Genomic DNA, 72,089 nt, shown 5'->3' on the forward strand with positions numbered 1-72,089 from the left:
AAAACAGGCCAAGGAACTGATTGATGTGCTGCATTGGCCTCTTCCTTCTGTTACGTAACCCCTCCATTATATGCAATCATATAATGCAGTAATCAATGCATGATAGCTAGGCAATCAGCTCTCCTCTACAGACATAATAACAGCAATAACTGATGGCAACACTGATGGTCTTTACATCAGAAACTCCACTGTGTGCGTGTGTGTGTGTGTATGAATGAGAGGCAGGGAGATCGTCATATGGTTTCTACTTTATTAAGAATGCACGTTGGCACCCCTTTATTTTCTTCACTTTAGGCTATTATTTTACAAACTAGATATAAAAGGACATAAATAAATGACATAAGTTACATGTACCTAGAGCTCCTTGACAAAAACAAAACAACAAAAAAACAAAAAACAAGGCAAAAAACAAAAACAAAAAAAAACATGATCATGTCAAAATAAAAGTACAAAAAAAGATTCAGAGAATGTTAGATCTACATGGCTAGATCATATGGCATCGGAAGGCATACAATGACAAACATTAACTCTTGCGATTTGTTAATTTTTTTTCATTTTTTTTTTTTCAAATTGTTCCAACATTTAAGTAAAGGAAAAAAGTATTTTACAGTACATTCTGGTTTCCTTCTCCTTCCCAACATGTCTTGCATATTTCCAAACAGGTCCTTTTTTTTTCTCGATAGATAAAAACCCAAAAGAACAATGCCAAATAAAAAGGAAAGAGCAGTAGAGCTGTATTAAGGACGGAGGTGTTTTTGTATTATATGAAGCGTCACTTACGAGTTCAAAAACATTCACATAAGTATAGTTTAAAGAGATAAAGGAACAAAAGGAATATAGTCCATTGGGTTAAACCTGTAGCTGTATGATGTGCTCTGGAAGAAAAAGAAAATCAAAATAACAGTTTTCCCTTCTTAAACACCTTTTCCTCAATTTTATGATACTTTGTTGTACACAGGTGTGTCATTTTAAGAGATACATCCGACATTTCCTCCATCACTTGTCACGAGCTCGGAGAGTCCAAACTCTCAACTGTGTTCCACGCACAGGAGGCTTTTTAGTCACACTTGTTTGAGTGTCCGTGTGTCCATTTTTGCAAGCCGCTGTCACTGCCAAAGCAGAAAAGGGGGCTGCATTCCAGAAAAGCTGTTTAATAAATGTAGCTGAGTAGAGTTCGCACGACGGGAGCAACGCACCTTACATGGTTTTTTAGACGCCACAGAAGCAAAAAACAAAGCAAAAAAAAAAAAAGTCCAGGGTATCTCTTTTTTTTTATGTCAAAAACAATGCATCTCTGTTATCTCCTCTTTCTCCACAGTGGCATGAAAACAGACACAATTACTGAGAGTACTTCAAAAGACGTCGTCAGTCATACAGCGAGACACACACACACACACACACACACTTGCACACCCGTGCACACGCATCACATTCGCACGCTCAAATCAAACGTTTGTTACTTTACATGCAAACAAAACAAAACAATAAAAAAAAAACAACAACAACAAAAAAATCACAAATCAAAATGAAACTTTCAAATTAAAAGTACATTATCCGCTGGAGCAGGGCTTCTTGTTTATATTACATTCTTCTTATTGTCTCTTTTTTTTTTATGCTGTTAAATCATTCATAGTAATTCCAGTACATTGCTGGGTGGCCACAAGCACGTGGTGGCTAGTTTGTCAAGCTGAAGTGTTGTGACGGTGGACTTTCCAGACACTCAGGGATGGATTTGTCATCTCAGCGCCAGAGGAGACTCCAAGGAGAGGAGTGGGGGGAAAAGCAGGATGAGGAAGACAAAAGAGGAAGAGGAGGAGAAGAAGGAGGAATTCTGGTCATGGCAAGCAACCTTTTTGATGATGGACGGCAGCAGCTGGGGAGAAAGAAAAAGGGGGAGAAGAGAGGCTGCATCAGTCATGGTGGTTTTGAATATAAACAATTTCAGCTTGGCATCCTGTCTCTCCAGCTCCAGCGCGATGGAACATTCGACTCATCAGCTAAACAAAATCAAATGCCAAAGCCAGAGCATCCAGAGACCGCAAGCGAGCGGCCGCCCTACAGGGGGAAAATATGTATTTCGTGGCAGCGATGTATTAACTGATGTGCACCACATGCTGTTGTATGTACATAATGTGCGAAACATGCCCTTGTATTATTGGCACACATCAAAAAGAGCACCAATAGACATTTAACTAGTTTAAATACTAGATGTTTAGACTCAACAGCCGGAGCAACCACACTGTGCCTTTTTCTAATGCCAAGTGAAATAAATCATTTGAAAAACCTTCAGTATTCCTCAATGACCTTTCAATATTTATTTTAGCTATTGTTTTATGTTCAAGTAAATGCTTTCATTTTGAAAGACTGAGTGCTTTTCTACTGCTTTTCTGCTGTTTTAACACTTAGTCTACCAATGTTGATATAAATTCCATGGACAACATATTAAAACCAGTAGAGCTAAAATGAAAGCTAATTAATAAATTAGCCAATGTACTATTTTGATAATCGATTAATCGTCATTTTTTCAAGCAGAACTGACATTGTCAATCTTCACAGTCAAGTCAAACATTTTACGGTTTTAGGTTCTTAAATGTGATATTTTTTTATTTTTCTTTATCGTATAATAAACAAAGTAAATTAAAAAACGCAAAATGAACATTTTTTCACTATTTTCAGATATCATTGAAAAAACACCTAATCGAGAAAATAATTCACGAGGATAATTGTTAGCTGCAGCACTATTCAATGCCATCACAAACTGCAGCATCCACGATGACGATGAAATAAAACTAGTAAAACAACAAAAACTGAACATTATAACCTTCATGTAGGATGGATTTAGCGCATTCCAGTTGTATTTCAGTTAATTGGCGACTAAGTGTATGAAATCAACCAAATAAATTATGACAGCACATGAGTTATGTAAGCGGGTGATATGGATCTTGAACTTGCTGAGTCAGCTATAAATGCATGCTTTGCTAACTTGTAAGCGTGTGTTCTTTTGTCCGCATAAATAATAAATATTATCCTATCAAACATCAGAACAACAGTCTGTGCGATACATCTTAATGACTATCTAAGACCTGCTACCATGGCAACATATTAGTTGACTAAAGACAGAGTGTTGCCCAAAAGCTCCCTCTCAACTTTCCTGGAAAGTGTTTTTTTTTTTTTTTCAGCTCTGTTTGACTAACTGTGAGTCAGCAGCTGATCAATTCTCCTCATTAACATGCCAGCGGCATTGGGCCCGCAGACTGATCACAGACCAGTGGCTATTGATCTGCTCTGGCTGCCTGAGGTGGCGCGACCCTCTTGTTAATTAACACAGTTTCTGGAGCCGAGGGGCCAGAGATGAGAGAGAGAGGGGGAGTCTAATGAATCTTCAAGGAACTCTGTGGCTAGACATAGTTGATATTAGAAACATGCTGCAATAATAAATCAGGGATTAATCTGGTTTGTTTATTTATTTGTGCTGAGTCACAGCACTACTGCAAGTACTACTGATCCTCACCTTGATGACGCTTTTGAGTAATCCTCTGTGTTTATTTTTCTTGGCGATGCGGATGATGATACTAATGATTCAGATTCATTCGACATCCATGTTGTCTTTGTTGCATCCTTTTTTCCAAATAAATCCTGCCAATGAATTCCTTCATTCTTTCGGACCATTCGTAAAGCCAATTCAAGCGGTGCAAACAGTTGTCCATCAAAGGTGGTGAGGAAAAGTTGTTGGGTCCTCCAGTAGTGAGGGGCTGTGGCTTTGATTCAGGTGGGGAGTTGATTGGAAGAATCCAAATTGTATGTTTGTCTGGGGTGTAGGAGGGCATTTTTGGGAAGACAGGGGAGTGGGAAGGCTTTCTCTGGAAGATCAAAGACATTCTCAGCAACGTCCTGAGGGCAACAAAATACAGCGTTCTGGGAGAAAAACAAGGCCAGAACAGAGCAAAAAACACAAAAAAGCTCCTCAAAATAAGCCCTCCTCGCACCGTCGTCTCCCCTCGGAATCCAACCCTCAACCTCTCAGAGATTCACTGTTTATACATGACGGTCAGGATCCTCCATTTTGTCTGTGAGATATCAAACAGATCCAGCTGAGAGAGAACAATGGTGGCCGGGGCAGCCTGCGAGTCCCACAGAAACAATTCATGTACAATAAACATAGTCACAGGAAATCAAAAAAATCTGCTCCACGGATTATTCCAGAAAGAAAGTTCCAGAAACAACACTCTGCCCAAGAAGAGGAAGAAAGGTATGATCACCCCCCTCCCACCCTCCCTTGCTTTTCCTTCCAGACCATTAAAGGCACTCCAGATTGGCCTCTCAGAAGCACTTTTCCAGCCGTCCTTCCATCTATCCATAAATGCTGCAGACAGAAGCGTCCTATTCTCCAAAACAACAAAAAAAGGGCAAGGTAAAGGTCTGATTTTTTTTTCCAAAAAAAGTGCCGTTTTCGCCACTTTTTTTCTTCTTCATCAACATCTTCTTTTCTTTTAGATCCAATTTAAAGTGCACGGATGAGGTAAACTATTTCTTCATAGTTTATTTGTCTCTTTTTTTTTCATATTTAATCTTCTGTGTTATTTATTTATTTTTTTTCATGAGAAACAAAAGTCGCTTTGCTTCCTTTTCCTTTTTTTTTTTCTTTGTTTAAATCTTTCAGACGGGAACCATTCTGCCCTGCATCTGTTGCATTTGGGATAGCATTCCCTGGACGCTGGTCAGGATCTTGTTCTGGTGTGCTGCAGAGGAGATGCCTATGCGGGCCATGTCCCTGAAAAAAAAAGGATGGAGAGAAGAGGCCTTTTAGGATCAGGGACAACAATAACAAACACACGTAGGCCTGATCCACATGATGAATTTTACAGCCTTCTAGTGCAAACTGGTCTGACAGTTTAACTGCTGAATGAGGAATTTCGCCTGCCAACGCAGCAGTCCTAATCCTATAATCTTAATAGGTGAAAATTCTAAATATTACAGACAATTGACAAAGCCTAAGAAACATTTAGCGCATATAAACCTTGCAAAAGATGTTACAGACCGATTCCGCTCTAATCCTAAAGGAATAATTTGGGAAATGCACATCTTCATTTGCTTACTGTGTCGCTAGGCAGATTATTTACCTTGGTATGGAGCCAGGCTAGTTGTCTCCACCTGTTTCTAGTTTTTATGTGAAGCTAAGTTAACCAGCTACTGGATGTAGTTTCATATTTAGGGTACAGACAGAAAAGTGATAACCTGTATTACCAAAAATATCTTTGTTTCAAGAGTAAATTATATATTTTTATTTATTTCATATGTGTATTTTAACTCTAACCCCCAAATTGTTGTAAATTCCTAAATAAAAACAGACAACACTCTCCATAAGAAGATGTTTCTTGTGTTGACAAGCTTAAACCCTCTCGTCTTGATTTCCTTTCTTCTTGTTTATTTCCTCCCTCCCTCGCCCCCTCTTTCATATTCTCCCCTCCCTACTCACTCTTGTGTCATGTGGACCACAGCCTCTGGAGTAGTGTAGCCGGCAGCGGTGAAGTTGTCGCTGTATCTCTCCATGCCGATGGCCTGCAGCCAGTCCTCCACTGTGCCCACTGACGAGGACGCCTCGGGGCTTCCCGGCTCAAGCAGGGTGGTGTTGGGTCTGCTGGACGGAGGAGGAAGAAAATTGAAGAGTTAATTTTCATGAAAGTCCTACAGACGTTGAATCAACTGTCAAATTTGGTTTTGTATTTACAATCAGTGCTTGATGTACTTTATCCCACAACCGCGATGTGTGCAACTGTCTGTGCGAACAGACGATAAAAGTTACATTCTGTTTAAGTGCTTTTGACTTGAAGAGTAAAGATCCACTTTCATCCACCACTGACACCACTGATTCATGGGAGTTAGGGATTCCCTGATTCGTCGTGTCCGAGGGGCATGACACATACACCATGTGCGATGACAGAGAGCTGCCCACAAACTATAAAATGTTTCCATGCTACATTTCTCTCTAGCTTTTCCTCCTTGATGGACTCAACAGATCTGTCAGGTTCAGCTCTATCTCGTGTACCCTGTTACTGAGGTCCTAGCGGAAACTCTAGCCAAGTCAAACACGGTTCCTCCTGGGTGTGACCGACACAGTTAGTTAATCCTTATTTTACAGAAAATACACAACCCGGGCACACTTCAGTGAATTTTACAGTCTCTCCACACATTCAGATATTCATCCGCAGAACTGCCTCCCTCTTTTTTGACTTTTCCCTCCATCCTTCCTTTCTGTTGAGGGTTTGCTGCAGCGCCGTAGGCCATGAAACATTTACACGGGGCCGGTGAGTCTGTGTCGGTGGCGGTCTCGTCCTGCTCTGGTGACTCTCTCTCTCTCTCACACACACACACACACACACACACTCTGCCTCTCTTATCGTCCACTCTTTCTTTAAAAGGATGTTGAGTTCAACTGTGAGAACAGGATGTCAGGCTCTTTAATAAGTCATCTCTGCTCGGTAGGTGGAAAAGATTATGTGTTGGGCTCTAGCACACACACTCACACACTCTACTTTCCCCATTCACTCACTGTTAAAGCTGCATTTATAGGATCCAGTTCTGCTAATTACTCCACAAGGACTCCCTTCTCGCTGTCTCTGTGTCCCATTAGGTGAGCATGTGTTCAACCCACTCGCATGTACTCACACACTTGTTAAATTCCAACAGACTACCGCTGGCCTGCTTCGAGTCTGTAAACACGCATAGGTCATTCTTAACACGTTTCGCACGAGCAATGACCTCTGAGTTGTAGGGTCATGTTTGTTTTTGACTGGATTTAACTGGAATTGTGTATGCAGCACCATTACAGCTAGTTTGCAGTGAAGTCTATTATGGAGGGTGTTTGTGATGGACAGAGCCACACATTGCTGGTAGAAAATGTTTAATGGGGAATGTAAACACCAGCGAGAGAATAGGAGAGTGTGTGTTGAGGTAGAATAATGTGTATTTAATGCATTGCTTTATCCTTTGCTGCATCCTGCTCTCTCTCTCACCTGACAGCGGTCTCTCCACCGGTCCTCTTCAGAGTGTTGGGGTTGCGGATCAGCTTGTCCAGCATGTTGACGATCTGTCCAAACTTTGGCCGGTCAGCCCTCTCTCTCTGCCAGCAGTCCAGCATGAGCTGGTGGAGCGCAACTGGGCAGTCCATGGGCGGGGGCAGCCGGTAGCCCTCATCAATAGCCTTGATCACCTGGACAATAGATTAACGTTGATGTAAGCCAGCGGAGAGAGCAGGAATGAAATAAACAACTGTAGGTGGTTTCGATTACAGTTGTGTCATTTTTTTTCTCCCACTAATTTCATACCCATAGCTTAATTTTTAATTACCTAACTTTAGGCACCTACGCAAGTCATTTGGTTGTGCCCAAATTAAATTCTTTATCATCATTAGTGTAACTAGAAATGTGAATTCAATGTGTAATGAGGAAAGGGAATATACTGTTGGTGTTTTATTACCCCTGCAGGTGAATTAATTACATAACGAAGTTAGAATGATGAACTATCTTTTCAAAAAGTTTGACAGCACACACACGACTGGGAGTTATTGTTTAGCTCAAGCTGTTTATTATTTATGACTGTCTACATATAATTCAATTTCTTAACTTACATCTTGGTTACTCATGTCCCAGTATGGTCGCTCTCCATATGACATCACCTCCCACATGACGATGCCATAGCTCCACACGTCGCTGGCCGAGGTGAACTTCCTGTAAGCGATGGCCTCCGGGGCCGTCCAACGGATGGGGATCTTCCCTCCCTGTAATTGAAAAGATGTGCTGATTAATGAAAGCCGACAAGTAAGGTGACACACAGGCAGACCACTGACTCAGTCAGACACATGCTCACCTACACACACACACACACACACACACACACACACACACACTCACCCTGGTGGTGTACGCAGCCTCGGGGTCGTCCTCCAGCACTCGGGACATGCCGAAGTCGGACACCTTGCACACCAGGTTGCTGTTGACGAGGATGTTGCGAGCCGCCAGGTCACGGTGAACGTAGCTCATGTCCGACAGGTACTTCATGCCTGACGCGATTCCACGCAGGATACCGACCAGCTGGATGACTGTGAAGCGACCGTCGTTCTTCTGCATAAAGAGCATTTCATATTGTATATCACGTCATCTCATTGACAAATGTTTTGAAACGTGTTTAACATTTAACTGCAAATATTTTATTCAAGTAGAAATAAGACTCTTTTTTTTTGTTAGGTTGCTCAATATGGTTCAGTTATGCATGAGTAAACTGTCTCAGTTTGTAGCTGTGAGAAAATAAATAGCCATTTGTAAACTACTAAAATTATCCAGCTTTGATTGTTTTGTTTCATGCATGCTTATTAATGAATTATTAATGAATTTGCCAATAATTATAACTCCCCTCAAGGGAACAGTTAAGGAGTGCTTGATTACACATAGAAAGTAACAGAGCTGGATGAATACATACATAAACAAATAGTGTGCTATGAAACATTAATGAACTTTTTATAGACATGTACAAATATAATATAGTATAGAAGAAGATTTTATGTTTAAGTTAGTTTTATTAAATATATTAATAAACATTTATTACATTACATTGTGTTATCAAGGATTAACTGTCTGTGCAGGCTGGTTTAAAACTGTAACTGTTCAATGAATGAATAAATGAAATAAATGTCTTTATCTCTTATTGAAACACAATGTGAAGTAGAGATAGAGTTAATATACAAATGTCAAATATCTTCTTACAAGTACAGTTGTGCAACAAGTTACTTGCACAACACAATTTATCCCAACCTGACAGCAAAACTTTTCAACTTTTCTTCTGCATGTTTTCCATTTATATTCACTGGACAAAGTAGCCAAGTGCTGTCTAAAACCCAAAGAGTAGTGAACCCTGGGAACACAGAGGTGAAACCTGCGCCAACATCTTTGTCGGAAAAACAGTAAGTCGATCAAGGGTCGGATAAAGATTAGGGCGAATGTTTGTGAACGAGAGCTTGTAATTGCAGAGGGATGACATTACAGAGATAAGATGGGATCAGCACGCTACAGTCGTCGTATCGCACACTCACACACACGCATGCACACATGTGTGCAGACAGAAACGCATGACTGACCCTCAGGAATGCATCCAGCGATCCGTTTTCCATGTACTCTGTGATAATCATCACTGGCTTACCTAGAGAGAGAGAGAGAGAGAGAAAAGAGTGAGAATGAAAGGCAGATGATTATGGAGGTAAACGATGCACATCACAGCCCGACACAGTGGGGGGTTCTCGAGGGAATGCGTGTGTGTGAGTGCGTGTTAGGCCATCCATCTCTGTCCCGTAGTGATTTAATTAGCTCAGTGTTACGGTTGCCCTGACGTCCCCCTTCTTTCCCTACACATGCAAAGGCATCTCGACTGAAACAAAACACCACCACACACATGCATACACACACACACACACACACACACAGACACACACACACACACACCATCTTGTGTTTATGCAAATATGAACTGACGTTGGATGCATTATCCAAAGTCTCATCACAGTCACCCACCCAGAATCCCTCTGACTCGCTATTTATGTCACTCACTGTCCCTTTGCCCTCTTCTCCTCTGCCAACTTTCGACGCATCTGTCACTCTCCCGCTAGCTCCTCTCTTTGCTTTCTTTTTTTCCTCCCTCTCTCATACTCTCTCTCACTCTCTCCCGCACCACCCTCCATCCTCGCCACTCCTCTCTGGCCTTTTTCACCCCATCCCTCTGTCTTCCCCTCTCCGTCTCTCTTGGGGGAGCGTCTGTGTCTTTATCTGAGCCGGGGCAGGCGGTGGGGAGGGTGGACATTCCCTGGTGGGTCTCTGTCTGTCTTTGTCTCTTAGGATGAGGAGGGTGTGAGCGGGGGATAGTAGGCATGAGGAGAGGAGGAGACAGAAAGAGAGAGAGAGAGAGAGAGAGAGAGAGAGAGAGAGAGGGGCAAAGGAGAGGAAGGGAGGGTGGCTTGTTTTTGTCCCGAAATGGCAGCAAGCTGGTGCCTAACCAGCCGCAGCAACAACACATGCCCAAAAGTGCTGCCACAAATTCCTCTTAGAACAGAACTTCGTTCTTTGCGTTTCATTTCAAGTGGCACAGCTAAAGTGGACTTAAAAGCTTATTGCGTTGAAGAAAAGTGCTGACTTCAACCTAATGCCTTGCGGGGAGGTTGTGTGAAATCTCTCGCACTCCAACAGAATGCCTAAAGCAGCCGAGACCCCGCTGAGCGGTTAGCCACTGAGGTCTTGAAGGTGCAGTCCTTCACTCCGCAGCAGGCTCCTCGCCATGCCAAGAGGCCGCCAGTCACCGCCTTACCCGCCGCGTGATTGGCACTCCATTAATTACGGGGCGCTCCGGCGATGCCCCAAAAAGAGGAAGTGGAGTTAAAGTTGGGGGAGTGCTGGGGCTCTCTTTGTCAGCCATCTTTGTTCCCTTTGTTGCGTGTCTCGGCCCCAGGGCCGTCGGTGATTGACAGCTCACCAATCAAGTCTGAGGAGCGTCTGACCTGCGACCTTAAACTCTTGCCTTCCCAACCCCGCCCTCTTCCTCCCTTCCCATTTGCATGCTAATTCCTTGTTTACTGAATACGCCCTGCCGCCTTTGGCAATGAACTCTGGGCAAGGGCCCCGCCACTGGGCCGATTATCACCTGCCAACAAAACGGGAGAAGGGAAAAAATGCAACAGGGGGACAACATTGGGGGAACGTTGGGCAAACGCTCTCTAGAGGCCCTGGCGGTTGCGGTGAACAAAGATCTGGCTTTTAATTGCAGATCTTTTTTTTTTTTTTTTTTTTTTTTTTAAATCAGTACGCTCTTACTTTATGTAAATGAGCTGTTGAACACATCATGTCTGATTTTAGGCTCTAACGGAGGCTAGATTTTAATTACACACTACAAAATAAGTGCATACAGTCTTCAAGATGGTGGACGACAGCCAGCAGACTTCAGTGAGAAATTTTTGCACATTTATGTATTTCGCCGCCTATTTGGAGTCCTCCATAATTAATAAGGCTTAATTGGCTCTGTTGGACATGCCAGCAAACTGAGGCCCAGATTGAGAATTCCTTTTAACTTGATTGTAATGAAGACGGGAGTGCAATTCAAATAATGGATTTTTAATAGATTCCACTGACACTCTCAAGTGTAAAGGACTAATTTGCCCAAAACCTCTGTCAAGCTCTCAAAAGCAAGAGTGGAGGGAGGTTGATCGGATGATCTTCTCGCCTTGGCTCCCTCCATCCTTTTCACGTCGGCTCCTGTCACTGCCGCGTAGCTCAATCTGCTTCCCCTTCATCTCTCACCCTCTGTCTCGCTCCGTCTCTTTCCTTTCTCAGCCTCCGGTCCAGTAGTTCCACTGCCCGCCCTCTGCTTTCTCTCTCTGTCGTCGCTAGTGTTGTTCTCTGTCTTTCCCCTAATCCATCAGCTCCTAACCGCCTTCCTGTCTCTTCCTCTCCGTGTCTCTATTTGGACCTTCCCTGTCTGCCACTTGTCTCTCTCTCTCTCTCTCTGTCCACTTTTTTCCCCACTCCGTCCCTGTGAGGTCTGAGAGGTCAGCCCCCGCAACAAGGGGTGTGATAGGTGATAAGCAATTCTGCCTGTGCTTCTGTTCAAGTGTGTATGCGTGCACCTATGTGTGTGTATACAGTGTTTCCAAGAGTGAGAGAGACAGTGTTATCTAGCACAGATAGAGCCAGGCTGTTCTGTCATGACACATTAAGGCACTTCATCCATCTAACCCGAGTCGAGGTTGGCCATCAGCTATGGTAACACTCACGCACACATGCGTGCAATTAAAGGTGCACACACACACACACACACACACACACACACACACACTAGCCTAACAAATAGCATCAGGGGAATGTGTTAAAGGTAGGGAGAAAGAGAGAGACGGAGAGGAGGGAGTGCCAAGGGCAGAGGGAGGGAGATTTGGCCGGTGTTTTGTGGCCATGCAGCAGCAGATAGAGGAGGGATAGGGTATCACTCCCTAACCCCAAACACATTTACAGCTGACACTATGATTAATGAGCCTGGTCCCGCGCTACAGGGCCTGTTTCTGGACCCATTAGACCCCACCCCCCCCCAAACTGCCCAGCTACCTCTAACACCACCTCCCCTTCCCCACCAAAGCCGGACCTCTTCCATCTGGCATCTGGACAAAGACCACCTGGGGATAACCCGGATGGGACGTCTGGACAACACATGTGTGCACAAACACAAACAATGCAAATGGGTACCGCACAGGTATTCTAGAACATCGGTGGTCATGTGTCTTCAGATAATGTCGGTACACAAGCATTAAAACTCACCTTTGGCTGGTAAAGATTAGTTTGTCCCTGCACTCACCCTTCTCCAAAGTCACCCAAAAAACCGCGGACGTAGTTTGTAATGATTTATTGTGTTTTTTTAAGGGGACAGCAGAAATGGATGCCCTTTTTGTGTTATTATAATGTAATAGCTGTGTGTGTAAATGGGTTTTTGTATGTGTGAGTATTTTTGCACTGTCCTGTGGCTATTTCATTTCTCCAAAATAGTTTAAGCTTTCTGGAATAGTGAAACAATTCTGCACTAAATGTTCTTTCCATCACTTGGAAACAGAAATATTCACCTCTATATATACGTTAAAATCAAACAAAGTGCTTCACATACATTTGGTGACCACGCCCTCTAGGTGAATGATGTTGGGGTGGTCAAACTGGCCCATGATGCTGGCCTCAGACAGGAAGTCCCTCCTCTGTTTGTCCGTGTAGCCGGCCTTCAGCGTCTTGATGGCCACGCAGATCTCCCTCTTGCCCGGCATCTTCAAGCGGCCGCTGCAGACCTCGCCGAACTCCCCTAAAAAAACCCCCCAAAAAAACACGGTTTGAAATTGTAAAATGATGATACATAAGCACTCTGATACCAGCGCTGCATGGACTATAAATCACATGAGGAAGGGGAGTGTGTGTTTGTGTGTGCAGGTTAGAAGGGGTCCACTTTAAACATTGATCAGGGCCTCTAATCCCTCACTTCCCTCCTCCCCTCAGCCACTGGAGCAAAGAGAGAGGGAAAATGGATATTGATTCTTTCTCTTTATTATTTTGTCATTGGATGACTTTTCTCCTCTGGCCACAGGAATAGCACGGACAACATATTTAGCCCGTATTTATTTATTTATTTTACTCGTTGTCCTTTCTAGATGCAGACCAAGCATTGTTGTGTGAGTTTTTATTCTCAAGGAGTGCACACAAGAGCACACACAAACATGGCTCACTGAGACGAGAAGATATTCTGGCAGCAGAATATTTGCATGAAACGAACACCACATACTATTATCCCATTAGGTGGATGATTTCATCCAAAGTATGCCTTCCTGCAAAGCTTTCTCATGACACTCTGCTTACAATATCTGATTTACAAAAAAAAAAGGGCTGAAGTTTGCTGGATTTAAAAACAAAAGCTCCTCACCAATGCCAATGACTTTCTCAATCTTGATACAGGAGGCGTCGATCTCTTTGGCAAACTCGCGGACAGCTTGGTTCGGGTCCTCGTAGGTAAAAGGGTCAACGTATATCCTCACTCCTGAGGAAAGTTTGGAAAGAAAGGAAGGAAGGAAGGAAGCGAGAGAAAAAAGAAATGAAAAGTGAAGGTTAATTCATTCCAGCAACTATACTCCATCTGTTCTTTATTTCCATCATGCTGCAGGCTACACCGCCTTCCTCTGTTGAACCTCTCCTCCTCCTCCTCCTCCTCCTCCTCGTCCTTTCTTCTCTCACTTCCCACTCTAACTCCAATGCTTTTCATGTCACTATGGCTGACTCCAATGAAGATGGAGCTCATTAACTTGAAATTTTTGTGGGATGCAAATAACAGCGCTGATGACTTGATAATGAGGTGTTTGGAGCATGTTAGGATGCAAGTACATTAACTTCAAAATAGTTTGTTTTTTCCCTTGATTTTATGGGCTTCATTTGCGGTTAAGGGTGCTCGCACATGAAGACACCTGACAGTGCTGATGTTTTTTCAGTTACAGAGCGCGTAGTTGTGGAGTGTTAACTATGAGTTACCTTGATGTAAGTGCTTCTCTTCGTCAGAGTCCTGCTTGGCTTTGCTGTACTTACTCCTTCTGGGGGCAAAAAGAGCAGGGCGGTCAGTCACAGCGACTACAATACGACATGTTTCAAACATGTCAGGCAAAGTGAAAAGCAAAGTATCTGCATCTCATATCAAAGTGGAAAAAAATCAAATAAAAATGGAACACAAGTGTCAATTCACTAAACCTTAATTAAAAACTTAAACCAAGACACAAAACCACTTATACATCAATTAAATTATGTGAAGTGGCGACACAATCACTGAATTCTGATGAGACACTGATATTAATGTATTAATGTTAATTATTTATTAAAAGGGGCTCATTACAAATACAGAGACTGCTTTTGAATACTAACCTAATGTGACTTTTAGATATTGTTTTGTGGCACTGTTGTCTTGGTAATTGCTCTTAGTTATGAGGATAAAAGCTTTATACATTTTGGGAAATATTCTTTTTAGATCCCTTACTTACTGAGTGTCGGATGAAAGGACCGATGCCACTCTAATGTCTATCCATTAACTCACATTTATTTCTCATAATCATAGAGGAAGTGAAGGGAATAGCTTGTGTTATGTTATATGTTAATTGAGAAGCAAACTGAAGTGTAAAAATTCAAAATTTAGGTGTTTTTCCCCAAATCTAAAGTCAAAAGTATTCCATTAAAATAAAATATACATAATATTAACCTTAAACAAGCTCCTCCTTGACCAGCCTCAGCATTAATGCTGTTTACATGCTAATACATCATTAATATTCATACAAATGTATAATATATAACATATATAATAGCATAATGAGTACTTTTACTGCTAAAAATACTGCATTTTCATGCTACTACTCGTATTGGGGTATTTTTACATTGTGTTATTATGAAAAGGTTTCTCAAGGGCACTGAGCATACAGCAACAAATCAATCCAGAGGAAGATGCACTTAAATCTCTCAGGCAGCCTGACACCTGTGCTTATATTGATGTGTTAGGTCAGTGGTGGAAATGACCAGATGTGCGAGACATTGTCCTCCTCTATGGTTGTGTAATGATGGTAAACGGCTACGTGATTACAGTCCCTCCCCACAATCACAGGATGGCCGCAGCAGCACAATGACAGTGGCCGTCACATGCATATAAAAAAGGCAGAGGCAACCACCTGCTTGGCCGGGGAGAGAGGCAATCACATGGAAAGAGAGGACGCACACACACACACACACACACACACACACAATGAACGCCCCCCTTCACTCCCCATCATCCTCAACACCAATACACTCATGCAAACAATGATTTGGTTTCCATATAAAGAGGCACGCTCACACATACGAATGCTGTAAAAGGTACACACACAAACCATTAACATTCCCCTTCCCCCTGTGCCACCACACACATGAAAACAATCCTTCTTTTTTTTTTAACATAAGGACGTGCACACACCCCCAACACACACACACGCACACACACACATGGTGGAGTGTGGTTAACACCCTGAGGTGAGGCAGCCCCATCTGCATGTAATCCCATCTGTGTGACGGTGCTTTGTCCTGCTCGCTGGTTAACACCCTGAGATTGGGTCACTGCAAATCCACCTGATGCCTCTCTGTCTCCCTCTCCCTTCTCTGTATTCTATCTCTTACTTTTCATTGCCTGCTTATCTCATTGTCAACCCTCCTCTCCCTCTCCCTCTACCTCTCTTCCCCCCCCGGCTCTCTCTCATTCTCTTCACGGCGGTCAGCAAGGCGCAGCGGGAGAAAATAACTAGCAGACGGGATTACAGCCAGCAGCTCAGAGATAGAGGGATGGAGGGATGCGATGAGCAGGGATGGATGCAGAGGACAGGGAGCGAGGGGTCGCTGATTGCATCTTTTCAGCTGTCGGAGCTGTCAATCACGTCTCCGGTGTGGCGAGTCATCACTCATTTGATGTGAGCGAGTTGCACTAGCTGTCTGGCTTTGTGTGTGTGTGTGTGTGTTTGTGTGTGACGTCCATCTCCAGACAGATACTTTTCCCAGCGCAAAGAAAGACATCCCTCATCTGGGGAGGAAAGAGGGAGAGACAGAAAGCAGAGGGGGGGACAGAGGGAGGAAGCTCACCTTCGGCTGATGACGAAAGCACTGATGAGGATGATGAGGAGGACCACGCTGCCGACCACTGACACCAGTAACACTGTGGAGTTGGCCCCATCGCCAATAATGGGAGCTGGGACTGAGGGAAAAGGAAGGAAAGATGGGGAAACAAGGGGAAGGTGAACAAGGGAAACAAAGGAAAGGAAAGGGAGGAAGGTTGGACAGAGACAAAGAGCAAAGTCAATATCATTGCGCTCGATCGAGTCGCTGCACATGAAAGCCAGTGTACACTGTGTGTTTGTCAAAGTCACTGAGTACCCCCCCCTCACATTTCCTCCCCATGTCTGTCTTCGTGCACCATTGAGAGACAATAGCTGCTCATTAGGATGTGTGCTTGACCGTGTCATTATCATGCGCTGCTTTCTTTATCTGCATTACAAAGGGGACATCTGGGCTTACAGCGCATCTCTGGAACCCTCTATGTCATCATCTCGCATAAACACTGAATATCATGCAGCGGAGGAGATCCAATTATGTTACATATTATTATGAAACTGATGATATAATGATGTTTGTCAAGGCTTGAATGAATTCCATCTAGTTTCCCCCCCTTCGGTAGGTTAAAACAACATTATTACTGATATTACTATATCTGTTTTGTATCAGCTTCTCCCAGGATCTTTTTTTTTTGTCGCTGCTCCGTTGAATCAAATGGAAAGACTTGGAAACTTTGGGATCTTCTCGAGAATTCAAGTTTAAGTTCTGTGGGTTTTTGCATGTCCTGCATGAGTCTGTAATTACTGACGGGTCAGTGGGGTTTCACAGGCTAATTTGAGTCCACCCGCACTGAGGGGGGCGTGTTACTGTTATTATCTTAGGCTTACAGTTTTAGAGTCTGGTGGAAACACGAAATATTCTGGCTTTAAAATGCTAACATTTGAGGCTACTAACAAGAAGCAAAAAGTCGCTATCAGCAGCTTCCAACTAAAAATATCAGAAACTTTATCACTCTAAAAAACCCATATAAGTTGAACCCTAGCCGGCACATCCACTGAGACTCATTGCGACTTGAATAATGGAAACTACTCAAGTTGCCAGTCAGGTGCTGGAGCGCAATATCATTTATCTTATATAAAGGACAGATATTTTGATGAATGACTCTTCAATAAAAGAGATGCACTTGTAAAAGATCCCATTGCAGGACTTTGTTGTAGCGGGCGTCATGCGCTTTGGCATAGAGCCTCTCTGCTTCTCTTACAGTGCACTGATGTCATCGAGGCAAGCTGAGCAGAAGCGGCTGAACTCACCGGAGTTGGTCATGAACTCAAACGGTCCGCTGAATTCCCCGTAGCCGGCAGCCGTACGAGCACGCACATGGAACACGTAGGAAGTGAGCGGGGTTAGACCCTTGATGTCAGTGTTCCTTGATGAGGTTTTTATGATTCTGTAGCTTCTTTCATTTTGGTCCTGTGGAAGGCAGACAGAAAAAGAAACAGTGTGAAGAACAAAAACAGACAAGCTGTGTTTTTTTTTTCTCTGTCTTCTGTTGAAATGTGTTACTATTTTGGAGATAAAACTACATCTCCCATAGGATCCCTCACCTTCTCGTAGTACTTGACCTCATACTCCAGGATGACCCCGTTGGCTCTATCCGGGGGCTGCCAGGCAAGTGAGATGGTGTGTCTTGTGATATCTTTCGCCTGGATGGAAGTTACTGGTGAGGGAGCTAGTGAGATGATCAAAGAAAGACAGAAAAAAACTATTTTAGCCCACTGCTTTCTCCCCGTCCTCCATGTTGTTTTTAGCCTTGGAGACACCAAGTCTCTTTTGTGTTGCTGTCCAAAATCCCCCACACATTGCTCCTGCTGGGAAAGCCAAACAGCAGGCCAGGCCACAAGGCAATCACTTCCATTTGTCTTTGAACTTGGCTTCCATTCAAAATCTGAGGTGTTACAGAGCTGTATGGCCACACAGCTCAATTGCCAAAGCAAGAGTGTATGGCTTTACTCTATTTCTAAACTAACGGTTGGCATCAATAATACTGATCCAATTTCCCTCGGCTGACGCTAGAGCCTCGGCCACTTTTCCTACGAGCTGGCAAAATAATGTTATTATTAATAATAACTTCATTTTCTGAAAATACCCAGGTCACCCTGGGAAACCTTATCCTGATACAAAGTCAGCCTCGAAAAGCTCGAAATGAGCTCAACACCTTTGCTTTTTTATTTTTTTCCCCTGGTCTTCAAGAGAGCAAATCAATTGGTTTTCATTAAAGCTCCAGTGAGCGATCTTATCTCAAGCCATTTCTGCTACAACTGATAATGAGGCCATATTTCAAGCAGCCGTGTTATCTGCGTTCAAACGCCTTTTAACATGTGAAGGTTAAAGCACAGATAATGGCTTACACTCGTCCCCTCCCTCTGGTGTGTCGCTCCTGCACAAATCAAACCTCTATCTTCGGGGAGTGTGACAACACTAAAATTGGGTCATACACACTCTCGACGCTACAAAGAGAAACCCATACGCATAGGAGAGATAGTGTTGACAGAGAGACACTCTTGTACAGATTGAGTTTTGAGCAGATAAGAAGATACATGGTGGGACAGGTGGAGTTATAGGCCATGCAACTCAGGTAGAAAAAGACCAAGGACACAGACATCTCCAACGCTTTGGGGGGTTCTAGCATCAAGTTCCCCCAAGTACCCTCAACAACCAAACAATCTTCATCATCTATTCCCCCAGGTAACTTTTTTTTGAGGCGTCTGTGCTTACAAGAAGTGAATCTTTGACCTTTGGTCCTCAATGATACTGTAACCTTACTCGTTCCAGACCATCTGCCTTTTAAAAAATTACAGTGGGATGATTAATGAGGGGCTCGCGGTCCACCGATTATGATTGGATTATCTGTGACATTATATACATTCTCATCACTTTGACCAGGGGCTCCAGGGAGCCTAGCCTCCAAGCTAACGCTAACAAAACCCGGCTTTTAGCCAGGGATTGAGTTCAAACAGGCCTGGAATTCAAGTACTAGCCTCGGATTGAGTTTCAGCGGGGTGAAGAAGCAGCAGGAGGGAGGGGGGTGTGGAGCGTTTGTGACCGGTGGGGGTTGAGATGGAGATGGAGAGGGATGGGATTGCAGACATCTCTTGGTAAATAGATTAACCCAAGGTTGTGTAATGCTGTTGGCCTAATGTGTTGCGTCTCCGTTAAACAATTAGATGGCGGCCATTTGTATCCCTCCGATCAATCTTACCCGGCAGCGAGAGCCAATTTGAAGGCCCTCCTGGGGCTGACCGAGGACGCTCTGACTCAGAGAGAAAAGACCTGAGGGGGTCACAGGCCTTCGTTCCCCCAAGGTAATCCACACATCCATCTTTCCTCCAAAGATGACAGATATGGCAGTTTAATCGTGTTGCCTCCTGTTGTTGCATTTTTATTTTTCCCTCGACTAACATGAGGATAAAGATGACTGATTTTCTGAGTGGTCCCTTCTGTGTTCCCCTATGTGAGACGGCAAGGTTAAAAACAGCCCATACATGAAATGGGTGATCCATCAAGGCCACACTTTATAATTTGTTACGGATAGATTAGTCAGAGGAATGTTTAAAAAGCAAACACAGACGTATGTAAATATTGTAAAACCATGGATACACAAAGTGCGCAGAGCTGATGCAAGACGATGCCTGACATGTCGACCCTGAATAGACAAAAGTTTAACCTGAGGCTGCGACTTGGGCAGACCATGCTAGACAAGCTGGCACCTCTGTGGATGAATTTAAAATATGTGGGAAGATCTTTAATTTCTTACTGCCTCCTGTACGCGTGGGCTAAAAACGCTGGTGGAATAATAAGTGTTAGATGCAATGAATATTCAGATCTCATTTCAAAACTGGTCGCTCCAAAAAAACTCTTTCACAGCCTGCAACATTTACACACACACACACACACACACACACATACCCAGCAACACAAAGGACCTCATTACACAAATAGAAAGATAGAATTTCACATAGAAAAACACACACCTAGTGCCATTATCTCACATACACAGCAAAAAACTCAATCATACCACCTATGCATACATTATACAGAGTAAAAACCTGGCGCAGACAAATAGCAGTCCAGGTTTTGGTTTAAAAAATAGGTTGTGTGTCGGTTTTGTGTCTGCATGGAACACAGTTTGTGAAGTGAGCGAGTTTGTCTTCGCGAGCTTGTTCATCACAAAGCATTTGTGTCGCGAGGAGCAGCTGTGGTCGACTCGAGCTGTTGCGCGAATATGCGGTCGATTACAATTTGACATTAAAAGAGACAGGGGCCGCGGTGCACATGTGGTTGCCAGATTGGAGCCTGGTTGCCAGATTGGAGTCACTCGATTTTGCTGCCGCCAAGGAAAAATAGCCGAGGAGGGAGCCGTTTTTCAGGGTGTCGAGAAAATGGCTCCTGCTTACAAGATCCTTCCTCCCCCCCGCCTATAAAGACTGCTTCCATCTCCCCGAACACATTTCCACATGTACGTCTGTCCGATTTGCCAGTGAGATGGAAACTCACACACATGTGCGCTGACAGACGTGCCCACACACACACTCTCTTATGGACTAATTTACTTTTAGTCACCTAAGCCTGCCAAGTATTTTGCATCGAGACATAAACACCTCTCTTTCCTTCTTTCTCACACACACACAAGTGCTTGATCCCATAAAAGGAAGAAAAAACATCCATTTACAGCCAGGGGTCAGTTCAAAGCTTGGACATCCCCCTCTCTCTTCCCCTCCCTTTCCTTGAGCGGTCTGGGTGAAAGGGTTACACACTGGCTGATTTACGACAGTGGAATTGTTCATGGCGAGACGCGGAATCTGACCTCTTTGTATGCACGCCTGGTCACAGATGCATGCACACGCAATCAACACCGCTCCTAATTTTTGTCTCCCGGCATATTTCTCTGCTGCACCTTCATCTATTTTCCTCTCACGCAAAAATGCATAAGCGCTCCTCCCTTCCAACCTGCCTACCTCACTTCTTCTTCTCTAGCCGAAATTTGAACCTCTATGGAAAGGCAATGGCGGGGGTGTCTTTTCCACAGTACTTATAAATCCTAATAAATCTATCATAATAAATGCGTAATCCACAGTGTCTGGATGAGGGCAGGCGATACAGAGAGAGGGACAGCCGCAGATGACTGGCTGGATTACCAGCGGCTGAAACCAGAGCTTCCAAAGCCCCTACCGAGCATTAGCAGGAAGAAATCCAATCAGTCTGGAGCTATTCTCTTTAACACGCACACACACGCACACAAATTAGAAGAGACATACACACATACACACACACACACCGAGGGAGACACATAGAGGACATTGTTTAAGAGGCAAATGTAGATCATCTCCATCCGTGAGCAAATACTCTGTGTAACACATTTTCTCACTTTTAGCTGAGCGTGCAGTCAGCTCTGCACATGTGCAAACATACACCCTTACGCACACAGACACACACATAACACACACCATAATAGAGCTTCCAGCTGCAGGCTTCGTATAACTAATCCTGGAGAACAGTTGCGAAACATGCACCAGTGACGAGCCAAAGGCAACATCATCTATATCTTACAAGTTGAAGTCAGCAGATTAGCCTCGAGCAACCTCATGGGGACATCAATGCGAGTGTGTCAGTGTGTGTGTGTGTGTGTGTGTGTGTGTGTGTGTGTGTGCACACTTTTATGAATCCATGTGTGCACTTTGGACTTTTGGCGCAACTGTGCATCAGTGTGACCATACTGACATGCGATTACGAGCCCTCGGTCTGGACTCCAGGGTGTGCTCCATTACAGCTCCCACACATGCATGTCTGGCAGGACTCGCAGCTCTCCCACAGGCAGCACATCCATTCATCTCTATCTTCCTGACCCCAGCTGATAAATCAAGCCAGCGTGTCCTTAAATTGCCAGTCCGAGCCCTATTCAAGGTATTCGCTTTTCCCAGGCATGGAAATTAGTGATAAAAAAAAACGACACAAAAAGGCACTTAGCTCGCCACCCAAGAGCAGGGCAGTAAAGAAGACTAAGGTAATGATCGGCTATAAGTGGAGAAGAGCAGGGAGGGATGAAGAGAAAGGGCCAGGGTCGTAAAATCCATTTGCACAACAACCGGTTACAAAATGGCTAAATGACAAAACAACGGGAGGCTTTGAACGCACCTCCCAGGCTAGAGGGCTCTTTTCCAGCTCTGAAGAAGAGGCTGTATTCATGGGTGTATTTTACTAGAATAATTACACACACGTACACACACACACAATCCAGCAGCATTTGTAATGAAGCCTCCACAGATCAATACGACTCATCTAATTCGTTAGCTCGCGAGCTAAATATAGCACGTTGCCCCTATCTTCAGCCTAGGCTCCTCGTGCCTAATTATGCAAAACTCAAGTGAAATATTGCAGAAAATCATTTCCCACTGCAGAGAATCCATCATCCTCCTCGGTAATCACCCAGCCTTCACCCAAATTATTTACAGCTTTAATAAACATGTTTTGACACGCAGATTGCCCTCAAGAAAAGTACTTCAAGCGCTCAGTGTAACCTGTGCTCTGCATGAAATATAAGCCCCCCCCCAACACACACACACACACACACACAACTACAAAGCAACTCTACCAACATGCACTCTTTCCTTCTTAAGAAGCTAACTTGGATTAGCAGGCAAACCACTGGAGATAATTCAGTAAACTATGTGATGAAGAGGATGATGCGCTCAAAAGCTCCAGAACAGCCACTGAGTGAGAGAGGATACTCGTAAGATGCTGTTTCTAATGTCAAAAATTAATTCTGAATTCCAAATTGAATCCATTTTGTTTCACTTACAAGAGTTAACTGTAGGTAAATGTAACAATAGTTAGTGGTTACATCCAGTTTAATACACCCTACCCTACAAATGTAGATCTGCTGAATGTAAATGTGCCGATATGTCCTATTTCATGTGGCGCTTATCTTAAGTTACTCCCATTTTCCTTTGCATTTTTATGAAGATACCAGCAAAGCCAAGTCCATAAATCTTGCATAAAAACATATAATTTGCAGTGTTTCACTGGGCTCCACCATTACATATTCAGTAGGATTAAAAATATATTGGTATGTCAATATATTGGGCCAATCAGAGTTGCTCTCTTCCAGTCAGATCGACATAACACTTATTTATTCTTCAATAATTCGATGCTACACCCATGGGAAGCCTTTAAGGACTTCAGCACTGGTGTCATGAAATCTGTCTTGGTGATGACTTTCTTTAACTTTCCATTAACCCAGTCTGAATCACCTGCCAATTTAAGCCATGACTGGTTGTCTTACCGGCCTGGTTGGTGGTGACAGTCACAGACACGGCCTGTTCGGGCCCAGGGCTCTGAGGCGAGACTCCGTTCACCGCCCACACCTCAAAGGTGTAGTTGGTGTGGGCCTGCAGCTCATTGATGGACACCCTCGTTCCCTTCAAGCTCAGCTGCTGGGGGCTGAAGTGGATGCCGTTACCGCAGGGCTGACAGCGCCGGCCGTCCGGTCCGCAGCGCTTACACACCACGTTGTATGTCAAGTCCTGACGTCCTCCGGAGCTCCGGGGTGGGCTCCACTCCAGGTTTACAGAGGTCTCGTTCACATTAGAGATGAGGTGGACAGGCGCCGACGGAGGGCCTGTGGAGAAGGAAGAAAGAGTTGATGTCATTACCAGCGGTGGTTGGAAGCCAAATACTAAGCAGGCACAGGAGTTACACTAATATTTATTGTGGTTACAGTTGAAAAATGGAGTAGAAAGAGAATCCAGTGAAGCAGTCTTTAAAAATAGAATACAATAAATTGATGATTGTAATATTGACAATAAGCATTTGGTGAATAGCTCACAGAAAGCCTCCACTGGGCCAGGTAATTGATTCTTTCCATACATACGTATAACAAAAATCTAAATGTGTAATTGACTGGGTTGTCCCTTTATTGAGAGCTGAGGCTTCTTGAATTCCCTTTTAATGTCCTGCCCATTACAGCGAGGGAGGCTCCAATTTCACCTCAGTTAATTCAGCACGTTAACTGAAATCCAATAGCCCAGCAGATTTCTTTCCCATTCATATGTCGAATCAGCTGGAGGTGGCAGAGCGCCCGGGTCCGCTGCTAACACTGGGGCTTTATGGCACCCACTTAATAACTTTGCAAGACAAAGTTTGCTTTGGACCCTGTTATTAAGTTCTTGCTTTGATGTAAGGTCGCTGTAGTTTTATAAGGGGAGCAGCTCCACAGACATGTGACACAAACTGCCCCACTCATCAATCCCAATTTACATCTCAACTCTATTGTAATTAATGTGTTTTTTTGCGTTGCTTTCAAACATAAGCGACGGTAATTGACTTAACTCTCTCTCTCTCTCTCTCTCTCTCTCTGACTAATGAAGCGCACGCGAGCAGGCTGGGGGGATCGATGCAGGGTGAAATATGAAAGCTAGTCAGTCCACAGACGAATCATTTCACGACGGAAATTAATTATCAGTGTTATTTTTGGAGGAGCAGTGTGGCAATGAGTGATTTCACAAAGACACTGAGAGCAGCAGAGGGGACAGTGTGTATGAGAGAGTGTGCCCCAAGGAGGAGAAAGTGCGGTTTTGGTGCACGAGTGTTGCCGCATTAATGGAGACATGGAAGTACAATTTCTTTCCCCGTGATGCATGAGTCTCTTCGCAAGATGCTCATAGTTGGAGCATTAGTCTGGCAGATAGTGGTGAATGAGCAAATGCGGAGGGGAAGCTGAGATGGAGGAAGGACAGAAGGAGAACACAAACACCGTCTGTTCGTCCAGGAAGCAGAAAACCACTGATTAGTATGGAAGGAGCAGGCTTGGACGCGCAGACAAGTGACAGAAATGGACGGTGGTGGGTGAGGAGGTGTCTCTGTTGACTGAAAAAGGGTCACTAACAGCACAAGGCACAGGCAGTGCAATGAAAGGATCCAGGGTAGACTGTGTTAATAATAGCATCACTTAAACTTCCGCTTTCCATGAAAACCTATTAATAAATCCTCATTAAAAACTATGATAAAGCACCCCCCACCCTCCCATTTTCACCGTTTTTTCCCCCCTCCTCACCCACTTTTCCTCCCTCGCTCTTTCGCCTCATTCTCTGCGTTCGCTCCTCAGACAATGGGAACAAGTTACAGATGGGGTTTCTAAATTGAGGTGCCTACACCCAACCATCATTATAATAGTGTCTTTGTCAGTGTGCTAGGTTCAACTAACCTCTACACATGCTTTCGATAGCCAATAATGTGCTGTCTGCAATACACTGTAAAGCTATTACTCGGCTGTTATCTGGACTTATGGCGCCATAAACTTAGCGAGACAAAGGTAATATTAATGTTTCCAGTCAGTGTCTGAGAATGCGTGTGCTCTTGTTCTTTTGCTCACAGGGATACAAAAACTGTCCTCACCACTGAAGAAATTTCTGACTTGCAGGCGTAAATAAAGGAGGTTTAGGGAGCAATAGTTTGACATTTGCTTGCTTGCTTTTATTTGCCGTGAATCAGATGAGAAGATCAACACCTTCTCAGATCAACATCTGTACCATAACTATGGAGTTGGAGCCAGGAGACATTAGCTTAGCATAGCATGAAGACTGAAAGCAATGGGCTCCACACTTCACGCATAAACAGTTTCATATTTAGCATATGACCCCCCCCCCCTCCTGCATTCCATACTTATACACACACGCACACACACACACACACACACACAAAAAACTACCTTTGGCTGTACCTGTCGCTTTCCCAGAATGCACCGGTGGGAGCAAGGGAGCGTGGGAGAGCCGTCGGCTGTGACTGACACCCGGTAATTAATCCTGGGAGAGAGAACGACGGGGGGAGACGGGAACGCAACACTCACACAACCTCCGTACAACGTAAAGCTCAACATGGCCTTAAAAAATTCACACTCCTTACGGGTGGAATCCAGGGGGAGAAAGTTTCTCCTGAAGAAAGTTGGCGATTTTCTTTTTCCTCTTCCTCTCCGTTTCCATCCATTTACAGCTTCGCGATTTGCTCGGAGCCTTATTTCGTTCTTTCCCGCTGCTCCTTCACTCCCATCCCATCCCATCCCATCCCGTCTCCTCCTTCTTCTTTAATCTGTCTTTCTCATTTTAACTCCACTCCCATTCTCCATCTTTCCTCTCTGCATGCTCCCACCCTCTGCTTCTTCTCCTCCTCCTTTTATCCCTCTCTCCTTCTGTCGCTTTCTATCAGTAGTTGTTAGCCGAGTGTTAGGCAGGGCCGAGGTAGAGAGCAGGCTAAATTGGCCGGAACATCGACCCCGCTATTACCATCCGGCTGGGTTCATTCAATGCCCCCCTCGAGTCCTCTGCGATCCACGTTCATTCCTCACTTTCCTCACATCTTTCCCTCTTCCTCTTCCGCCACACCACTAAGAAAACTGGGGAAAATCTGAGAAACACATCAAGGGCCAAGAGAAACCCCAAAATGGAGAACAACCCCTCCTTATGACCTGAACACAGTGGAGCAACCAGATCCCACGGGTGTCTGTCCCTGGTCCTCATTACCACACCACAGGGCGTATGTGTGTGTATTTATACTCACCAACATGTGTATTGACTATTTTGCACTGAACATAGTTTGATGTTTTATACTAAACTTCATATGAAGTGATTAAGCAGCAAATTATGTTTAGTGGATGTTTTCTACCTGTTGAATAATTTATTGTTGTATGTCAGACTATAAGGACTTACAATTCTAAAGAAAACTTAAATATTAACTTTATTCTAAAAGTTGTGGATCCTAAGAAAAAATAAACACAACTTTAACTATGTGGCATTTGTCAAAGCACAGCTACAAAAGTGGTCTACAAAGAAGTATAAAAACAGCAGCGAGAACAAAAGTAAAATAAAGTAGACACCAGAAACACCAGAAAACACAAAAGCCAAAAATGAGGAAAATAAAAATAAACCACAAAAAACTGCTAGAGAAATGTAACAGCAAAGAAGAAAAGTAATATAACTAATTTATCCTGCCAGGGTTCCTCAGGCAGATTGATCCAAAGTGTGGGAGGCAAGTGATTTGATTGTGTCTTGTTTCTAATCTGGAAAGCGAGTGTTTTCATCAAATATATCACCAAAAGAACAATTGTTCCAAAAGAGCAAAGATGCATGAAAGAGAGCTGACAGATAAAATACAGAAGGAGTAACAGACCTGTGTACAAATAGTCACACAACATCCACTTTTAATCATCATCTTGCATCGCTAGACTCCAAGCTAAGAGAGGGGAAAAGCGTTTTCAATTATCCGTACACACACACACACACACACACACACACACACACACACACACACACACATACCTTCATCTGCTCTGTTCGTGACTCTGAGTGGGTTTTGAGAAAAAAAGAGAGTGAGAACACGAGAGTGAAAACAAAATGTGGATGACGAGGGATGTGTGAGTGACAGCTGTAATTACAGAGCTGTAACATGTGGGTGAGAAGTAAAAAAAAAAAATGCATGAGGAAGGAAAACAGCAGACGACAGACAGGGTGAGAGTTCAAAGATCAAATGTTGACCGGCTGACGAGGCAGGAGCAAAGGTCGGTGAGAGAGTCTAGCTAATGTTCAGTTCCTAACGTAGCGGAGACGGAAGACAAGGATCCAATAAAATAAGCCGAATAATGAGCTTTGACAGCTGTTGCTTGCAGCAGCCATGCTCAAATGCCACACTGACTAACAGGACAACAGTGATGGGCTCCGAGCTCATTCATTAAAAGAGTAAATCGATATATTAGTGACGTGACAAAACAGTCGTAGGCTTATATTTTAATTTTCACTAACAATAATAATAATTGGTGGATTTATTAAAACTAGTTTGTCGTCAGTGTTTTTTAAATATAAATTATAATAACAAATATTATAACATTATAAAAATAATCAGGTGAAATTTGCATAAAACAGCTTTTAATTATGTTATGACTAATCAGAGAATATGCAGTACAAATTGGTTGCTATGATTGGTTAATTCGTTTATGATCCCTATTTATTGGTTATGAAGATCAGGGCAACACATTGCTGTAGGGCTGCAAATAAGAATTTTATTTATGGACTCGTAAATTTAAATAATTCATGAACTATAGAACATTAGAAAACTGTGAAACATGCCCATCACACCACTTTAAGGTGATGCCTGGTCAACTCTTTAAGTCTGAAACTTAAAGATATTCAATTTATTTTTAATGTAAGACAAGAAAAAGCAGCAAATTCTTTCATTTAAACCATTAAGTATTTGGCATTCTTGCTTGAAATGATCAATCCACTATCAAACTTGTTGCCTGTTCGCTGGACTCAATTAAGCAGCTAGCCATTACAGCTCTACAGTATTGTTGTTCCATTGTGTCCAAAGAGTTTCGATTAAGAAACTTTCAAAATCTTTTCTATTTGCTGGTTCCAGGAAACTCTTTCAATATTTCATGACACTTGGAGAAGCAAAAACAACTCAGCAATCAGCACCAATGACGTGGCCAAAATCTATCAATCAAATGTCTTGCATATTCAGTATTTTGCTCATATTCTTGATGAGGAAAATATGCCACAATAAAATATTGTTTATGGTCTTTTACAGATACCACACGGTGAGGGAGTAATTAAAGGCCGTCCAGTTTTGTTGCTGCTTAGACGGTTAAGTGTTATGTAGGAGGAGTTCGTCTGATCTGATAAATTGTTTTTGCTGAGTGATGAATCCACAGGAACTCGACAGATCATTCAGGCCAAATGGCAACTGTGAGTTAAGCAACTTAACAGATGTTTTTCTTGTTAAAATTGTTTTATGACACATGATCGCTCATACACAAGCTTCTGTTATATCTAAGCATGAGTGCTGTTGTTTTTCTGGGAAATAAGAGTGTGTGTGTCACATGTTTTTTTTGTTCTCTGTGTATATTTCATTATGAACTCCCGGGTTCATGACTCAGACAGAGGAATGAGGTCTAAAAAAAGAAAAGGTGTCATTAGGCTGCATAATATTTGTTATCACAATCAGAGTGAGTCAAGGGGAAGAATTAGAAGAACCAGATTCACCACTAGTTGACTCATAGAACTGGATGAACCAAAGTGAGGAAAATAAAACACTAAACCTTCGTCAACTTGATGCATTTTTGTGTTTTCCTCCTCCTTGGCACCTTTCTCTATCACAGCACATCTTATTCATTCCCTGCATACAGTTCCAGCTTTCCATCTACCCTTGTTTTTTCCACCTTTTTCCGTCACCTCCCACCGTCTCCGCTAACATTTTATCTCTATTTGTCTTTCTCTATCGTTCTCGCCCTCGTCTGCTCTTTTGCAGTCTCTCCGCGGAAGACTGAATCGGGGATGCAGCGGTTTATACCCTCATTAGTTCTCTGTCACCATGACTGATCACTAAGTACCACCTGGAATCAAAAGACACCTATTAAACCAGCAGCCGCCTGCTTTATTTGTGTGCAGAAAGACTGTCTGTGTGCGAGGGGGTAATTTGGGTTGACATTGCATTAGAGAGAAAGAGAGAGAGAGAGAGAGAGAGAGAGACAGAGACAGAGACAGAGAGACAGACAGAATCCATGACCATGTTTAGGCAAAAGCACTCTGTTTATGTGTTAGGTGTTCTTTCCATAACAGTATCAGGTTACTAATAAAGTATACAGCAGCATGCTTAGTGAGATTGTTTGTGAATCACCGTAAATCACAGCCTGTCACGGCTTCCTGGTCAAATATAACTTATGTATTACACTGTACAGTATGCATTACATGTGGTTGTACTTACGGCTGCAGGGCATGGACGCCGGGTCTGTTTCAGAGCGGAAGTATCCCTTGTCGCAGACGCAGGAGGTGGATCCCTCCCTGACGGAGTAGCTGTGGAGCGGACACTTGGAACAGGAGCCATCGGTGGCCAGAGCACGGTAGTAACCGATCTTACAGGCTGAAAGAAGACAAGGACACAGCGGAGGTCTGGTTAGATGTGACGTCAACGTGCAACATAGGCTGGGTATTGCTTTAAACTGAAATATGATATAAAGCTATTTGATGCTAGACAGAAGCTAGCAGCTGTATACTTAGGCACTGGTGCTTTGAGCTAAATGCTAACATCAGCATGCAAATATGCGCACAAAGATAATAATGTTGTTTAGCAGGTTTAATATAGTTCTAACCATCTTAGCTTTGGGTGTGTTAGGGTTAGGGTTGGGGTCAGGGTCTTTTGCTCATTGCCTGCTGGTAGCACTATATGGAAAGTCACTGAATCAGTCATAGGGATGCATCCTCTGAGGACCATGAAGCAAGTAGTTTAGTCCAAAGTGGCTGAGCAAGAAACCAAGGCTGCCATCTCTGATAAAAATCGATTTGGATCCTACGTCCAGAATAAGTATCATAAACAAAGTTGTTTTGGCAATAAAGGGGATGTTGCCATAGCATTGCACTTGACATCATATAATTGTTTCCCAATGGAAGAGAAGACGAGAACTCTGTGATCATGCCCATTTCCCCCCCAATTAGCAGCAAGAAAACAATATGTTGCCTTCAGGCTTCTGCTTCTTTCCCCAATCCTCCCTGCCTTTGTCTTCATTTTCCATCTTCAATCTTTTCTTCCCCTTTCTCACGAACCTCCATTCTATTATCAAAAACAACAGAACAGGAGTAAAGGGCGCTATTTCCTCTGACAAAAAAGGGAAGATCAAATAACTACCTCTTGTCTTTCTCACAAATTTAAGCTATGCTCTATTGGCAAGATTTGAAGCCACAATGAAACCAGAGCCATTGGCATTTCAGACCATTTAACAAACAAATGCCACCACGCTTGGCACGGCAGGAGCTCTGTTACTCTCACAAGGCTGTTTTCACTCTGTGAGGCCTGACACCCACATACACAGACACCTACGCACACACACCTCAGTCTGAAATGGTAACCTAAGTGACACTTTTCTTACTTTTGGCGACAGTGCTCGCCTTTCTTTTGAGTGACAGTTTGATTGGAGGGCTCGTGTTTCAAGGAGTTTCTCCCTCATCTATCCGTTTCTATAATGGCCGGGGAAGCCTAGCGGGGTTACATTTCACCCTCTGAGCGCTGAACCAGAAGAGGAGGACAAAAGAACAATTCTCTGAGAGGTGCGGCGCAGACAGTCGTGACACCGATTGGACCAAATAACCTGTCAATCAATGAGGCTGCCGTGTGCTTGGCAGTGGGCGGTGAATGGTATTGGGGCCGGAGGGTCAGTGGTTTGGGTTTTGGTAGAGTGGGTGGTGTGTGCGACTGTTCCTGTGTGTGTGTCTGTCTGTCTTGTTATGATGTAAAAAGACCCATTGGAGACAGATGGGTAAATTCATACCCTGTATAAATCAGATAATTACACACTTATACTCTGCAGGGGTAAAGCGATCCCCCCCCTGCACACACACACACACATAAAAACACATTGCGTCTCGCCGTCTTCACAAGCATATGCAAAACCCAGATCTAAAAGTGCATTTTGAAAGGCATGGATTTCAATGCCACAGTCATAAATACATCAGGGGATCATACATACAAAAGAACAGTCACATAAACAAACTCCCACATGTGTTCACCACACTAGAAATCAAATCAGTGTCTATCCACATGCACCGCAGCAAGGAGGAAGTCCATCCTCCAACAAAAACACACATTCCACCAACCGCCCGACACGCTCACACATACACACAGAAAAGGAAATCCACAAACCCCCTAAAATACTGGGAAAACCCTCTCTTGGAGGCGTAATAAAGTCAGACTCTTTGCCCCACAGCCGCTTTTCTCTTGCAGCTGAATCAGCGTAGCGTGGCATTAGCCGAGCCGGGATAGCTGCTACCTGCCGAGCCATTATTTTCCCCCGTTCCCACTCAGTCAATCAGGACTAAATCCCTGCCGCTTCACTCGCTAACGCTAAGCTAAGGGTCCCTTTGATTGTAGCCTGCAGGGGTGCGTGAAGCCTCCGTTTCTTTTCTTCAAAAGATTAAGTCGGGAGGCGCTTTGTGTTATCTCTCTATCTTTATAGCAATCTTTCAACGCCTAGTCTCATCATTAGAGACAGAAGGACACTGGGATTTGGGGGTATTGTTTAAGAGGCTGTGACCGCTTCAGGTGACCAAAAACACAAAGGTTGCTGTTAGGGTTTGTACGTGTGCGCTGACCAGGAAAGTGTCTTGAGTTGAGAGTGGGGTCAACCAACTGTTTGAGACAGTGCCCCATCACTAAAAGCTGGAGAGAGAGTTAATTGAGTCCTATGCTTCACAGCCTTTTGGATCTGACCCTCTTTAAAGAGACACAAGCTAAGAGCAGACTACCTCAAACTGTGCACGGTTGATGAGTTTTTCGCTCATCAATTATGAAGCTGTCCCAGGCTGACCCAAGACTCCCCACAACTCCAAATCCCTGTTTGCCATAGACATGCTCTGGCATCTCAATCTGGGGTTTGAAACTTCTGCGTTTCAGAAATGATGTTTGAAAAAGTGATGTCAACATATGAGGGCTTGTTTATAGCAGCTACTGCCCTGCAGAAAGGAACAGTCAAGGGAAAAGAGAAGTCGATATCCAAGTTAAGCTGGGGAATTTGCTTCCTATTAGGAGTGTGAGTGTGTGTGTGTGTGAGTGTGTGTGGGTGTGTGTGTGTGTGTCAAGGAAGAGACCGCAGTAGTGGGTGGTCCAAGAGACCGTGGCTTCAGAGAGGAATCTCCCTTAAGACTTGTTGGATTTATCACTGTCCGGACCAACCATGGCAAACCCACACGCAGATGCAAATACAGACACACATGAACACACATGTATTTAGTTTTTATGAGATCTGAGCTGAGAAGCTCTCATCATATCCTCTCATAGAGCTAACCCAATTTTTTTCCACCCTATCTTTTTTATACTGTCTCCTTTTTTTTCGGCCAGTCGCTCTCTAACTCCCCTATATTATTTCTAAACTCTCCTTCGCCCTCTATCTCTCTCCCACTCTCCTAGGCTTTCTCTCGGCAGGCCTCCTTTCAGACAGAGAGGGGTTTGTCAGGTGCCAAATCCCTGAGCTGAGAGATCAAAGGCAGACAAAGAGACTGGTGACTTACTGTTCCATTCTGGAAAGGCAAAAAATGGAATCCCTCATAGACCAGGACATCGCATTCTTCCCCCCTTTTCTCCCCCAGCAGCTCTTTCACTCATTCAATCCTCCTCTCTGGCTTTAGTCTTTTTTTCCCTTTTGTCAGTCTTTCCCCCGCCCCATCCCCATCCCTGTTGTCTCTAAGCTAAAAGCACGTTTGGAGGAAAGGGGGCAATGAGGGTGGAGGGAGAGGATTGTGGGAGTTAATGAGTAGTTTTGTCCGTGTGGTGGGGATTCTGCTGGCTGAATTGGTCGCACCGCGTGAGGGGAGGGGAAAACGGGAACTTCTGTTCGAGACAAAACCATCGACGCAGCCATCTGCAAAAAATAGCTGTGTACAAAAGCTAATGATACAATGATAGCTACCCACACGCGAGCCAACTAAAGCCCAGCTAAGTTTTCCTCTGAGTGGTAACAACCTACACGCCAGGCTTTTAACAGCCATAGATGCTCCCTATACCGCGGCCAAATAAAACCACATCTACCCACATATCCACCCACTGCAGCCCACCTTGAGTGACCCGCATGCAAAGCCTGATAGGCAAGCTATTCTACAGCCTACACAACAAAAGTATCCAATACACTGGGGACTGAAAGCATGAGAGCAAACTTGCGCTACAATAGCCTTCCAAAAGCCCCAGGAATATAACACCCAGCACACGGCTCACTATAACTAGGCCTGCCCAGGCAGAACAATCGGCTCTCTTATAATCAAAAAAGAGAATTAAGTTTAAACTACAGCATTTTCCCTCCTTTCAAGGCCGCGTTTTATCTTCTTTGGGTGATGAAAACTCAGTCGGTCTTTTTTAGTCATAACAGACAGTGAGCGCTCTTCAGAGGAGCAGTCTGAGGCGTCCTCACAAAGCTGCTCTTTCAAAAAACCAAGCGATCATCTTTCAGGACCTGAGGGCAAGGAGAGTCTCTCCTTCTCCTGCACCTTGAGGAGCCAGCGATCTCTATTCAACCTGCCTCTCTGACATATCCCTCTGCCTTTGTGTCTCTTCTCTTTTTTTCTCTCTCTCTCTCTCTTTTTCTCCCTGTGGAAAGCAGTTTGTTGCTCCAGTGAGACTCCTGCTTTGTGCACCCCCTGGCAGCAGTCCTGAGCTGGATTTAAAAAAAACAACAACAACAACATTCACTCCTGGGTGGATATACTGTCTTATTCCAACCAGACATGGATACAGATAATAAAAAAACATCCACATCAATACACCTGAGCCACTGGCATATTAGCAGGGATAACTAGCTGCTGACCGTTAGCATCTGTCACTGGAACAGCAGGAGAGTGGAGCAGGTTAACTCATTAATTCCGTCACTGTGGGGTTATTAATTACCTCCGGCCCTGACGGCGACACACAGCCACACGGCCGGCGGAACCCATCAGCGTGATGGATGAGGGACACACGGCCACTGAAACTGATCATCATGATTGATGATATACACTCGTCACACATCTTGACCTTGACCTACAGGGGGAAAGGTCCCGTACGAGCGGTACCATCCTTTAAAATGCAAAACCGATAAAAAAGTCGGCTAGTGACATCTGGGCTGACATCCTTACTGGTGTTAATGAAGGCTAAGAACAAAAGGCAGCGAGGCTAATGATGTTAATAACACACAAGCCAACCTCGCTGACAATCACTGCAGCTTTTGCTAATGGTGGCCGGTGCCAGGTTGACAGGGGTTTCTAGCAGTTTGTCTGTCAAATGCCGAATGATTTATAACTTTATTTTTTTTCAGCAGCGCCAATCCATCATATAAGAGCCACCCACGACACTGCCCTAATTAAAATGTCTGTACCTGACACATAGGGGCACCAGCCAAAGGAGTAGAAGAGCAAAGCACGCTGCAAAACATGAAAACTACAACAAAAGTAAAGCCTGAGAGCCAAAAATGGTAATGTTAACAAAGCCATCAAAGAACTTCAGGGCAATCAACTCTCACTTTAAGCTGATTTCTTGCAATTTGATTCAAATTCAACATCATAGTTCATCAATGTGTTAATTTGCAGTATTTTATATGTTCGGAACTGTTTTTAGTTTCCCAATGAAAGCCTAACAACAAAGTTTCTGTTAATATTAACGAACCACTTCCTGCTCCAATACGGAGCAAGAATGCACTGTGGTGCCACCTGTATTGTTCCTGTTTGGACTGCATAATCGTGAAAACTTGAATTATTGTTCTGAAGACTTCCTGGGGTCAAGATCTCTGCGTTCTTATTGACACGTAGGCCTCAACTTCCCCCCTAATTCCTCTCGCCTGGCCTTAAGGTGGAATATTAGCACAATGGTTATATCGCAAAAATCTAAAGTATTCCACCCAGCCACTTCAGAATGCAGGAGACCACTCCTTAGAAAAGAGACCGGGGTACTGAAGGTGAATGTGAGGGAAAGAATGAGACACTAAAAAGAAGGAAATGGACAGAACAGGGGGAGCTACAGGCAGCAAACAGATCCATCTTTGTTTGGTGGAACACTGTTTGACTTGGCTACGTTGGGGTGGGGGCCACTCAGATTCCACTTTTGCACACATGCCAGGTCCGCAAGGGTGGCACCACCCAAAGCCGGGCATAGCGCCAAACCCACTAAGGACCTTTTGTGACATAAGATTTGCACAGCAGGTGGGTAATGGAGTATAATTCAAGGCAAACAAGACAGAGATATATATACACAAGCAGAGGCTTATAAACCTCTGCACACCTGCACGCTCTCAGGTATGCACAATAAGCCCTTCAAAAGCCCTCTGGACTACGTGGATGCACTTCGCAATGCCATGCGAACATGCATGCAAATACACACACACACACACACACATTCACCAAAGGTAAGCACAGAGGACACAAGCACAGCAGGGACGACAAGAGGTAAACAAACTCAGTCAAGGTATTGTCTTGGTCCGATTTCCCCAAGGTCTCCAGGGGCCGGAGTCTAATGTTGGACATGTGTGTGCGTCTGCATATGTGTGTGTGTGAGCAGGCACTGTATCTAGCATGTTTTCCGTTACATTGTTTACGATGAAAAGAGCTGCATTTCAATTCAGTTATGAAAAAAGAGAGGTGGGAGGTGGGGGAGTATGCTAATGTTGTTGTGCGAGGGGACACTCACATCGGCGCACACCGCTAAACAATCGGGAGAGCCAAACTATTCTACTCGCGGTGAGGCAAAGAGAATGGGGCAGGAAAAGGGAGGATGTGTATGGAGAACACACACAAACACACACCAAGAATAGGTGAAGGGGAAGAGGAAGCGATAGGGAAGCAGTCTCAATGGGGCCTTATATCCAAATCTGTAAACAAGTGTAAACCACGTGTCACTCTGTAGGACAAATACATAACAAATCACTGAAAATTCCCCAGAATGCAAGACTGAGAATACAATAGTTTTGTCAAGTTAATACGTGTTAATTGTACTTTTAGCCATGGTTGCATAGCTTACGTCATATATCAGTATCATATTATATTTTTTGTGATGCAAGATTCAAAAGAAGTTTTGAGCTAATTTGAGTGCTGTAATAAACAGTATATCATAATATAATATCATAATATCATCCTGTGCTAAAGTTTTTACCTATAAACTGTTTCTAAACCTTAACCCAGATTAATAATTAATTAAGTGAAGATTTTGAAGTTAATTTAGCAACATTTAGTGTCTGTAATTTGATCAATTCTGTTAATCACCCCGCTATAAAAAGCCTCTCAAATATTCCCACCCTTTCTGACCAGCTTTCCACAGGGGTGCGACCTCAGGTGGCTACAATGGTGCTAGAAAATAGTTATATGCAAAGCTGTCTCAAATATACCTTATCACATGGCCTGGTATTCAGATAAATATGGAAACAAAACAGGTACACAGCCGCCTTCAGTTGGGGATTATTTAAAAGACAACTAGAATTATATGTTATTTAACCTTTAGCATAGAGAAAAAATGGGGCAGGCCCACAGCAACTCATGCATGGATGTGGCTATTGACCACGAAAGCTGGTTTAAATTGAGTTTTGGTGGCTCTTCTACAGCCCTGCACTCAAGTCAAATCAAAAAGCGAAGCACATTCAAACACACCTCAGATCCTCGGAGTGAACACACGTGTCAACACTTAAGTCCGCATGCAAAAACTTTAATTACCCAGTCGTCTGTGGTCTCTGGGGCAAATTTAACATCAACCTTGTCGCTTTCTCAGAAGCAGCGTGGTGGATTATGAGGAGGGGTTGGGAAGGGTCAACGTATGAGTGAAAAGGAAGGTATTTTTAGGTTGTTTGTTTAGGTAATCTACTTGTAGCTCCCAGACGACAGCCTGTCTGGGGCCTCAAAGCACCTTCTATTGTGCATGTGTGTGTGCGCGCGAGGGTGTGTGTCCCTGAGAAAACCGTGTGCGCCATCGTATCACTGCATTGTGTGTGGGAAGACGTGCAGTTATATGCACCGTGTGTGTGTGTGTGTGTGTGTCAGGGTACATAAAAACTTTCCTGGGTCACTAGTTCCTCAACAGCTCATGTCAGCCCAATGACGGTCTGCTGGTCTTCACTGTGGCTGTCACTGCTTTAACCTTTGACCTCTCCTGGTGTCACTCAGGCCTCACTCTCTCTAGACCACTTTCCCCTCCTCTCTCTCTCTCTCTCTCTCTCAAAACAGCATTGAGGTCAATGCTGTCATGGAAGTGATACCCCCTCCACCACCACTTCAACTTGAAACTACATCAGCTTCTGTTCGCATGGTATGGCTTTGCATAATGTGTGTGTGCATTCCAAAGTTAATAGCATATGTGTGTGTGTGTCCACAAACTTTGCCGTTGGCTGCATGCGTTGCCCTCCCTAACCCCGGGGCTAGTTGAACCTGGCCTTGCAGGGGGTGCTACAGGGTGTGTAACAGGAGCCTGGGGTTAATGGCTGCTGCTTAGACTGGGTTACTCTGCTAATGTGTAACGTTTTAGCTTTAGCTTTGATGTGAGGACAGACACGCAGGCACGGCGATGATGGGAAGAGGCAAACAAAGATTCAAATGCACAGCTAGCTTTGAAGTAAGTGTGTGGGCACTACTGGAAGAGGGCCAGAGAATCGAGTTTCTGGGTTATGTTTTTGTATTTCTTGGACTCTTCGCCTTCTTTCACTCCAAGTATGTCTACTGCGCTCTTCCTGCCTTTCCTCGTATCTCTCCTTATCTTTATGGTTTCTTTCACCACTTAGGGTGATGCTCCATATTTGGCAGCTTTGTCTGTGATTCAAGCAGCGCCCGGTGCCCTGCAGACCTGCCAGGAATGTGTTCATGACTTCCTTTATTCTCTCTACACACCAAACACAAAGGATATATATTGCAACAACACGTAGTTCGTCTTACTTAAATCACTTAAAAGATTATCCCCTTCCCTTTATGCTATAAACAGTTTTCACAGGGACTATTTCTTCAGTAGAAAGTAGTTCCAAGCCAGATGAACCAACCCTGTAATACACATGGGCTTTGATATTGACGGTAATATCAACCGCAGCTGCCAGAGGTTGTGACACGACCACACTGGGCTTGTTCAAAGAGCAATCACCGTCTGTACCCATACACCCCCCACTTCACCTTTCACATCTCCAGTCGTTTATCAGGCCCACTAGACAGGAGTCAATTCATCTTTCCCTCTCCACTCCACACACACTCCCTCTGTCACACACATTCATGTGCTCTATTTGGATGTCTACGTGCCTCTGTTTCATTTCCCGTCACTTCCTCTCTCTCATTCTTTATCCTCCTCGTCTTTTTCTCTCTCTTCATCTCTCTTCTTCCCCTCATATTCCTCCTTTCAAGGGATCACGTCTTCTTCTTTTTTTTCTTCCTCGCCTTCCAGCAGTATTTGACAGCTCGCTGCGGATCAGGGGGGGATCAAGGTTTCTAATCCCAAAGACGTGCCCTAGCACGGACACACCTCTGCCTTTGGCTGGAGATCTACAGCTTCAGCTCCCTCCAGTGTGGCGAGACCTCCACATCCCCAAATTACATTTCAGCACTCCCACAGAGAGGTTGCACCACACAGGCAACCCCATGGTGTGTTTGATACACATATAGTTTGCATGCCTGTGTGCATACACATGTATTCGCAGCAAGACGTCAGGCACCTGATCCTCTGGTTGTGGGCTGAAACAAGGGATAAATTTGCGTATGTGTGTTAAGGATTATGTAAAATGAGCAAAAGAGCTGCCAATGTAAATTCCCATTTGAAAGATTTCTTTCAAGGGAATAGTTCAGCGTTTTGGGGAATGTGCTGATTCGCTTTTCTTGTCGTGAGTTACAGAAGTTTGATACCACTTTCATGTTTGTATGCTAAATATGAAGCTAGAGCCAGCAGGTGGTTATCTTGGCTTTAGCATTACGACTGGGAGCAGGGGGAAACAGCCAGCCTGGTTCTGTCCAAAGGTAACAAAATCTGCCTACCGGCCCCTCCAATGCTTTCTAATTAACATGTTTTACAGGGTGTTATGTGCCAGACTTTCTCAGCCGGGCACAGTGATTTCTTGGAGGAACATGGTTCTGTGGACAGACAAACATAGTTTTCTCATACAAATACTTTCAACAATACTACATGTTTTAGTTATAGCCTTGGCTTGTGCTTAATCAACGAATCACATATTTTCTAATGCAGCTGTTCGTCTTTTGTAGCGATGATTCATCCTGAAGAGTTTTATGGTCATTCAAGCGTTGGAAGTGCTCCAAACTCATCTAACATTGTCTATGTAGGTAATGAACAGGACTACCCGAAATACCTCCTCCCACTTCGCAACACTATGCACTGACAGATGTCCTTGCAACAACAATTTTTCTTCCTACATAAAAATCGCACATTCTAAGTGTGTGTTTTTCCAAGGAGAATGAGCCAGTGTGCCATTCCCTCCACCAGCATGATTAGAAAAGGGGGATCTCAGCTCATTAAAATGGACACTATGTCCAGTCTCAGGGCACATCAGATTACAGAGCGGCTCTTTATTGCAAGGCTTTTTGTCATAACCCCTAACTGATTGCCACGGAGCAGTCTTTGATTTGGCCACTGAACTCTGCGCCCCCTGAGAAAAAGGATGATGACGAAAGAGAAGAAAAGACCACCTACTATCGCCCCGGCAGGATGGAGGGAGCTTAAGATAGAAATCAGCAAGAGAAAGAGAGAGCGAGAGATAAAAACATTTTCAAGGTGTTTGCAATCAGCCTCCTATTGTCACATACTGGGGGGGGGGGGGGGAGTTGGCCGTCCATCTGAGGAGCTGCAGGCCTGCTTTGTCTCCGGGCTCAGATAGCGCAACGCAATTGGAACGTTATTAGAAGTTTATGATACAGCATGTGATACGCCTGCTGCGACAGATGCACAGAATAAATATAGGACAGATAATGGTTCAGACACACACAAACTCTCTGTCTGTCCACACATACACACACCCATTCCTTGCGATCAGTAACACATTGGTACAGATCAAAGGGATTTCCGTGCAATGGTGAACCGACGGATGAAGTGTAGAAAAAGCATGGTTGCCAGACTGGAACTAAATCTCTTTCCACTTCACGTTCCCCCCCCGTGTTTTTTGTCTCTTTTTCTCTCTCTACCTCCCTCCCTGCCTCCTCATCTCCATCTCCTCCGCTCTACTTGGCGAGGGAGGTCCGTTCTCCCTCTCTTTAAGCACAAAGACGGTGGCAGAGGCCCTCTTTCTCTTTCATAACAGTCCACCCATGCCCACTTGATCGCTGTCCACTTCTCCCTCTGTCCGTCTTTCTCTGCCTATACATCCGTCCATCTCCCTTTACAAACTCTGCCCCTTCTCTCTCCCATCTGTCAGCTGAGGGAGAAAAATGGGGGTTTGGAGGAAGGAGGGAGAAGAAATTTTTTAAAGTGAGCGAAAGAGAAAAAGAAGGGGCACGGGAGCAAGAGGGAGAGTGTGCAGGAGTGCAGGAGAAAATGGAGGGAGAAGAAGGGAAACAGCCGGAGGAATGGGGGAACGGCAGGGACGGAGAGAGAGGGAGAAAGGAGGGGGTGAAAGGACTGCAGGGTTGTGTTGGTAGAGAGCTGGGGTATTGATTCAGGGCCTTTTGACATGCTAATTTGCTTGCTGACTGCTTTAATCGCCCCCTCTTCCCATCGCGGGCTTCAAAGAGAGGATGCTTTTCAAAAAGATGAGAGAGGAGAGGAGAGAGAAAGAGAAATTTTATCATCCTCTTAAACCCTTTTTGACACTTCCACAGCTATATGTTCCTGATGCCAGCTGACAGCCATGCTAGTAGCACTATAACAACATCCATCTTCACAGATGAAGTAACCTGTAACCTCTACATCTAACAATAGCAGGCTATTCAATATACGATGTGCGCTAATCTGCATCGTATGCTGCAGTAGTGCATCCTCGCTGTCCAATGAAAACCTCACATCTCCACTAATTTTGTCTAAGATTTAAACTAAGACGACCAGGTGTTCCTCTATTGGTTGAAAAAATAATTTCAACCGGTAGATTATCTGTGAAATGCATCGTCACAAAGCACTAAACAAGGCTGTTTTCCTTAGCTCATTAAAGGTCGACACGTTGGAGATACATGGTTTTCATAGCAGAGTGACAGTATTTGAAACTGAATTATTTATTGTGTCTGACGTGCACCAATGGATGTGCAGTCTGCAGGCTGCAACCGTGGAACAAACTGTGGCAAGTTTTACATTTGGAAACAGGAGGAAATCATTTCACAGATTTAATCGTTCATTTAAAGAAGATTTCTGGATCTGTCTCACCACTCACCACGATATATATCTCTTTTTTTTTTCTCCAGCCCCGTAGCTCTATCTATAAAAGCATACATTTTGTCATTTTTCCAGTAAATGACGTTTAGACCACAAAATCAAAAGCTGCTTTGTGGGGGCTGGGATACAACAGCAGATTTTTTTTTATTCTGGTTTTGAAAAGCTTTTATTATGCTAATTTATTTCAGATAACTCACAATGTACATTATTTCAAGGATTTAAATGACACTTGTTGCCATTTCCAGTGCAGTCATCTCACACCACTGACAGCTTCTTGCTGTTGAATCAAATACATTTGATCCATGCTACAAGCCATACAGCGTCCTACTTGCTTTACACAGTATGTACTAGCATCGTAGTGGGCAGTTTATAAAAACTTTACATCTGCATGTATTATTTAGTCTTGTAGCTGGTAGTATCTATTACCACTGGATCTTATTTTCCACAAAACGGTCGAGGCTGGGATCATTTTTTCTTATTTCTACTAAGTTTGACATGCCTCTGGCACTTTCCAGAAACCTGTGTCAGTTCCTTGAAAATTATGCAAAATAAAGCACATTGCTCCAGAAGATTCTTGAAAGGAGCCTGATTCTCATAGGAAAAAATGAGTTTTTAAAAACTCAACAAATGACTTAAAGATGGATATTCGTGGCAGCGTATCACTGCACACTGAGGGAGCCTTACAGCCATCAGTCTCGAGTCACGCTTGATCGACGGTGGCTTCCTGCCCTAAACATGGCACCGCGAGGAGAAAGAGAGAGGGGTGATGAGTGTCGAGAACTGCAAAGGGAACAAACACTGAGGCCGGACGGCAGCCCAACCAGGAAAAACATTTCAGCACCTCAGTTAATGACGGCTGAATTACCACCCTCACCCCCACCTCTCCCTCTTCCATCCAGTCAGGGGGGATTTGTGTGTGCTGACGGGATTTTTTTTCATCATTTGTGAAGCTAAAGAAGAGCGAGATATAAAAAAAAAAGAAAAAAAAAGTGAATGCTTTAAGCAATTATTTCAGCAGGAAGGGGGATTGCTCATGAGACATTTTGTCCTCTCTTTCTGTATCTGTTGTTCTTTCCTGCTCTCCGTTGGTAATAGATTCCTCGTCTCTATTCAGCAGCACAAAATGAGCCTCTCTGGTGGCAGGGAGAGTGATGAGTACATTCACCTCCATTCTGCTGCACTCTGCTCAGCTTTGAGTGTGTGTCTGTGTGTGCTAACACATGTGTGTGTGCATCTGCTATACATATTTATGAATGTGCCAGTCTACTTGAGTCTATTACTCCATGGCCTTTTTTTTTTTCTACACGTGTGTGTAAGTTTGTATGAGCACGCATGCATGGCTGTACATGTGAGTGTGTACATGCACTTATTGGTTCTTGTCACCTAAGACATCCTTCCCTGCATGTGTCTGGATTTTTATTATTCAGGTTGTGCACACACTCACTTGTGCATGTCTGTGTGTGTGTGTCTGTGAGTGTCTACGCCTGCATGTGTGTTTGTGGGAACAATGACGGGTGATGATGTTCCGTGTGCTGCTCCGAGCTGCCTCCCTCCCAGCAGTGAAGGTAATCTCATTATTCAGCCCACTTCCTGCTGCTGCCACCAGAGACAGGCTGACGAACACTAACCACCTCGGCGGCCGGAGCAGAGAGAGAGAGAGAGAGGGAGGGGAAAAAAAGAGTGTGAACGGGTGAAAATTGCGAGCAGAAACTTAGCAGAAAAATAGAGGGAGATTAAAAGGGGAAAGCGATATATGAAAAGAGGGAAGAAAGCTCATGAAGAGCCATCAGGAAATTCGAGGAGACGGAGGACAGAAGAAGCAAGTGAGCAACCGAGCAGGCCAAAAAGAAGATGCAAATACTTAATTTGTGTGTGCGCAGAAGAGAGGAAGGAGGAGGAGGAAAATAGCGCAGGGAGAGGAAGAGCAAGGGACTGAGTCTGTGTACTTAAAGCCATCGGGGAGCAGCGGGCTAAATAGAATTACGTGGTGAATTTAGAATGATGCTCCCAAGCGCATATTTAACACTGTCAACAGAGGGAGAGAGAGAATGGAAGACCCAGATACACACGCACACAATGAGCCGAGCGCAGCAGAGAAACTTCATCCCTAAAACCACTTAATCCAGCATGAATGAGAGTTTCCAGCTCAGCAAAGACTGCTGGGAATAGAAAGGGTGGCAAGGGGGGAGGTCTCAGGTGAGAAAATGCTCCCATCACACAATCGGCTACCTAAAAACACACACGCACAGATGCAAACAGGTTTTTTTTAGAGAACACACAATACGATGATAGCAAAATTAATATGATTATTTTTTGCTGTGGATCTGCTCATCTCAGTGTTGTGTGTGTATGTGTGTGTGCGTGCTGGTGATGATTGAGGTTGTGGGGTGCCAGTTAACAGCTCAACCATGAACTAGCATTCTGCAGTGTCAAATCTGTCTGTCACCTTCACGCCTGAACCAAGCTACATCCTCAACAAACACACACACGCGCCAGCAACTACAACTTGAAGGCAAATACACACTCACACACAACTTGTTGGTTTTCCTGAAAATACACACCAGGCCGCACATTCAAATGTTCTAAAAAATTTAAAATAAAAAACAAATTATAAAAGTGACGGTAATTATAATTTCCCCATAATGGCATACATAGTTCTCACTAATCTCTCCCTCCCACCCCTCCAACAGTAGGAACCACCCTCACCAGATGAGGAGCGAGGGGACTCCTTGACCCCCCACTCCCAATAGACTGCACGGGGGGGAGGTGGTTAACAGGGAAAGGGATCCCAAATGCAAACAGACAGAGCCCCCTCTTCTTAGATCAGGGGGCCCCTTGGCCCTCAGTGCCCTGTTTGCCCCTCTTGCCTTGGCCCTGGGTATACACCCGGGCCACCCTTGTCCCACCTCAAGCACAGACGCACATACGCACCCCCCCGCCGCAGCTGTCAAAACTCTGACGTCTTAATCAATCCTGGATCCACAACCCTGTCAGACATAGCAGTAAGATGGATGCAGAAGGGGGTGACCCTTAACCTCTGCCAGGGGTGGAGAATACAACTCCTATGTGCCCTGTGAGCCCCCCCTCTACCTTTTCTTCCAACTAAACATCGGCCAGCCTCAGTCGGCTCCGCTGCTGCCCCAAACAATGATGGAGGAGAGCCCATTCATCCTGAGCTGGGAACCAGGGGCCAAGGTGCCCTTGTAACCTCGCACGAACACAAGACAAGCACAGACACACAAGTATGCAAATACACACACTCACACACACTCGCACACACACACACACACACAATTGGCCTTGTGTGCACCATAGAAAACATTTAAAAAGAAAGGTTTAGACCAAATCTAGCCACACATAGTGTGAGCGCAGGTTGACACACTCTCTCATACACTTTTACAAACTTTTCAATATACAAAAAAAAAAAATAAATACTATTAACACACACACCTTACCCCACAACTACACCCTCCCTCCCCGCAAACCAGCTCCTGTCGAAGTCCCTCGGTCAACACGGTCATATATAAGAGAAGCCCCTCTCCCATAGAGCGTGTCACATTGGGGAATATTAACCAGCTCATCAGCGCACTTGAAGACTGACAGTGTCCAGCACCTTTTAACCCTTCAGTCACTGAATCTGACCCACACTGACACCGTAAACAGCCATGCGGTGTAAAGAAAGAGACGTTATCCAATTTCCAATTGAAAGTGAAATGTTAAGAAACTTTCTAAACAGCATAATTGACACTAAGAGTGACTGGAGTGGTTGTATTGGCACTGTAAACTTAAACAGACTAAAGCAGATGCAATGATATGTGAACTAAATGGATGTATTGGCTTGAAAAGCAATACCGCCAGGCTGGCAGACACAAAGAGGCTGCATTAGTCATATAAAATCAAGGTTTCCAAATCCTTTGTTGCCTTCTTTGGAGAGTAACAGCTATTTATCTCAGCTGAAATTAAAGAGGAGAGATAGGTAGTCTTGTTCAGTGTTGCAGGGAAATTGAAGTTATGGTACACAGTATAGGATCAGGGTTCTCATTCTGATTTGAAATAGGAGAGGTTATTATCGTAAATAGCATGATAGAAAGCCAATCCAGGGGAGATTTACCTAAAGTCTGTAACTAACTACTTTCTGGTCTCTTTCCCTCAACCTCCTATCTCCCTCTGCTTCTTTGAAGCCAACCCTGGGGATAGAAACCTGGCCAAAGCCATCTGAACCCAGCAACAGGAGAGATGGGCAACTTTCCAAGAGAATTCTTACAGCTCAGATGATACTTTTTGGGACAAATACACACTCAAAAACACACACAAACCCATCTGTGACTACTTGTACCCTAATGCCTCCCCACCCCCAAGCAGCCCAGCGGTACCCCTAAATCACCTAAGGTCTGCCTGTCGTGCAATTAGTCCTCCAAGATAAAGGGTCCCTCATAAATTAGGAGAGGTGTAGTGGTCCGTCCCCCTGTTAATCACCCGTGCCCAGCCTCTGACCCCTCACTGCTGTGGCTCGCTGCTTTTTGTGTGTGATGGTGGTGGGTGGCTGGTGGGGTATACCAATAAACCATGGTGGCAGAATTGGCATCAGCTCGTATGGCCAGCTGACAACTGGGCCTTGGCTTGGCAAAGTGCTGCATGTGATTCACAAAACAGCTGCTGTATACTTCGAGATGCTATCCACAATGCACTAAACTCTACTGAGTGCAAAGAAACGATCATGTTAAAATACTGTAGAGTCTATCAAAAAAAAACATTCACCATAAGAGCCTCAGCTTGAATTAATTTTTAATTTGAAAAGATCTATTGGCTTTTTTTTTTTTCTAACGGGCATTTCTAAGCAATGTTTTGAATACGCCAACAGGCCAAATGCTCTATAATGCTCCAGATTTTGAAAAAATGCGAAAAGGAGGCACTCTGCACTGACCTTAAAACCTCATCAAACAGTCTGGTATAGGATCACAGTGAGCTGAGACGAGAATAATCATCTACGAAGGGCTATTCTCCCCTACCAAATAGCACTATTTCAACCCCATCTCACAGCTGTGTATTTTCACTCTTCTCATACCTGCTTGGAATGATAAACCCTTACTCTCTCCTTCCCTTCTTCTAAAGCTGTCTATCTCTTTTTCGCAGGTTCAGCCTCCATTGGGAATATGAGAAAAAACAAGTGGGGGTGAAAGACACAGCAGTAGTGTGAACCAGTTGGAGCTCTACCATCCTATCCCAGTGTCACCAATTCTCCTGGGATGCATCCCATTGCACAACGCCTCCCAGTGGGCCCGCTAATTACTCCATTTACAATCATCATTGCTTCTATCATCTAACCAGACACTGGAAAGAAGACTGCAGAGAGTGGGAGAGCAAGGGGGAAAAAAAATCCAACTGAGTGCAAGGTGGGTGAATCGAGGGAGGAGAGGGAAGGACAAAGAAAACGAAACATGGGGGATAAAGACAAAGAGACAGAGCAAGGGGATTGGGGGGGGGGATAAATATGCGGGATACTGTATTGGCTGACAGGGTTTGAAGGGAGAGAGTGATTTATAAGTAGAGAAAAAGTGAGCCCGAAAAAAACACACAAGACAAATGTCACTTCTTTACGTGTCACTACCTTGACATTCTGCATTGCGCTCCTCGTATCCAGGGTTACACAGGCAATTCCCAATGGGCACCAGCCACTCTCCGTCAGCCCCGCAGTACATCTTGGGAACCTCTTTCTCCTCTGAATTATCCACGCATGAGCCACGAACCTCCACAAGTGAGGAGGTATCAGCTCCGGTGATGGTATCAGGAAACTGGGCTAAGTTACGCACCGCTAAAGGACATTTCTTGTAGAAGACCCTGACGGACACAAGTGCAATGCATGCTCCAACATCCTGGAAGGCCAAATAGAAACCCTTGCGAGTCAAGGCGCCCACATCCCGGACCTCTGTGTTCAGCTTCATGATGCGATCGCCGATGTCCACCTGAGTGAAGCTCTCGTCTGCAGCGATGGTATCGATCTTGCCAAACTGGTTCTCGCGGATGTAGCGCTCCTTATCGTTGTTGGATTCATAGTAGTAAAGATTGAAGGTTTCCTTGCAGGTCCCCATGACCCCGGGGAGGCTGTTGCAGTCTCGGAGGGTGAACTTGATCTCAATGTAGACGCGCTGGGCACCGCCTCGGGGGATCCAGTCAGTGCGGAGCCAGTTGTTCTGGTTTGGCTCCATGACGTTACACACCTGGTACGTCCGGATGGGAATGTTCTTTTCATCCATAATACTCACTTCCTCCCACTGGGGAAAGAACAGAACATTAAAAATGTTACAAGGATATTCTTAAACCTCTGAATTGCAATCTGCAAATGATTTACCTATGTTGAACTCCAAAGCTAGGTGTGAGTATATTCAGAACATCGGGAAAATGCAATAACATTGTCGAGGCAGACTTGTTAAAGGTTAAGAACATCAGACAAATATGCAAACTAAATGCTCTCGCATATAACTGGGAGTCTGCCTATGAATGAGAGATACTGTGCAAAAGAGCATGCGAGAAAGATTAGTCAATATTTGAGTCCCAGCAGAGCAATTAATTGATGGCTAAACTTAATGCATATTTTATGAATGGCACCTAATAGACTTGTTAGGTCCTAATATAGAATCTTAAAGATATTAATATTCATGGCTTCTCCTCAACTGCAAGAAATGAAATTTGTAATTAGTTCTATGCCTCAGTAATGCCTACAGTTCAATTACACTCACACACACACACACACACACACACACACACACACACACACACACGCACACAGACCTTTATGGTAAAGGAATGAAAACAGGAGGATTATGTGAATGCAAAAACTAAAGGTCTCTGAATCAATGCTAATGATCTAATGTGTGCCTGCTTTCTATCAGCATACATGATGGGGACAGAGAGACAGAGGCACACATGTTCACTGCTGTTGTTAGTATGAACTCAGAAGAGAGGGGGTGGGGGGAGGTGACGTGGGGCGCATGGATTACGTTATCCAGCGCAGCCTGGCTTATTTTTGCCAGGAGGGAATGTTTGTTTTACTTATGATAAAGTTCCCCCCTCTCCACAGATCACTGTTGAGCAAATACGAGCATGTCTTGAGAGGCTCAAAGCAGTGTGCGCTCCCTTAGGTTTTTCACCGTGTGTTTTAAATAGAGTCTTTGACTGAGCTGTGCTGTAAACAAGAGCAGACAGGCCTTTGGCTGCTGTAGATTCTAACATTTAGAAAACTAAAAAAAAAAAAAAAAGTCATAATGGGACAGTGGATGATAATGCTGCCAGATTTGATATGACGCCTTATCTTAAATAATCTGGTTTAAAGACTTATATCCTCAGAGGAGGGTTGGATAATGCTAAACATAGCTGTGGCTGTATGATTTGAGTAAATGTCTATCATTCCCTGCTGTTCCATCTCTGCTTTCTCCTTCTTCAGCCCCCCTTTTGTTGTGGAAATCAAGCGGCGCTGAGATAAGGCTGCACCTTTCCCCGATAGCGGTGACGAGGGAGAATAAAGCCAATTGGTCATAATGAGAGGGTGAATGCAGACTTGCCGGGCATGCCAGGACCCTGTCAATCACTTGTTTGTGATAAAATGGTCATGGGGATGAACCTGAGCACAGCACCGGCCAAGTTCACTGAGGTAAGCTGACGAGCAGAGCCTACAACAGCTGCACGAGGTGAAATCCTGCTCCCCTGGGTTTGTATTCATTAGTTGACATGATTGTTGCTAATTTGTATTAATTTTCATAAAACACTAAAAGGCTCGTCTGTGCTCATCAGCACATTTCTGGCAGTAGAACAAATGGAGGAAAAGTACTTTCCTCCGTTCTTCCTATATGACCCTAACCCTCTAATGCTCACAACACCGTGGCCACTCTAGGCCCAACTGCAGCACCCATTCCTTGTCTTATACCAGTCACAGTAGATATCCCAATTAGACCGAAGGATCATGCATTTGGTTGACCCTACTCCACGCTGTTTATAGCAAGATCCAGTCATCCTGCGGCAAGAGCTGAACCCCACTGCACTTTCCCCCTTATTCATCCATTCCAGAGGACCCTCTCTCAGCTGCCAAGTCCCTCTCCCTCTCCCTCTCCTCGACTCAATGGTGGAAAGGGATATAAAGTTTCTCCACAAAGACCGATTCAATCCGCCATCTATTCAGGAAACCTGACGCCCGCTGCAGTATCGGCCCCTGCATCTGACCATTACAGAGTGGTTAGAGAGAAGGGGAGCGAGGAGAAAGCGGAGCAGGGGCTGAGGGCGAGGGGGGGTTGCCTATAGACTATGGTTCTCAAAGTGGATTCCGGGGACCCCATGGGGTCCTGGAGGGAGCTCCAGAGGGTCTCTGTACACAACATAATGGCAAATTCTAATTTCCTCATATTTTAGTGTAAGATACTGGAAATAGTGCCTTGATCCTCACCCTGAGTTTAATATCCCTACAGTGCAGACAGCTGCACAATAAATCATCAACAAAGATATTCCCATAAAGGGCTCAACAGGACAGAATCTTATCAAAGAGGGCTGTGTATCTGTTTGGCGGTCCACTCCAGAGCTCCTGCCAATAATAGATATTATCTCTCCATTTCTGCTCAATAGGGGACCATGCGTCCTAACAAGGGGACACTTCTTTGCAATACTCACCCCTCCTTCTGTCGGATTGGCGACCCATCCCAGTTCCCCCTGTACGGATCTGGAGTCCAATAACGTGACTGGAAAACAAGAATGGCAGAAGTGAGCATGTAGTCTTAGTCCATCTATGCAACATCAGCACTGGCATGTATAATCCACTTAAATCTATCACACAGGGGGAGAAAAATTAGTTGTTAAAAAAAAAAGTCTAAATGAGGAGAAATAACAGTTAAAGCGATTTATCAAATTGAAAAATATCCTCATGATGGATGTGAGAGCAGAGAGAGAAAAGAAACGAGAGGCCATCGGCTCTTACAAATGATAAACTTGTAAATGTTTTGTTCTGCGTATTTCCCCGCTGTGCTTTACGCGCGACGTCTTGATTGATTTTCGTTCAGATTTTCTACTAAAGACAAATGTGTTTCCTCGGTGCCTTGAAAATAATTGTTTTAAGTATGTGTGGTGCGATCGGAATCAATTAGAGGAGCCGTCTGGATAAACTTGCCGAAGAACAAAACGCATTTGAAATGCGCCTAACAGACAGACAGACAGACAGACAGACGGACAGAGACACAACATTTTCTCGAGAAAAGGTCAAAGATTATGTCTGTGGAACATTCATCAAAAAATATGCTGGGCTGAATTAAATGGCACGGAGTATATCTAAATCTATTTTGGGGGTTGTTTTGATTTCGACGTGACAATGCCAAACTGCAGAGTATAAATGAATAAATATGCCAGTTATGTAAGTCTACAGTATAAATAATTAGGCACAATACAGCCTGATCCATTTTAAATCAGAAACATTTCTTCATTTTTAAGTTAACTCAGTCCGTGGCGCATCATTGTGGACTTTGTCAAACCGCCGAGCAGAGAAATAAAAACATAATTCTGCAGGAGTCCACACATCCCAGGGTGTTATTTTAAATAAAATAAACTTTGTTTATCAGGGTTTGCACTGGAAAGTAGGATATAAGCTGTATTGGGCCTAACATTTTGGAAACTGGATACACTGCGCTCCGGGACCCCGAGCAGGCAACTCGCGAAACCTTCCGAGCTCCTGTTTTGTGTTGGTCAAACCGTACTCAGGTTAAACATTTTGCAGCTTTCCAGTAAACGTGTACCTGCTGGAGCACAACCGAAAATGATTTGTTAATAACTGCTAATCATTCTTTAATTGGGTGTAATTTCGCTCTCTGAATTAGTTTTTATGTCATTCCGATAATTCTCTGAACATTTCTGAAATTGATAAATAAACAGCCGCTCGTTCAGTCGGATGGGTGCTGGATTTGCGACTCTCTCACTGACATTAAATGTACTTCATTTTTGTTCTACAAGACGCGTCTGCCAAGGTAGATGCTGCGCAATATTAAACTGCTTTTTGAGCCGGAGATCGGCTTGACCTTCTCTGTTAACAGAGAGATCAGTACGCATCGGGGGCTACAAGTATTCCTGTTCCCAAAAGCTTTCGGGCGGCTGGCATGATCCAAACCCGAGCCGAGACCAAAACAGCAGATGCGCATTTGGACAGAGACTTCTCGTTCCAGTTTTTGTTCACAGAAAACCCTACAAAAGTCGCTGCGTAAATGTGACCGTCAGTGTTTTCCACCATTAAACTCATCGCGGCTCCAGGCACTCGCAACTAGGGGCCACGAAGTGAGGCTCAGCAGCGCAGACATACACACACACACACACACACACACGGTGAGAGACGGAGAGACGGAGCGGGGATGAAGTCAGAAGTCCGCGGCAGTTATTTTTCTTCCAACAACCTTACCTTCATTTGGGGGGTATATCCGTGCCGGCGAAACAAATGTAGAAATCCCAAAAACAAGAAAGGTGGCCGTGAACAAAATCTCTGCCATGAGTGCCATTTGTGTCGTTGTTCCGTTTTTCTCTCCTCTTTTTCTTTCGTTGCTCTTCTCCCAGATCCTGCTCTCTCTCTCTCTCTCTCTCTCCCTCTCTCTCTCTCTCTCTCTCTCTCTTTCTCACTCACCCCCTCTCTCACACACTCACTCTCCCTCTCTCTCTCTTTCCCAGTGGAATATGGATTGGAAGCGGACAGGGGAGAGAGACGCAACGAGCGCACCACAGCCAGTAGGCGGGTCCACTCTTGTGCGCTCTGACGCGGACCCCGTCAATCCATATAGGAAACGTAATGGAGGGGAGTGGGGAGGGGGGAAATAATCATTAACTGCCCCCACTGCACACACACACACACACACACACACAAACAACTCACTCTCTCATTTACCAGTGGGCACTAGAGACGCGATGAGGTGGTGATAGTGTGGCATTTCTCCAAGACATTTGCCACGCAGGTACAAAGGCGATGTAAAATCCACCATGACTCTGTGAGTCACCGATTGACATTACACAAATAAACTGCGGGGGGAAATGTCCTGTTAGTCAACAGTGAAATGAATGGGAAGTGAGAGTGTGTTTACTGTCCAGAGTGTGTTTACTGCTCAGAATCTAAAGTTTGTTTAAGAAATAAAGTCTGCCATCGCTTTCTCAACTTTGAATGTAAAATAGAAACTGGCCCTCAACTATATATTTATATGCGTAAATGCAATGCGTCAGTTTTTGTCCTCTGTGTTCCTCAGCAGTCACACTGTGCTGATCCTGCATGTAGTCTGGCTCCAGTCAAGCGCAGCGCTGTCCAAGGTGAGCCGCATCAGACCAAGGTCGCCACCTAGCGGGGATACTGACGCCTGTTCTGCCTCCAAAATTGGATTAAATAACAAGCATGAGCATGACCTCCCTAACATTACATGGTATTGCACTTTGTGAAATTGACAATGCCTGTTTTGTGATCGGCGGTGAGCTTGTATTGGATTATTGTCACCTGCAATTATTCTAATATTATCAAGGCTTTATGGGCATTTATGGAGGAATGTGCACAGATCCATCAGAGCGGAGGTGGTGTTGTGGAGCTGCAAAGGTGAATGATGTGCAGGAATTGATGTTACTTCTGTAGTTTTTTTTCCTTCAAACAAAGGCTGCTTTGTTCATGTTTTAGAAAAGCCAGCTGCGTTCAGATTTGGGGTTTTGCCCAGGGTGCTCTCACTCATTTATGTCCTCCTACACAGGTCTTCTATTGCTCCCATGAGATGGGCCCGTTGCTGGGGCAAACAGGCAACCTTTCAACGATCTGCAGAGGTGATTGTCACCGTGTGGGCAGGTTAGGGAGTTCTGCATGACCACACAGTCATGAAGTCATCGACTGCAGATAGGTTTCCACAATCATAACTAGCACCTTTATATTATTGTGTCTGCTTTAGGTAGGAATGTGGCCTTTCACAGATTACAGAGACGTTGATTCAGCTGGAAAACATGTACCCTTGTTAAAGCGTCCTTGGCCAAGTCATTGGATCCATATCAGCTGCAGGGCTGAAGATGGGAAGTCAAAACAGATTTACATCACATGAATCCAAAAAGTATCTCGGTATTATGTGAAACGTACACTCTTGAAAATTGAAATAGACATGCATGAATTTTAAATTTAGGCGGCTTCATTTGTCTTCAAAAACATGTTTGTGATGGTGAGGCAGTGCAGGATATAAGATGTTTTCTTCACGCTCGGCAGGTATCTGAATGCCCTTTTTTCCACCCAACTCATTACAGCATCATACATATATATGAATGTGTCTTTGTGTGGAAATATTGTCTACAGCCTCTAGCATCCGCATTTGGCAGATCCCATGCACTCTAGTTCCCATGCCTTTTTGTAACAGTCACACCAACCTCAGGCTTCCAAGACTTGGCTACAATATATTTATTTCTGCCCATACAAGGAAACATCTAGTAGTTTTCTCATAGGGGTGATCTCACTGCGCATAGACCTGCCTTTGTCTCAAATGCTTCTACAGACATAGTGTGGCTTTGTTTTTTCCTTTGCAGATGCCACTCCAAGTGATTTTATGTATAACTGACCTGAAAAGTCAACTATGGAATCCCGATCTTGGATTGCTCCAGGAAATTATGGTAGGTCAAGAAGAATAAAGACGATTTAGAAATAGTCTGAGATCTGTGTGGGTTTTTGAGAGTCTGGGCCTTTGTGAGGTTATGGTCTCTCCTGTGGAAGTATCTGGATCGGCATAATGAAGCAGACAAAGCACCTGGTGCTCTTCTGAAATTGGCCAATTTACCCCTGAACATTGATTGTCCAAAACTACATCCCCAGATAAGGGACTGTGTTTTCTCCCCTGACAACAAGCCTGGCAACCTTAAAAAGCCAGAAGGGGACCTGGAGGGCCACTTTTGATCTTTTCGACCAATAGCAAAAACGTTTTGTGGCCTGACGATGACGGACCTTGATGGTGGTCGGGACAGGGTGGGAGTGGGCGGGTTGTGTCTCTTGTCTTCTTTTATGTGTGTCACAGTGTTTTTGATTGATTACACTCCTATCGTTTCCTTTATCTTCCTGTCAAGCCAAAGTCTTTTTTCGTGGGGCTGAACACCCCCCCATTCCCTTCCTCTACCAGCCCACTCCGTTTTCTCCAGATGGCATCTGCTGCCCACACATCTGCATTGTGTGCCAATCATGCACACCGACTCCAAATCCTTTGTTTGAGCAGACATGCACACACTCAAGCTCATTAAATACACTCACACAAACTTGTGTTAGGGACTAGTTTCCTGATATTTGGGACTCCTATCGATAAAAGAAGATATGAATCAGTTGTCTCGCTCTTAAATAGTGGACCTTTTCACACTGGGTGCAAAATCATATCTGAAACAGATTTTTTCTTTTTTTCAGAACCTTTTCCAAACAAATTAGAAAAACCTTGTTAAGAAAATACTGAAATAACAGTACTACAGTAGTTACAGTTTTTTGTCTTTTACCCTCTGGTCTACAAGTTGACCTTTGCTGCTTTTGATCACCTTGCACCTACATTTCAGTAAATATTCAACAACAGGACTACCTACTGATGAAAAGCAGCCTTACAAACATCGATAGTTAATAGCAATGCCTAATCTGTTGATCAGATAGGCATGTTATTGTAGTTAATAGTGCTGAGCAGAAACATTGACATTGATACGGTTCTTTTCCACAGGGAAACTTTTTACATGTAAACACTTCACTATGACACCAAGAGGACTTCTTCAAGAACATTTGTTAAAACATTTTGTAATTTATTATTAGATATTGTGGATACAGCTGATTGAAGACTGTGGTGAAGAGAAAAAACATGATTTTCATAATGTAGTACAATACTTTAAAGTTATATTACTTTCATTTTTTCCAACCTAACCTATTTGAGATTTTGTTATATACATATATATATATTTCATATTTATTGTATATGCCTGACCATTTTTTTTTGTTGTGTACTTAGACAATTGTTAATTGTTTTGAGAGGTTTATCACCCTGGTTGTATTGGATGGTTGCCCACACCTGCCAACATAAACCCTATGAACAATTGGTATATATGTGTGTGGTAACTATTTTAACCCAACAAAGATCCAACTAGGATTGAAGTGTCATCTAATTAAATATCAATATATAAATAACTTTGTGGTTTGGAGTCAGTGTGTAGGCATTTTCTTTGCATTCGTGCTGATTTCCTTTAGCCTTGCACTTACATTCGATGTATGTATAACTACAGTCCTTCAGCTAGACCTTTGACTGCAAAATATCAGTAAAACTCATCAGATAGTTCCAGCAAAAGTGCTCAATCTTTCACATATCTTAAGGAAATCGACCACACATTTACTGTCAGCAGAAAAACCTCCAACCTCCCGCTCCAACTTCTCCTACCTCCCATTATACAGTTTGCGCCATTGTTTCAACTAAAGCCCCTGAAATCCCCCCTGCTGGCTTGTGACCCCCCCCAGGCTACAGGCCCTGCCCACCGCCTTCGGATCCCCAGCTACATGTGGTGTTCCTCGGTCCCGCAGTCAGGAAGACAGTCCCTGGAGGTCAGAGCGTGTGGGAGTAAAGGAGTCCAGAGCAGAAAAAGAAGACTAGATCAAAGGAGCAGCAGGAGAACAGCTCTGAACCAGGGTGTCAGAGATGAGATAAAATCCACTGAACTGGAAATATTGCTCACATCAACACACACAACAATACATGACAACACAATGGCACTTATTTTTATCTTTGCCTATGATCATCCAGATCACGTAAATCTCACATTAATTCTGCCTACTCATTTTAAGTCCATTATTATATGAGGAGCTGCTAATGATCTATTTCAAACTTCTAAAACTGTCATCAGTGTTGCTAGATTATTTCCAGAACTATATTACTTGCATGCCCTTCTCTTCTTTTCTTCTTTATTAAAGTCTTCTCCTCAGTACATACCCTATGCCTTTTTTTAGCATGCATTTTTATTCTCAACTGTTTCACAGCTATAGCACTCACACTGTCCATCCACAGTTGCCTCTTTATCTCCTGAGAAGAGCCTTTAACAGAATGTCAGACTCACATCATGTCCGTGTTTATCTACCGAACCGCCGCTCGACCACTGACTTTCATTTTATATTTTCATTTACATTTAAATGTAAGGCACTTGGCGGATGCTGTCATCCAGAGCGATTTGCTAAGTATTCGCGGATTAGGACAACACCATCAGTTCAACTGAGAGATCAGATGTACAGCTCTCGTGTGGTGACCACACTTGAACAGAAAATATGTCTCAGTTTTTCATCTTTCAGCCCAAAGTGTCTTCCTATGACATTTCTGTACAAACTGAAGGCATGGCTGTCTGAGCAGGTAGACCACAGCTGACGTCTTGTTAAGCACGGTCCCTGGTACGTTTGCCCTTGGCACATAATGATTTGATAGTAGCAGTGGCAAAAGTTAAAAGTGGTTAAAGCCAAAACTTTGTGAATTGGTTGTGAACTCTGTGTCCAGCTGATTAATGTTTTCAATTTTTAACAACTTGTGAAAGGGTCTACTTCATGTTTCCGTACATGATATCATGCTAAAAGACTGAGGCTAAAGCTGCATGTCCTCTAGCTGATGATCCATTGGGGTGATATATCAGAATAAAGAAGCAGTATTGTTGAGGTGATGAAGGCTGAAGCATGTTATCCCTACAGGTACTGTATAAGACTGGTTTGGAGGCTTGCTTTAGTAAAAATAGCAACACAGTAGTTGGATGAAGAGGAAGGAGGATGAGAAGTAAGTCTGGCAAACATAACCCCATCTAATTCAAGTGGAAGTGGATTTTCTCGAGTGTAAATTTCACCCACAACCAAATAAAGGACAGGACAGGACAAGGCCTCTGTCTTAACTCTAAACTCTGTTATTCTAGCACAGAGGACGTTCCAGTCCTGAATAATATCTGGCCAACATAGTATTGTCAGCTAATAGAATACACCTTGCATTTGGAAACACTAAGGTAGGTGGCAAGTTAGTTAGTCTAATGTTTGGAGCAGTTTTTACGTTTGTGTTTTTGGGTTTGAAATGCTGATAAAATAAGACACCACCTTCCAAACTCTCTCAATATAGAATATTATCCCGAGCACACCACTTGACCACCATAGACAGAAATGTAAAGCCTGACAGGCCTGCTGCGCCTAGTTATGATTATGGTTAGGGCGATGATTGGACATGATTGGCAGCAGGGTTCAGTGAACAGTCAATTGGCATTCTTTATATAAAAATACAATGAAAACATATATGAAAACAATGCCAAAAAAAAAAACTGCTAATGTAATAGAGCTGAATAAAAAGTAAAAAGACCACCAACACTCACAACAAAAAGCATTCTCCAGCATGACCATGCTAACTCCACCATCCTTTCACCATGCAGCATCTATCCCCATGCCCTATGCCACGTTGCTGGCTGTTATCTGACCTATTTGTGCCGCTGCCACCCAGCTCTACCCCCTGACGGCAGTGCGTCAGTCAATAAGCATCACGGCAGGTCTGGCAGTCAAGCCCAGCAGGCACAGGCTCTCTCTGCGGTCGTGGAAAAGCAAGCGAGCGGCAAGAGGCCCTTTGTGTCATTTCAGAATTACCTGAGGGTTTTCAAAGCGGACCGTTGTTATGTCTACCCTGTTGTTTACCACCCTTCATTCTCCAGGCCTGAGTTGTTGTTCTGGGAAATGCCACTGGTTTGAGACTTGACAGCAGGAGGTATGTGCTCACACAGAAAGGTTCTCTAATGCCACGCTCTATAATATACTGTAACTTCACTGATCAGGACATATTGAGGTAACATGCCTTTCTCTGGCAAGTCTGACAGAAATTAACAGAAAGTGCAACTGGAATGTGCATTTAATGGAAACCTTTATTTCTTAGGCTGTGACTAAGGTGTATGATTTACAAGTTGCTGTGTCTTGTTTTATGAGGCGTAAAGGTAGCAAAGTTGCATCAAAGTCACAAATTACTCTTTCTAACCCCATGAAAACCCACTTATCCTACTGTTTTGTTGTAGAAGCATCATTTTTGGTTGTTAGAGGGCTGGGTAACGATCCAGCAAACTCTCATCTGGCTGCCAGATTAAGCTGCTGCCGTTAGATGCATTTAGATGTCTGTGGCAGGGGGACACAGTCACTCAGCGCTTAAAGCATCAACATTAGCTACAAATCAACTCCAACTCTGGGCATCTTTAGAATTTTTATGTAAAAGATTACACGCGAAAGAAATTTGGCGGCCACAAAAGGGAATAAGCACTCCCGGGGAGATGATTTAAGGTGTCTCAAAGTTATTTTATGGTTGGGTGTCAGGTGCTTCAGAGCACCTCCTAATCACCATATTTAAAGAAAAACAACGAGGTGGTGCAGTGCATGCGTATGTATGTGAAAGATATAGAGGGCATATATGATCCATGAGGGTTAGTACCCTAAGCCTTAGTTTATTATTCACGTGCACAGATGGAAGGATTATTAAACATGCACACATTGCAGTCTACATTGCTGCATTAATGAAAGTCATGTTCAGACGTCTCCTCCCTCTGAGATATTGTTCTAATTGTGAGTTTACGACTCAGAACACAGATGCAGACACAAGCGTCACATTCTCACACAAACTGACACTTGGCTGAACCATCGAACTCGGTGGTGTGCTGATCTCCTAACTTAGTGAGAATCAAGAGAAGGCGCAGAAGGTAGTGGGAGTTCATAAGCACACAATGAACATTTGGCTCTTCAGCTGTTACTCAGACATACAGGTGCAAACGAAAGGTGCTTGGTGAAGAATATGATTGTTGTAACTATGCTGGAGGTATTATTGATGTCAAACTGGTGGTTTACAAAATGAATACCATGTTTTAGAGTGGCCTCCATCCCTGGAGACTGTCACGAAACAAAAAGCTTCATCTCCATTTGAAAACAGCCCCCTCTTCCTGTTTTCAGCCATAAAACGTCAAAACGTTACTGCTAAAAACAACCCAGCGTCATTGTTATAAAAATTTGAATTACACCGGGGTTCAGAGGTTTTAACTGATATAGAGTGTGTGTTTCCTGTTTTTTGCACGTCTCGTGCACTTCACTTATTTTGGACTGTGTTTTACTGAGGATGGCAGGGAGAGATAATTATAAATCAGTAGTTCAAGGACAGGAAAGACAAGGACGTGAGACACAGGCCTGGGAAGTAGAAGAGACAAGGATGTGAGAGACAGGCCTGAGAAGTGTCATTTTGGACAAGAAACATAATGTTCATTACTGAGCAGAAAACCAAAAAAGGAAATTATCAGTGGGGAGGTGTTCAAGACAGCCCATTTTAAGAAAATTGTATAAGAACTAACTGTTAGAGCTCCTCAGGGAGTCTTTTTCTATGTAACCCCTTTTGTGTGTTGCACTGTTAAATGCTCCTTCTTGTACAAGAATAATAAATTCAACTTAAACGTTGATACTTTGAATCCAGTCTTCCTCGTTCAAGGATTTTTCTTTAACAATTCACATAACAGAAGTAATGTGCAAAAGTGACAATAATGTGGTAATCATTTATTGATGTTAAATGTCTACACATGTTGTGCATTCCTTAACTAATGGAATTTATAAAGCTGCTTATTCATTACATAGATTTATGCCAGCGATGGTAGGGGGAGGGGAGATTACAGGATAGGAAAGGGGCACCTCAAAACATGATCTGCCAAGAGGACAGTTACAGCAAATGCAACATTATGAAGCGCAGTATATTAGGATTAGGTTGTAATGGTTTGATTTTTTTTATATCTATGAAAAAAAGCCCCCTTTATATCTTCAACAAACTCATATGTGAGTTTAATTGTAAAAACAAAAATATGTATAATTCCTTTGGTATTTGTAGTGCGTACCCATGCAGCAGTGTTTGGATTCGGTGTACTTTGTGTTCAAGCAAACCATGAAATGAACAGTGTGGATAGCTGTGGTAACACTGGTATCTGTATGGCCTTACTGTTAATTTACCCATATATCCATCTGCATGGTATATATCAAAACTTTACTATGATTAGAGAAAGATGAAACTCTCTCTGTACTTTGCTGTAGAAAAAGTAGATCATCTTTAAATCTTTGTGACTGGTTGAGTTCAAACAGAACATTTTAACACAGCGTCTGTATTTCAATGCAACAAAATTAACCCAGAGACAAAGACTATCACATTTTACTTTGCGGGGTGTTTTTCCAAATTTTTGCAAAAGATGATTAAGATGAAGGTTCATGTTTCACACACATGGTTGTTATCAACCTGTTGCTGCTGCTGTGAAGGCTGACACAGTGTGATTTCAGCTTTAGTACGTTTGCACAGACAAAAGCTGCACCCAAGCTGCTTATGATCAGCCAAAGGCTGTTGTATATGACAATTCAGTGCCTGGTAGGGGTGCACCAATCCAATCTACTTGATACTGACTTTATTAAGCGGATTGAGTTTCAGACAGATGTGACACATCCACATTAAATACAGTCCCTCCACTGATGTAATAGAATTATTTGTGCTTCTGCGACATTAATTTAGTCAATGTGGGCTGCTGGTCTCGTGTCATGTTACATCAAAATGATCACAGTGATTAAATTACATCAGATTCAACTTTATTGTCATTGCACAAAGTGCAAGTACTGAGACAATGAAATGCAGTTTAGCATCTACCCAGTACTAATGTATGCATCCAAAGAGAAATAAATAACAATGGAGATATACTGTAGATATAAATACATTAAGCTAAGATATACATACAGCATGTGTAGCAGCTACAGTTACAATTGCAGCTATAGGTTTAATTATACACTGGTGGTGCAAGTACAATCAGTATGCAGTGAGTGATCCAGATAGAAACATGTAATGGATATACCTTGGTATTTTGTACCAGAATCAAGATCTGGAGAGAAAAGCCAAATCTGTGCATATATATATATTTTGACGGGACATCCAAAGACAGACAGGAAAGCAGTGAGAGACAAATGGGATAACATACAGCGAAGGACTACAGGTCTGAAGTCAGCCCAAGTGGCTGCAGCAAGGACTTAGCCTTGAGCTTCCTTTTTAAACAGAGAATGGTGCAATATAGACCCCACAGTACACACCACATAATTGTTTTTCTTTTCCATGTCAGAGAAGTGGGTCAGAAATCTTTGTGCCCTCTTTAGATTGTGGGTATGTAAAGCATACAATGTATAAAAAACATTGTACATGATACATTGGTTTGATTTGAAGATCTCAGTAACATCAGCCAAACACATCTAACAGCCAATGTGTTTTCACCTGCTCAAAATGGCTTTGGAAAATCAGAAGGCCCAGATGAAATGAATGATCAATGAAGGATCACAATCCCTCCTCAAAGGCATTTACGACGGTAAAAACACAGAGTGAGCCAACGTTATTCTCACTCTATGTGAGTCTATTATTCCCCAAGGTGAGCTAAATTAACTTCATCTCAAACTGATTCACAAGGCAAGGTTGCAAAACACATACTGTACAACTGAACGCTCCCGATTCACCAGTGAAGGTAGAAGAATCACTAAATCTAACAAAGACATCAGCCTAACCCACGGTGCAGGAGCCCATCAAATCTTGTGCAGAGATGCAGAGATACTAAGGTAAAATATTTTGTTCAGACCAGCTATTCTTTTTCTCTCCTTCTCCCTCCTCCTCTTTTCCCGGGGGTGGTCTGTATGTGTACCACGGGTGTTGATGGAGGAGGTGGGTGAGGTAGGGTTGAGCATGGTAATCACCTAAAGGTGGGCTGGTTGCTATGGCGTCCCACCGCTGCACAGTGACAGCAGCGCAAGCTTATTGAGTTGCACAGAGGAGGAGAGAGCTGTCGAGCTGTCGAGAGCACTGAGGATTACACACATGTAGTCTCACACACACACGCACACACACACACACACACACACACACACACACACACACACACACACACACACAACACATTTTGACTTACTATACTTGGGAAGACCTCCTATTAGCTGCATTAATCCACTGACATGCCGTCTAACGCCAGCTCAAATCTAAACCTTAAGTTAGCTCCTGAAAAAAAGAGGAGATATCTTTTCTTTAAGAAAGTCAAATGAGAAAAAGTTCACATAAGGATAGAAGTGCAAAAACACACACATGCACAGAGCATGGGCACACTAATGATGCACAACGCAAAGACAACACGCAACCCGCAGTCCATGCTCAAAAACACATGCAAAGACGAAAACAAACTCATTCAAAATAAACATATTCACTGAGACATACAGAGTCATCTCGGAAACTGACAGCTGCCCACATATTTGCTTGAAATAAGCATATTCAAACACACACACAGACGGGGAGACAGAGAGATTGAACAAGCAAAGGGAGGGAGCGAGATTCAGTCACACTAACCATCTAAAACACACAGCAGCACACTTGCAGCATGGGACTATATGTGCTGATAACAAACTGCACCAGACCAACACCAAACATCAAACTGTGGAGCTGTGAGCTACAAATACAGCCTGCTGTCTCCCGACAGACCCAAACTCGCACAAACAGTCGGCGAGACATGTTCTGTAAATATAAAGAGAAGAAGAAGAAGAAGAAGAAGAAGAAGAAGAAGAAGAAGAAGGAGAAGGAGAATGGGTTTATTCTGTCATATTCATAAACATGCACACTTACACACATGCACACACAAATTCCTAATAAATTCACCACTTTGATGCTTTTTCAGATGATCCCACCTCGCAGACATGCACACACGCACACACACACACACACACACACACACGCAGTCACACTTAAGCACACTCACACAGGTAGCACCTCAGTGCCAAAATAGTAATTACCCATCTTGTGCTGTGAGATAGGACCTGCTGGCCCCCTGGAGCAGCTGCCTGTTATTACTTATGTAAATATGGCATGGCAATGTCTCTATCCAATCTGGAAAAGAATGACATGTATGTGCATGTGTGTGTGTGTGTGTGTGTTTGTGTGTGTGTGTGTGTGCTGAGGAGGTTTATCTGCATAGGGATGAAGGCAAGAGAGGAGTGTGTTTGTGGATCTGGTGTGCCGTGTGCACACTTGTAAAGACAGGAGGTATTTCAAGTCATTTCAGTCTAGTGGAACCAGGAGGTAGAAAGAGATGTGATGAAGGAGATCATGGAAAAGACGTCCATACATGTCGAAGACAAATAGGTTATTGAAAGACATTTTTTTTTTAATGAATGCTGCAACAACGGTTACGTGAAACCTGCTTGGCAATGGACCTGATTCTGACGTTTTGGTCCTCTGACAAACAGCACAGGTATGCATGTTAATGCATCTGTTTTTTTATGTATGCAAAAACATGTTTCAGCCAAGGTTATAAAACAATGGAAAATGCTAAATTAAAGCAGCACTGAATTATATTTTTATCCATACTTTGGGATAGAACTGTAACTCAATGCAGACTGATTGTGGAAATGAAAGATGCAGTAACAAAACCATTAGGCTGATGCTTCAATGTAGTTTAGCCTATAAGCATGCTAAACAAAATGCTAAAATCGCTCAAAATAAATAAACTAAAACATCCACCTTAAAATGCACAAGAGAACAAGTTACAAGACAGCATTAACGACAAGTGACAAAAGCACACAGCGTAATCTGATTTCCAGAAGCTTTTAATGGATCAAAAGTCAACAGAAACTGGCTAATATTTGACAGGCTCCTGTTTGTCTCAGCTCAGACAGGTGGGTGAAAAAGAGATAACATCCTTCTCCTTTCACCTCGGACGAGACCCCATGACCTTTCTCACGTGAGCACAGTCACGGAGCACTGCATTAACAAACTACGTGATATCGCTGAGCGAGCCAAACACATTTTTACAATGACATTTAATTTGTCAGTAAGCTACTTAATTCTCCTCTTTGATTAAATAACATTTTTAGCACCCCGGGTGTGAAAGGTGTATTAAACTGCTGTATATAAGTGTTACAATTAGTGTCATGCTGTCATAATTCATTGAAAAATGTGTTGCGCTGTATGATAACCCAATAATCAAGCAGAAATGTGATATAGAAATATTATACCTCATGCCATACTCCAAGTCAAACTTTCATGTAGAAATAATTGAAAAAAATGTTCATAGATGTTCAAAAAAAAAAGCATTATTTTTATGGTTTATTACATAAATAGGTAGTTGCAGACATAGGATAAAGTCATTGTTTTGAAAGTCAAGGTGCAAGATGTAGCTTGAGATTTGAGATATATATATTGTGAATCTGCCAAGCACGTTATTGATTCATGCATCGCCCATGAATAGTTAATTTTGTCTTTTTATAACATTTTATTTCATTTATATATTTTAATCTTTTCCAAGTGAAGTCTCAAATCATCAGCAAATTGGGGTTGCAAGTCTTTTTCTATTCTGTCAAGTCCTTGTCCTGTGACACTTTACATGTAAGAGCAATGACAGGAGCTCTGTTTGGTAAAGCACTAGGTTGTGGTGTTGTTGGTCGAAGTTGCATGTTACAATAAAGTTATTATTTTCTGTTATATCTTGGCTCCTCTGTCTATTATTCTAAAACTTACACTCCAATATTTTGGCAAACAAGGCGTCACCCTCATCCTATTTTTAGCATCTCTATATATCTTGCTTCACAGTCCTGCAGTCTGTCTTTGTGCAGCAGTGAGTAAGCCTGCATTAAGCCACTTGAGTCACACTGAATCCACTTACAGCTAAAAGCAGGTGGGCATCCATCCATCCCACCACTATATGTACGGATATACCTTTGGAGTGGAGTCCCCTGTGCCCCCCCCCCTCGCAACCTAACCTCCGCAATAAAACCCCCTGTCCTCCTCTCCAGTTCCCCCTCAAAGGTTGCAGGTAAATGGGGTAATCTCCTGGCCCATCGCCCCCTCTCTCTGGATGGATGAAACTCAAGCCCCCCCATCGCAGCATTTAGCCCTCCATCCTGCCCACTCCCAACAAGGCCCACCTATTTCTATCTCTCTCTCTCTCTCTCTCTCCTTCTCCCTCTATCCCTCTCCTCCTATCTAATCACAGTCCATTAGCCGCCCCATTAAAATTCTTTTGTCCAATTTGGGAGGAATGCTACCCTCGTGGAAAAACAGAATGAAGCCACAATAGGGCCTTTTCAAATCGTGCTCGACTTTTATTACTGAGAGTCGCTGAGGAGTGCCACCCACCTCCAAGCACTACTATGTCTTCCAGTCCCCTCCTGTTTCCTCTACATTTCTGTCAGTGTATGTGTGTGTGTGTGTGTGTGTGTGTGTGTGTATTACAGGTTGGGAGAGAGAAAGAAGAGAGTCGCTTGAAAATACAACCTGTGCTGTGCATTCAATTCATGGAGAATTCAATGTAGAAGACAATATACGATTGTATATACTGGACAGTACTCCTCTTTTAGATTGTCTATCATTTGATAGTATCAAGTGTACTGTAGCTATAGAAAAAAAGAACATATCTACAGTCAGGCTACAATTCTGGTATCGTGACAACCTTACTCCACATACATTATACATACCACAAATACACTTGCTGGCTACTTTTTATATTGCACTGTTAGATAATGTGAGGCGATGATATACAATTGTCCCTTTTTGATTGAATAGTATCAGGTATTAGGAACTAAGGAACTAAGCTCAGAAACTAAACTCAGTGGTAAGAAAGCCACATTTGTGCATTTCTGTTTGCATTTCAACGTTTCCAAGGAACCATGGTGAGTTGTCAAACTGATTAGGGATTAAAAAAGGACGAGGTTAGTTTTTGTGCATGAACAACACACTCATTATGTTGTTCTTCATACTGTCAGGGAACACTAATGTTTGAATCAATGCAAAGAAGACATGCAGAGGTGGAAAGCAGACTGAAAACTCCAGACAGCTTTGCCCTCATTCAAATATTTCTTTATCTTGCTTTTTCACCTCAGTTGGAAGTCATACTATGGTATGAATTTGTTTTAACTCTATGCATATCAATGATTATGGCACCCAGTGCTTGTTTTCTGCAAGCTGCATGGAAGTTGTAGCAGCCACATCTTTGTTTAACCAGTGAATGACTGGATTGGGTTATGCTTGTTTAGAACTGGTTCATATGACGTGTTGTCCGACAACATCAGAAACACAGAAAAGTGTTCCTAATTCTTGAGGTGAAAGCCAGTTGTCATAGAGAGAGGGTTGAAATTATATTGTTTAAATACAGGGAATACAGTATCTTCAGTCTGTCTCTCCTGGAATACAACCAAAGTGTTGCATCAAGTTGTTCACATGAAAAGTGACAGAAAACTGCTGAGCTGAGAGAGAAGTTCAAACCCTGACCCTCTTTTTATCCCTGCATAGTTGCCCAATCATGCTGTGAAGTGGGTGTGAAGATGGGATTTTTGGTTTCATAAAAGCTTTGACACAGCCACCACAAAGAAATGTCAGAAAAGTGCGAACTTGAGGGAACTATTCAACAGGCACTCTTACAGTACATACTGACCCCTTCAATGCTACACCAATAGCTCCTGCGCCACCAAACTGCCTCAAGATCAGAGACTTTTTCGGGGCCAGGAATTATAATAGAGGGACTAAATTAAGACCCTGGCTCCTTTGGTCAAAACACTGGTAAGGTCACAGAGTTGTGCAAATGGTTCTTGGGCCCATGGAAAGGTCACTGTGGTGACAAAAGGCTGAATTATTCAGAGTGGAGAAGTCATGATCCAGGTAATGGCTTTGGCCTTTTTCCGAAGTAGGAAAAAACTTTCGCAGGACTTTTTAAAGATGTCACAGCAAGAACCAATGTCCAATTTTCATTCCTGGGCCTTAGTTCCTGCCAGCCCTTGTTCCTAAGGCAGTACAATGTGATTGAACTATCAGAGTGGAACATGCAATCTGTTACAACACTGTTATAACTAGGGTACAACATTTATTTACGCTATAAACATGGTATTGTTGTATCAGTCCATCATTGCTTTAGGACCTTACATGCCGTCTCCTGGTTTAAAACAGACTCCTCGCTGTGTCAGCGTAAAATAGAACCAACATCAAAAACCATGCTGCAAAACATCAGTCTTCATCACGCTCCATCTGTAACAAGTAGCTGTTTGAATTGTCGGGCCTTATTTCATACTCAGTTATGCACTGAATCGATGTCATGGTTTACTGAGCGTCTTGTATCACTGCCACAGCGTGACTTCTTATAGTGTGTCTTGTATTTAGAGGCATGTTTGCATCCAAACTACAGTAACATGGATGTATTTATGTGATGTGATCTACCACAGACTGTAGTGGCGTGACTTTGTCAACTCTTTTTTTGTTCATAATAGAGTGTGATTGGTCTGTCTAATAGCTGACCAGCTGGCTGAATTGCAACTTGCGTGGGAACGTGGTCACCCCTTAAGAGTGGACGAGTGTGAGATCCAAAAAGTACACACTAATGCTTGACTGGCATACAGACACAGTCAGGCTTATCTGTTAGCATTCTGGGACACAGGCTTCAGATGACAGGCAGGTATGACAGGCCAAGACATGCTGATAACAGATAGGACTGGCCATTCGACAGATGGTGAGTGTGTGTGTTTGACAGAAGAATTTGACCAAATCCACAATGTGTACCAGTGAAGATGAACAGGGGATTGTGTGAATGTTTGAATGTGTGTGTGCTTGCATGTCATTGTGTGTTGCTCAAGGGGGTAGGCTTCCATTACACCTTCCACACGGTAATTACAAAAATGAGGCCAGCACTCATAGGAGGGGGGCTTTCCATTACCACTTCCCTAATACAGTATATAACAAAAGGTTGCATGTGATGTGTGTGTGTGTGTGTGTGTGTGTGTGTGTGTGTGTGTGCTCACGTGTGTGAAGGCCTATCATGGCTGTTCTGAATGGTGTGTTTTGCTAATGGTTGATGCTTTAGGTGTTTTGCTGTTTGTCCATTAGCATAACACTTACAAACAGATTATAACAAGTACACATTAAGTGGAATGGGAAATAGCTTGGATGTCGCAGCGTGCGTGTGTTTGTGAGCAAGAGTAGGTGCAATACAGCAGTTTGAATAACCTCAATGTCAGTGTGAGTGGGTGGGAAAGGTGCAAGAAGGCAGGGGGCATTGAGAGAAAGTCTCAGCATTTATGTGTGTGTGTGTGTGTGTGTGTGTGTGTGTGTGTGTGTGTGTGTGTGTGTGTGTGTGTGTGTGTGTGTGTGTCCTATATACTGTAAGCCTAGATGTAATCCAGAGCAGGAAGCAGGGCAGGGCGTTACAGTAGGTGTTAAAGCTCCACTGCTTCCCTGAAACACTGCTGTTGACTGTTTCAGTCAGTGCCCGCTAATATGGAGCCCCTATTGGGTTTCAGCACCACGGCCCTCAGAGCACCTCCAACCCGTCATCGCCAGGCCCAGAAACCAACCAACCGTAAACTCAAGGTCGATCCGCGCTGAGACACAGCAAATAAACGAGTCGCTTTTTTAAAAATGTGAGATTGCGGGCAGCAGTGCGAAAACAACTAAATGATAAAGCAATGTTGCCAGACCTGTTGAAGAAATAATACTACTGAAAATGTTCAGACACAAGCACACGTGTTAATCCTGCTCGCCTCCTTGCTGACTTGAATTATTACAACATAAAAGGTTTCACACCAGATGTTTCGAGCTTGCATCAGGGATGAGAGTTTGGGCTCCATATGGTTATGTTTTCCTATGACATTTATCCCGGTTTTGTCTACACTTGACAGTCGGGAAATTGCATGTTATGTTATTTCCCTGCTCTGAGTGCCGGGTTGCTGAATCGGTCGAAAAGAAGACAATGTCACACATCACAACATGTCAAGAATTTCCTGTAACACAACCATGGCATCGTAAGACACACTCATTTACTTCCTACGCCGATGACCATGACGCGGGAACCTGTCTGTCTCTTCAAAGAACAAGACACGTCAACACTAGTTCTCTGGCAGGCCTGTCGGACACAGTCTGGCCCATCGGGCAACTACCTGTCAACAAGATCTTAGGGCTTTATCACCCTCTACTCCCTTTCCCAGACCTCCCATTCCCTCTTCATCTGCTGATAATGACAGCAATGGAGTGTGTTAGTACAGGGGTGTGTAGGTGAGTGCAGACCTGTTGGTCCATCCTGATACTTTTCACTCTCTTTGACAGTCTTTCTTGTTTTAGCTGTTGTGTTCCTGTGCTACACATGGGCTACAGTTTGCATCTCCCAGGGTTACAATGCAAACAACTACACATGGCTAATTGGGGGATGTTTATTGAGTGAAATGAGGCTATTAAACTGACATCAGAGCAGTTCCCCACTTTACTGAACAACAGGCTTATATATCAGCAACGGTGGATTGCAAGTAATTACATTTGGACTTGTGTAAATGTACTGCACTTAAGCACAGATTAGTATTTTACTTGAGTATTTTCATTTTATGCAACTTTATACTTCTACTCACATTTAAGAAGGAAATATAATCACTCCTCTACATTTATATGGCAGTTTAAGTTACTAGTTTCTACTTTACATATTAAAGTTTTACATAAAACTATGATAAGCTTTTGCACCTTATTTAAATGTTCTCTGTATTGTCTCATGACACTGAAGAAAAACACCTCATATATTATTTTTATATAATATGACATTATATATATTTTTATACTACAAGTGTTGCTGGAATCCTGACCATTTCGAACTTTTCCTCTTCTCCAGGCAAGGAGGTGAATGTGCCAGAAATCCCCTTTTCTGCCACTCCTGAAAGTGAAATAAAATCTGCAGATTGTTTCTAAAATCTAAAATCAATGTGTCTTGTTCTTTTCACACTCATTCCAGGATCTTTTTTTAAGACAGAAATAAAGATTTACATTTTAAGGACTCAAGTGTAGACACACAAGAGAAATGTTCGAGATTTTTGCAGATTAAACTGCCCAGCACGTCAATCAGTTCCACCTCAACCAACTACAATAAAATGCTGCTTATATGTTAATGCCTTTGTGATAGCATTCCTTATAGTTATATATAACAGTATGAATAAAAGTTTCTTGCTGATAATACTTAAAGTATTTTGAATGCGGGACTTTTACTTTTAATTAAGTGGGGGTTTTTTTCTTTGTCATAAATACAGGATTTGAGTAATTTTTCTACCAGTCTGCCTTGCATATGATAATGGTTGTTTGGTTATTGTATAATTGACCTCCACTAGCTCCCTAATGCATGACATCACATGGTCAAATTAAAATGTGTTGAAGCTCAGCCTTCGAGAACCCAAAACATAAAGACAGAATTAAAAGTAAAGCTGGCCTGATCCTGGATCAGACTTCTACTTGCTGTCAGTGGAATGTTTATTGGAGGGTGAATGGAAGTGGTGGATGGGTTTAACACAGAAGCTCTTGGAGATCAGTGAGGACTAATGGCCTGATAACGAGTCGAGCATTGGAGCTGGTGTGAGAACAAAGATTGGGTGGGGGGAGATTGAATCACAGTTGCACCAGCTGACGTGAGACTGTCTCTGAGGTAAAGTTGCCCTGCTGCGAGCCTGGTACCATGCACCCCCGAAAAGATTCACTAAAATAAGAAAGGACAAAGTCAACACTTCTACTCTGTTTAAAATTTCACTATAGTAGTTCCACGTCCTCCTGAAGTGTTGTAGGAACAATGGAGGTATTTGTTCCCCCTTTGTAGAAAGTCTAACCTTCTCTTTGTTGCAGCAATGACCCACATTCCCCAGAGGGGTCATTAAAGTTTTATCTCATCTTAACTGTAGGAAAAGTTGCTTTGAAAGCATAATATATATCTCATTAAATTTAAAATAAAATACACAAGATTACACTACATCCTTTCATATGAAGAATAGTGCATGAAATCAGCTTTTCTTCTGAGTTATGTACAGCCAAGTGACTGTTACACAAGACGTATATCGGCCATTCGTATTTCTATTTCCACTATGAAAATATTAAGGAGCATGACATCATCGTCATTTGTCTCCACTTTGGAATGAATAAAGACTCACAAGGAACCATAAAGCAGATTAACATTTTGACTTTTAAAAACATGAGCACTGCAGTAAGAAATATGATTATAGATAAGCTGCAAGTCACA

The 72,089-nt window shown here is 43.4% G+C and overlaps 1 protein-coding gene across 4 annotated transcripts; it reads right to left on the reverse strand.

Moving 5' to 3' along the window:
• Window positions 1-228: 228 nt before the first annotated feature.
• Window positions 229-52,799, reverse strand: epha4l (eph receptor A4, like). 4 transcript variants are annotated; one of them, XM_019256267.2, is made up of 18 exons: window positions 52,453-52,799; window positions 50,688-50,755; window positions 47,641-48,304; window positions 29,967-30,122; window positions 23,500-23,835; window positions 17,765-17,889; window positions 17,471-17,630; window positions 16,191-16,296; window positions 14,079-14,137; window positions 13,480-13,593; window positions 12,682-12,867; window positions 9,131-9,192; window positions 7,911-8,120; window positions 7,628-7,777; window positions 7,014-7,210; window positions 5,477-5,638; window positions 3,512-4,771; window positions 229-1,873 (listed from the first exon to the last, which is right to left on the reverse strand). In XM_019256267.2, the coding sequence occupies exons 1-17, from the start codon at window positions 52,547-52,549 to the stop codon at window positions 4,657-4,659; spliced, it is 2,967 nt and encodes a 988-aa protein (XP_019111812.1). In that variant the 5' UTR covers window positions 52,550-52,799; the 3' UTR covers window positions 229-1,873; window positions 3,512-4,656. The 4 variants fall into 4 exon arrangements, with proteins under 4 accessions (XP_019111812.1, XP_019111811.1, XP_019111810.1 ...); XM_019256266.2 differs by having other exon boundaries at window positions 14,079-14,134; window positions 16,191-16,302; window positions 52,453-52,798; XM_019256265.2 differs by having other exon boundaries at window positions 16,191-16,302; window positions 52,453-52,798.
• Window positions 52,800-72,089: the final 19,290 nt, after the last annotated feature.

Source organism: Larimichthys crocea, chromosome VII (assembly GCF_000972845.2).
Source record: "Larimichthys crocea isolate SSNF chromosome VII, L_crocea_2.0, whole genome shotgun sequence".
Lineage (NCBI taxonomy): Eukaryota > Metazoa > Chordata > Actinopteri > Sciaenidae > Larimichthys > Larimichthys crocea.

Bases quoted from the DNA above. Each gene is read 5' to 3' on its own strand.
- epha4l (XM_019256265.2), bottom strand. From the start codon at position 52,549: ATGGCACTCATGGCAGAGATTTTGTTCACGGCCACCTTTCTTGTTTTT. The intron at 16,303-17,470 runs GTGAGTTCAGCC...CTTTTCCCTCAG, and splicing joins TGAGTTCATGACCAACTCCG to TCCCAGCTCCCATTATTGGC. The intron at 13,594-14,078 runs GTAACTCATAGT...AACTTTCCTCAG, and splicing joins AGAGAAGCACTTACATCAAG to GAGTGAGGATATACGTTGAC.